The sequence below is a fragment of the Leptopilina heterotoma genome, unplaced genomic scaffold (genome assembly GCF_015476425.1).
Source record: "Leptopilina heterotoma isolate Lh14 unplaced genomic scaffold, ASM1547642v1 Lhet_190, whole genome shotgun sequence".
NCBI lineage: Eukaryota > Metazoa > Arthropoda > Insecta > Hymenoptera > Figitidae > Leptopilina > Leptopilina heterotoma.
This window is the reverse complement of record NW_025110909.1, coordinates 3460-75548: the sequence shown is the minus strand read 5'-3', so window position 1 is coordinate 75548 and position 72089 is coordinate 3460. Positions and strand designations below refer to the sequence as shown.

Here is a 72089-nt window from a genome sequence, read left to right as displayed (position 1 = left end):
AAAACTGAAAAATGTGAAAATTAAAAAAAAATTCAAATGTCGATAAAATTTAAATCTGAGCTAATCTAGCAAAACTGAAATAGGTTTTTGCTAGTTTTGATAAGTACTTTTAGAAACTGAAGTCAAAACTTAGTGCACAATCGATGACCTCAAAAATGTTGCACTGTGTTATCAACTTTGGATAAATAAATGAAAATAACGTTCTACAGTAAAGTTTTATTTCTTTTTAGTAAACATTTTTTTGTAGTAATTTCAAAACATTTAGTAATTTATTATTATTTAAATTAAATTATAAATTAAAATCTATAATAAATATTCTATTTATGAGTCAATCCATTACATTTCGATTAAAATGGTTGTTGACTAATTTTAAAAAATAATAATTTTTTGCAGGAATGATTTTAAAGATATTTAGATCATCGAACAAAAAGAATTTTTAAAAAAATTTTTATATTTATTGTAAAATAAGCCCAATTTTCGTAATTTTTCTTTTTCTCGGCAGAAGTTATTTACATTTTAAAATCCTGAAAATAAGCAAAGTGACAGTTTTAATTGCTTATTTTTAACATTTGTGAAGAGAAAAGGAAGAAAGTAATAAGAAAAACTAAAAGTTATTAAATTTTTCTTTATATTTCATAAGGTTTTGTTCAATTAAATGATTTCTCTTTCTCACATTTAGCGAATGAAATTTGCAAAAATAGATTAGTTGCCAGGTGAACTTTAAAATAATTGTTTATTTAATATTTCTTATTAATAATTGTTTCTATCAATTTATAATAATAAAATAATTCATTTATAATAAATTCTAATAATTTTTTACGTTTTTATAGTAAATTATGTGTTTTCCTTAATATTTCTAATAGATAAAAATGTGACAGTTTTTACTATATACTTATATACTTTAAGTGCTTATTTTACAATAAATATAAAAAATATTTAAAAAATTCTTTCTGTTCAGTGATCCTAATATCTTTAAAATCATTCCTGCAAAATTTGAGGCACTCGTCTTCATTGGATTAAATAACGTAAGTATAGAATATTTACAAATATTTTCTAATTAAAAAAGTTATTTAATACAATAATCTTTTAACAAAAAATGAAATATTGAAAACGTTTTAAATAACAAATTTTTTATGTTATGGAATAATAACTTTATAATATTTTTTCTTAAACTATCATCAGGGTTGCCACAAATATATAATTTTATTTTCCCCTGATTTCCAGAAAACATTCTCACTTTTTCCCTGACCCTAAAAAATATTCTGATTTACTCTAAAAATTATTAGAAACTCAAAAAAATATTCTATTATAAATATTTATTTACAAATTTTATTAATTGTAAAATTATTCAAAAACATTAATAATTTCTTTTTTAAATAAATATTTAATCATTATTTTTCCGTAGGAATTAAAATTCTTCAATAAATTCAAATTCAAACCTTTTTGAAATTCAACAATTTATAAGAATATTATTACAAAACATAAAGAAGACGATCACACCGAGTCTTCGACTCGGAGTGATCGCCTTCTTCATGTTTTATTATAACTTAAATTACCATTGAATTTTTCAAAAAAAATTTTTTATTTACAAAAATCCAAATTTTCAAGAATTTAATTATTTTTAAAAAGTAGCAAATTTTCTCAAAAAATTCAATTATTTGAAAAAATTGTAATAAAATTCGTTGCAATAATTTAATTATTTTCATAAATAATAAATCAATTATTCGATAATTCATTTTTTAATCAATTTTTATTAGAAAATTCTAGAAGAATTCAATTATTTAAATTAAAAAATGAATAATTTATTGAATAATTGAATGTTTGTTAAAATTGAATTCTCATAAAGAATTTTATCAACAAATGTTCAAATAATTCAATTATTTTGACAAATTTTAATGAAACTTTTAAGAATAACTACATTTATCGAGGAATTTGATTAAAATATTGTATCAAAAATTAATTAAAATCCTGCGTTGAGTTTTATTATTTATGAAAATAATTAAAAATTTTCCAAAAAGTGTTATTGAAATTTTTCCAAAAAACTTTGAATTTCGGTGAAGAATTTTATTATTTATAAAAATAATTGAAATTTTGACGAAAATTAAAAAAAAAATTTTTATTGAAAAATAATCCTGACCTTTTTTTCACTAATTCTGATAAAGGCAACGTTTCAGTGTGCATTAAAAAATCCGATTATATATGTAAAGCTAACGCTTTACTTTCTGATCAACGCACAATTAACTGGAAAAAATATTTTGACCAAATTACAATCTAACACTTGTAAAATTCTGCAAAATCTGAATTCTAATGCTTATCTTAAATATAAGTACCACAAAAACCAATTAACCATGACAAATACGACGATGGCAAAATTTTACGGTTTACCTAAAATTCACAAGGAGAATACTCCACTTCGACCTATTGTTTCGCTTGTGAACAGTCCAACGCATTTCCTAGCAAAAACCGTATATGATGAATTAAAATCTGCAATTCCGATTCCAAAATCTCACATTAATAACAGCTTTGATTTAAAAGAAAAATTAAAAAATATCTCGTTACCTGACAATTTTGTACTAGTTTCGCTTGATGTTAGTTCAGTTTTCACTAATGTTTCATGTGATCTAGTCCTTCAAAGTTTAGATAGAAGAATCGCAACTATTGTTAGTCTTGTAAGATACCCTTTGTCGATCTCACTGAGTGTGTCAAGTTTCTTTTTGAAAATACTATATTTGCTTTTAATGAGAAAATCTACCAACAAATTAACGGTACCCCTATGGGTTCTCCGATATCGCCGTTGTTTGCAGATATTGTCATGGATGACCTTGAAAGTGATTGTATAAGAATTTTAAAAAATAAATTTAATTGTATTCCTGCTTTTTATTTGAGATATGTGGACGATATTGTAATGATCATGATTTTTAATTGCCAAAAGAATAGCTCGCCGGATGGAGTCCGGGTATTTAATTTAGTTACAATTAGTAATTTAATCTAAAACTTGGTTTGGCTTGAAATATCATTAAAAATTAGTATTTAGTTTAAGTAGGTTTGTGATCCTGGGTGTAAGGTGTAGTCATTGATAAGGCATAAATTAAACCTTCGTAAGAAAATATATTTTAAACAAATAAAATAAGAAATAATACAAAGAATAAAATATAGAAGGAAAGTAATAGAAAATAAAGAATTTAACAATAATAAAATAATAAACTCGATATAATGCAAAAAATATAAAATACCTAAACTAACTAATAACATCAAAATAATAATTCCTAAACTAGCTAAAAGAGAATTAAGAAATAAAAGAATAAAAAAACAAGAGATAAAAGGGAGTAAGAAATAAAGAATTTAAAGAAATAATAATTTAGTAAGAGAGAATAAGTTAATCAGTGAGAGTGATAGAGAAAGAGAGTGAGTGTGAGAGAGAGTTGCAGCCATGGCAGATTCACTCCTCGCTGTGTTGGTCGGCGGTCGCAAGGCTGTCAAATTAGCAACCGTTAGTTTCCGCCATTTTGTGTACTCAAAAGGTTTGACGCTCATTTTATTCACGAGGGTAGGTTCTAGAATTTACCCCTAAATTACGATTCGAACGATTACTAGGGTCGTGCACGCTAGGACGATTTCAACATCGAAAGGATCTAGATACCGAACTTACGGTATTCATGCCCGTCACGTATTTTAGTGTGAATAAAGAATAGATGTTATCAAGCGTCATCTTTCCCCAAGATGTACCTTGGGTTAAAGATTCAACCTGGTGCATCAACTCTGTGGAGGTCGAGTTGTACCTCTTCACCACAGGGTTGGTTCACAAAAGCTTAGATAGAAATTATGCACAAGGTCTTCCACGGATGTACCCCTGGCCTGACCAAGTGCAAAAGAGTGAGAAAGAACGACGGAGAAACGAAGGGTGTTACTGCTGTTCAGTTGTACCTGAATCTCGAGTACAGCTCCCTCTAGGAAGTGGTGTAAACTAGTAGCCCCAGTTGTACCTGAGTTACCACCTGTCTTCTCCAGGTAGAGAGGAATTGAGTACAAGCTAGCAGCCCCAGTTGTACCTGAGATACCGCCTGCTCGCACCAGGTAAAGAGAGAAAGGAAGTAGCACAGATGTACCTGGCCCGAGAGAGGAAGATCTCATTCCTTGGGAGAGTTGTACCTCAGCCTCGGCGTTAGATCGAAAGGAAAAGGGTGGAGAGAGGAAGGAGAGAGTTGCTGTCGAACTGCCTTGGAGCAAGCCCCGAGAGAGTTCGGCGGCGAACTGAGGAAATTGTCCGTGCAACGAAATAATATATCTCGCGGGTCTCTCGCGAGGTATAGCGCGGAGTATGAGAAACCACGTGCTTGCGCGACAATGAATGCGCCATCGGTACTCTCTACTCGTCGACCGAGCAGCGAGCACAGCAATATATATAGATATACTATTGCATGCAAAATAAATGATTTTATTTCCTTCTAGAAACTCACGAATTTATTTCGTTAATAAATTCGACTTTATCATTACAATATTTTATTAAGTTTTCATAAAGATTATGTCGATTTAGTATTAGATATTTTTAATTCTTATAATGAAAACTTAAAATTTACATATGAATTGGAGGTTGATAGACAGATTAATTTTCTCGACATAACATTAATAATAAATAATAACAATCTCATTACCAATTGGTTTCAAAAAACAATATCCTCCAATAGAGTTATTAAGTATTTTTCTGGTCATCCAATTCAACAAAAAAGAAACATCATTTATAATTTAGTAGATAGAGCGATTTTATTGTCACATGATTCTTTTCATAAATGTAATACTGAAAAAGTTGTTCAGATTCTTCTTAAAAATGATTATCCATTGGATTTTGTTAATAAGCATGTAAAAATTAGATTATTTAAACAAAAATTAAGTAGTAACCAAAAGAAAAACGAAAAATCTACAATTTATAGTCGCATTCCAAAAATTTGTATTCCTTTTAATAACAATTATGCAAAATTATCAAATATTCTAAAAGATTATAATTTATTATCAATTCCAATGGTTAATAAATCTTTAACTTCGGTTGTAAAATTAGGAAAAGACAGAACCAAAAAATGGAATCAAACTGGCATTGATTATAAATTTGATTGTAATAATTGTCCTGCGACTTACATTGGTGAATCAAAGCGAAGTTTGGAAAAGAGAATTAAAGAACATAAAAATAATAAAATCGAATCAGTTGTTAACGAACATCAATCTGTACATAATCATTCTTTCAATTTCGATCATGTTCAGATTTTAGATTTTGAGTTCAATTATAAAAAACGTTTAATTTCTGAAATGTTATATATAAAATGTAATGATTTTACGATTAATAAGAAAGAAGATATACAATTTCTAAGCAATACTTATTTTCCTTTACTAAGGAAACTGAAAGAATGATTATATTTCTATTATTTTGGTTGGAGTTCATTGACTCCACGTGTTCGGTGTGTATTGTGTACGAACTTCCTCCTTCTGATTTTAGTCTTGTTTTGTCACTCGCAAGAAATGTCAGTGTTTAATTTTTCATTTATTCAATTATTTTTTTGTACTTGCATTTTTATTTATAAAAAATTAATTTTTAATTTTTATTGTTTGAATAACGTGGCCTGATGATGGTGTCAAACTAAGACACCAAAACGTTGCACAAGTGATACAAGTGTTTCATTTACTACTCTTCCGATAATCGATTAAAAAAAACTTTAACAAATTACAACAACGGAAGAAAATAAACGATTATTAAGATAAATATTAAAGAATTTTATTATTTATAAATATAATTGAAATTTTGAAAACAATTTTTTTTAAATTTTTGAACATTATTGAATTTTTGCGAAGAATTTGATTATTTATGAAAATAGTTGAATTATTTCAAAAAAATTTATTAAAAATTTTATAAATTATTGAATTCCTGCGAAATTTTAACAAGAATTTTATTCAAGTTTTTAAAAATAATTGAATTTTGAAAAAGAATTTTATTATTTATAACAATAATTGAAACTTTGACAAAAATTAAAAAATTTTTTTTTAAATAATTGAATATTAAATAATTTTATTATTTATAAAGATAATTTGAATTTTGAAAAGAATTTTTTTTTAATTTTTGAACATAATTGAATTTTTGCAAAGAATTTTATTCCTTTTGAAAATAATTTAATTCTTTCAACGAATTTTATTCAAGTTTATAAAAATAATTGAATTCTTGAAAAGAACTTTGTTAAATTATTCTTAAATAATTTAATTCCTGCGACGAATTTTATAGAATTCTTTTTAAATAATTGATATTTTTTGAATTTTTTTGTTACGAACCAGAAAATATTTAAATAATTAATATAGTTAAATTAATTATATAGATTATTTTAGGCCTTTGAGATGGCCCTATTTTCGAGTTTGTCGGAGGAATTCAAACTGCCAGAGCGTGAGCTCTGTTTAATCTTATAGGATTCGTGTTTCCTTGTTGCTTAAGTCAGAAATAAAAAAGAGGAGAGGAGAGAACAAAATAGAATGAAGAATAATAGTTTAAAGAAGTGAATTTATTAAAATTTAATATTGTTATTTTTCATCTCTCGCACAATTAATTAAGGGAGGAAAATGGTATTTGTTACCCCAGAACGACACAGAGTACTTACCGCTCCGGGATCCTTAAAACTACCGTGAGAAGATTCTTCTTTCTGCGGGCGAAGATTTCACAATTTTTCGAAATGCGGTCACACGTACACGCACAATTATGAATTTTATTGTCCTTAATTATTAATTTCTTAAATTAATTTCTTAAACCATTAAAACAGGGCGGACGCGGCAACAACACGAAACCGGCCGGTCTTTTCGACAAGAAAGATTTTAAAAGGATTATAAAATTCTATTTCTTCACTATTTTAATTTTTAAGACGACCACGCGGATTTCGAGGTATTTTAAAATTTTATTTTACGTCCGGACAAATTGCTTGTATAAGCATACAATCAATTTGGATCCTGTATACCGGACGGGAACGTTATAGGAAATATTATTTTTACTCCGACAGAGTTCGAGTCTCTGTGCTGTGGGAAACCGTACTGAACAATTTGGATGGTCATTGATGTGTCTTTTATAGTTTGATGGATTTCTAATTAGGTGGGAAAATATTGCAATAAAAGATGGTGGGGACAGGGCGTTGGACCTGTTGCCATGCCAAAATTGCTGAACTTGCATTTTATGGAATCGGTTCATTGCACTATGTTGAAATAAATTCCTTTTTTTCTTGTATTCTTAGAAAAGAATATCTTTTAAAATTCTTTTAATTATTAAAACAATTTTTATTTTATTTATTTTTCAAATTAATCTCTTAAAATAGGATTAATGTAAGTTAGAAATAATGGACATTTCAAAAATAGAAATTCCATTCTATTTTGTAACCCATTAAAGGTTGTTACAAATCCAACATTAAATCAGTTGTCCCAATAATTATTTTAATATTGCGTAGAAACCTTCCGCAAGTATGCAGTTTATGGCAGGCAAGGTTCGTAGGCTAGGTTGGTAAAGGGAAGCAAGAAAGGATAAATTATAATTCATAAATAATTAAATAAACCTAAACGTTCCCGTTCATGTATATATTGTATGATAAATATAGTTTTCATTTAACCGGGCCAGCATCTACCCTGTATTCAATTATTCGAAAAATTAAAAGATGTATTAAAATAATAAAATTCACTATTAGTGGGAGAAAAAAAGAGCTACAGGACAGAAAGAGTACGCAATACTCTGTAAGAACAATATGTACGAGAGAGAACGCTTCAATGTTATACATAATATTCCTCCTCTCTCGCACAATGTATATATATATATATATATATATATATATATATATATATATATATATGGGACATTCCACGTCAACACGGACAGAGCTCTAAACAAAAATTGCTTTGATGGATTTAAACGTTCTAGGGCTTAAAAGATTTCTACGTTCATGTACTTTAAGATGCCGATGGGCGTTTTTTGCAAAATTCCATTTCCGATGCCAATAGAACTGTCAAAAGTCAAAAGGTCCAAAAATCTCAAAATACTTTTATGAATTAAAAGCAAAAAACGAGGTAAATTATTCTGTAACTCATTCTTTATTAGTTAAATCTAAAGTTTTTTTAAAAAATCCAAAATGGCGAAATCAATATGGCGGACAAAATTCAAATTTGATCAGATTCGATTAAAACTTGTTACTAGGGGGTTTTTAGGGTCGCTGATTACGAATATGAAGTTACTTTGTAGAAATTCAAAATGGCGGATCAAATTTTTTAATTTGATCAGATTTAATTAAAAAGTGTTACTCGGTGGTTTTTAGCGTATCTGATTATGAATTTGAAGTCTCAAACACAAAGTAACTTCATATTCATAATCTGCGACCCCAAAAGCCCCCGAGTAACACGTTTTAAGGGAATCGGATCAAATTTAAAAAAATTTTCCGCCATATTGGATCCGCCATTTTGAATTTTTAAAAAGTGACTTCAGATTCGTAATCAGCGACCCTAAAAACCCCCGAGTAACAAGTTTTAATCGAATCTGATCAAATTTGAATTTTGTCCGCCATATTGAATTCGCCATTTTGGATTTTTAAAAAAAAACTTTAGATTTATATTCGGGAACCCTAAAAACTGATAAAGAATGAGTTACAGAATAATTTACCTCGTTTTTTGCTTTTAATTCATAAAAGTATTTTGAGATTTTTGGACCTTTTGACTTTTGACAGTTCTATTGGCATCGGAAATGGAGTTTTGCAAAAAACGCCCATCGGCATCTTAAAGTACATGAACGTAGAAATCTTTTAAGCTCTAGAACGTTCAAATCCATTAAAGCAATTTTTGTTTAGAGCTCTGTCCGTGTTGACGTGGAATGTCCCATATATATATATATATATATATATATATATATACTAGGGGGGCTCTGCCCCCCTGCGCGCTTCGCGCGTCAACCCCCTATTTTTATTTTAAAATTAATTTTTAAATTAAGAATTAATTAATAATATTTATTATCAATATTGGTTTTTAGCCAAATTCAGTAAAATTAGTGTTTGTTGAAATTATTTGTATTATTCAATTTGTTTTCAAGATACACTACGGGGAAGTAACCAATTTTGTATCTCAAAATTATAGATTCAGATTGTAGTATTTGAAATCAGGTCCGAAATATAAGACATGACTAATTTCTTTTTATTTAGATTTTGAGCTAAAAAATTCGTTTCTTCCCTGTAATGTATCTTCGAAAAAAAACGTTGAAATAAATAATTTTAATAAACAATAAAGCAGGAAAATTAATTTAATTAATAACATTACAAAAATTAATATTATTTTTGTAAATTTTTGTAAATTAAAAATAAAATTTATTTGAATTTATTTTAATTTGTAATAATATGAAGTCGATTTTAAATAATATGGAAGGTACGTAGAAATGTAATTTAATTTTTGACACTGTTGACATTAATTGTGACGTATGATAACGACTCCTTAATGTCCCCCTTTAAGTTAAAAAAAAGGTTGAATTTTATCTAAATTTTGATCCCTTGGAAGGCATTAATGAGGGCTTTTTTATGTGTAAGTTAATAAATAGGTCAATTTTGATCTAAATTTTGATCTAACTCCAGAAGATATGAGGAAATTTGTCGATTTCATAGGTCCTCTATTGACCTAAGTTTAAGGTTATGTTCGCCTCTCCACGTATGTCTGTGGCCGCAATAACTTTTGACCTGATTTTGAGGTTATGTTTACCTCGTGACCTACGTCTGTGACCGCAATAACTTTTGACCTGATTTTGAGGTTATGTTCACCTCTTGACCTACGTATGTGATCTGAAATTATGTTAAATATACTATAGCTATTTGAGGCCAACTTTAGTGCGAAGTCCCTTGACCTGATTTTGAGGTTATGTTTACCTCTTGACCTACGTCTATGACCTAAAGGCAACTTCAGAGCGATGACCCTTGACCTAATTTTGAGGTTATGTTTACTCCTTGACCTACGTCTATGACCCCTATTGAAAATCCCCATATAGGAAACCACATGGGATCCTATGTCAAAAACCATGTAAAACCCTACTTCCATGAAGGAAACCACGTGGTTTACCATGTGGTTTCCCATGTCAAACCATATGGGAAATAGTAGATAAGCAGTGCCGATTCTAACTAGAGATCCCTGCACCGACATGTTACCGACACTTTTAGCCCAGACTCAAACCATTTAGTCAAGACTCAAACCATTGTGTGTGGGGCGGAAATGACGTCATTTACAGATTCCTGCACCGACGCTTTTAGCCCAGACTTAAACCATTTGGGGGAGGGTGCGATTCAGACCATGATTCTGAGGCGGATATGACATCACGGGGGAGGGTGTGATTCAGACCATGATGCTGAGATGGATATAGCGTCACACTTCCTAGAATTTTTGCTTGAGCAATTTGATATATTCTTATCTAAGGAATTTTTACCATTTACTTGTTGTTTATAATGTCTTTGATTTATCTAAGAAATTTTTCCCACATGTAATTTGATACCTATTTATTTCTTGGAATTATTGTCTTTATTTAAGCTATTGTTTTACATGTAATTTGATATCTTGTTTATTACATTCTTATCTAAGGAATTCTTCCCATGTACTTGTTGTTTATGATATCTTTGATTTATTGCTTCCGGTCAACATTTTCGGTACTTTTCATAAAAATGCTTTTGATCTTACCGCAATTCTAAGAAAACTATAATTAAATTCAAGGTTAAATAGGTCATATCTTGTGTATATAAAGAGAGCTATTTTTCTAAACGAAATCATTCCTTCAGTTTAAGTTGGCTGATGAACATATTATTAGCAAAGCATAGTGAAATTCAAGTGCGATTAAACAAATTAATACAAGAAATTGATAAAGTTAAAAGTTTAATTGAAGAAAGGTCACAGTTAAATATTTTAGTGAAAAAATTGAAGTGATAAAAATGAATTTCGATAAATTAAACAAGGCAAAGTCTTGGTCACCAAAACCATAAAGGAGTTAACCATCGATGCATTCTATAAAGTAACAGACATTCGAAAAATTGATTCGAAATTTGGTCCGAAAATTATTGCTGAAATAAATAACACAGCCACACAAAAAAAAAAAAAAGTTCTGATCTGGGGGTCTCACTATGTAGACTTTATGTTTTTTGGGTCGCTGAATCCGAATCCGAGGTCCATTTAACCCCATCAGATCAGGATTTTGACATAACCTCAAAAGACCAATATGGCGGACACATTTTTGAAAAGTTCATTGGATTCGCTTCAAATTTGTTACTCGGGAGTTTTTGGGGTCGCTGATTACGAATTTGAAGTCTGATTTCAAAAATTCAAAATGGCGGATCCAATATGGCGGACACGTTTTTGAAAAATTCATCGGATTCGCTTGAAATTCGTTACTCGGGGGTTTTTGGGGTCGCTGATTACGAATTTGAAGTCAGATTTCAAAAATTCAAAATGGCGCATCCAATATGTATGTGTCAGCCATATTGGATCCGCCATTTTGAATTTTGAAAAACCGACATCAGATTCGTAATCAGCGACCCCAAAAACCCCAGAGTAACGAATTTCAAGCGAATCCGATGAAGTTTTCAAAAACGTGTCCGCCATATTGGATCCGCTATTTTGAATTTTTGAAATCAGACTTCAAATTCGTAATCAGCGACCCCAAAAACCCCCGAGTAACGAATTTGAAGCGAATCCAATGAACTTTTCAAAAATGTGTCCGCCATATTGGTTTTTTGAGGTTATGTCAAAATCCTGATCTGATGAGGTTAAATGGACCTCGGATTCGGATTCAGCGACCCAAAAAACATAAAGTCTACATAGTGAGACCCCCAGATCAGAACTTTTTTTTTTTTTGTGTGGCTGTGTAATGAATTTAACATTAATGTAAAGTGTACAAAACATGCCACGGATTTTTTTAAAAAACATTACAGTAGAATACTTCAAAAAGTGATGGGAAGAACTAATGTTTTAAATTTAGAGACATTATTGCTGGAACTTGTCACATTTCACTGTAAACAAATATCAAATGAAGCTATTCAACAAATGTCAAATATTCAATATATCAATGGTAAATTATTGTAAAGAGAGGATAAATAAATACAAAAATGCATACAATTCAATTTATTTTTATTTTAACCTTTCTTAAATACATTATAATTCAGATTCGTTTATCCAACTGTTATGAGAATTATCAAAACCCAACCATTTTACAAATACATTAGATCCTCGCTTTTTTAATACTTTTTCAACTAAATATACATCTGGATATTTAACTTTAGAAAGTTCTTGCTCGTAAAAACATCCACTTATTACATTTTCCTGATAATCCTTCAAGATATATGTTTTTGGATTAGTATTTTTTACATCGCTTATAGTAAATATTTCCGTAGTCCAATTTGGCGTATAACCTTTTTTAAAAACATGCTTAACTTTACTTATACGTACTCTATCTCCAACTTTAAATTTCTTATTATATTTCCTGTTTACTGCAACTTTTTTAAATACATTTAACAATAAATTATTTTCATTTTGAGCATTTACATCTATTGGTTTCATTTTTATTGTTCGATGTTTACTATTATTATACGCATTTACTAAATCACTTAATAAATCTATCCATTTGTAATTACCGCGTAAACTAAATTGCATCCACATTTTATTCTTCAAAGTACGATTAAATCGTTCACAAATTGACGCTTTCAAATTACTATGAGTAGAATACAAATTAATGTTATAATTTTTAATAAGATTTTCAAAATTTGAATTATAAAATTCTTTTCCTTTATCTACTTGCAAAATTTTTCGGTATGCGTTTTTTAAATAAAATAGATTTCATTGCCGCAGTCACATCTTCACCTTTTTTGGACTTTACTGGAACAGCCCAAGCAAACTTTGAAAATGTATCAATGACGGTTAACAGGTACTTGTAACCTTTATTTTCTCTCGCATAAGGTTGCATTTCAACAAGATCAGCTTGCCAAGTCTCGTCAAAACCTCGAATGTCAACACTTCTTCGCTTATAATTTTTTCTCGCTGGTTTATGTAACTCTTTCACCAACTGTAGTTTTTGATCCTCCATTGCTAATTACCTTCAAGTGTGCGCAGTCTGCTGTCTAATTGTAAAATAATGTCTTTGTTGGTAGACATCATCTCTATATTTCTTTCAATACTGATTCTTAGATTTTCAAAATATTTTTTTATCAAATCTTCTAAATCTAAAATCTTTACTACATTGTCATTTACATCATTTCTCACGGAACCGATTACATCATAGATGGCGTTCGCTTTAGATTCAATAACTTTGTTTACAATATTCAAGTTTACTGCATCACCGTTGCTCTCGGCATCAGCTACGTTACAAAGTTTCTTATTTTCAATAGTAAAATCTCCTTCAGCAGTCAACTTAAAACCAAGTCCTGGTGGACCTCGATTTGAAGTTTCTGTGCTTTTAAACTGACGTCCGAATATGTCGATACTCATCATGCAAATGATAAAAATTTCTACAACTGTTAATTAATAAACAATTCCAGCTTCTCTCAACTCTTCAATAATTGATATAATTTCATTATTATGACTGGGATTTCCAGCTGCTTGAGATGCCAAGAGCAATCTTAAAAGGATCAACCAATTCATTAGGATCATCCCAATAAACATAATCAATTTTTGCATCTTCTTGTTGAGTCATATATTCTGGAATTAAACCTTCACCAGAATGTACTGCTATATAGTTTAGATATTTTAAACTCTTTTTATCTCTAACAGCGCCATCTGCTTTGTAATATTTTCTATGAGCATTAGTTGATATTACAATATTTTTATAATTTTCCCGATCAACTACACTTAAAACAGCTTCTTCTGGAACTTTTTTGAATAAAAGCTCAAGTAAACCTTTCGTTGCAGGATATGTTTTATTACCTACACTAATATTATTTTGTTCAAAATTTATTCCTGAATTACCAATCATTAATTGCCCTTTAGATAATTTACGAACTCCATATGAAGGATCTAAATCTTTTCCCTTTTCATCCAACATTTGAAGATATAAAATAGCACCATCTTTCTCTGATTTATCTCCATCTCCATTATCATCTCCATCATCATCATCATAATCATCACCGTTATCGTCATCATCAGCAGCTGTTGCAAATGATAAGTCATCTCTTAAAAATGAATCATTCTCTCTCTTAACTTCTTGATCTTCTTCAAACTCTAAAGGAAGGTCTCCCTCTCTTTCAATTTTTACTGGTCGAATTTGTTTGACAATTTCAATGTCGTCAACTAATTTCTGAATTGGTGTCACTATAGGTTTAAAGGTATTATTTAAAGTCTGTTCAATTTCTTCCTTGCCCAATTTCATCAGTCTATGCTTTCGTCGAATAGCATCACTGGCTTTTGCAATTTGACCAAGAATATCTTTTTGTTTTCGCAAATGTTTCAAGTGTGTAGAAGACATGTTGATTGACCAATGTCTTGAATGAAACTGTTTATAAAGAATATCATTTCTCTAATTTTATAAAACAATCAAAACACTTTCTATATCTGCCTTCATTGATATCACGATCTTTATCAATCACTATAAAATCATGCTTATTTTTCCAACAAGAGTTGCAAAGTTTTTTAAATTCCATAAATGTCATATCAGTATTTACATGATCATCATAAATATGTCTAAGATTCATTTCATCTTGTTTGAATAAAACTAGTAAATTAACATTGTCACGTATTAAATGTTTTGGAATGCGCGCATATGTTTGACATAAATAAAAGCAATCCACCGCTTTGTGTCTTCCCATAGCAAAAAAAGCTTTAATATTATCTTGTTTTTCACATGCTACGTCATCAAATATAAATATTGAGTTTGGTAACGCATTGTGTGGTTCTACAACATCCACATGTTCATTAAATGGAAAGTAGCCAACACCCTCTACTGGTTGCAAAATGTTTTCTAAAAATTTGTATTTTGGTTGATATAACGATTTTGAGTACACATAAACATTTTCAAATCGTAATCCATTGGGATGTATTAAAAGAGCAAGTAAAGCATTTGTCTTTCCACAATTTGACGGTCCACAAAATATTGCTCGCACACTATTTGGCAATAAATTTCCATGACGATTATCTGTTTTTTTATTACAATCTTGAACAAGAGTGTCAAAATTGTAAACTGGTAATTTAATCGATTGTGCTTCGAACTCCATTCTTACGATAACTGAGGTTAAAACTATAAATACAAGGTTTTTAATAGTTTTAATGTCAGTTTACTGTAGTCGCTTGTAACGTTTGCATGCAAGTCCAATAATAAGGTCCATGCTACTTTACAGCATCTGATTGCTAGGTCTAGTTTTTTAGGAGAGGTTTGCGATTTGGTGTCGATCGTCAACTCTTTCATGCTTTGGGCAAGGTCCACGTTTCCTACTGTCGGAGGCAATTGGGATAATTGACTATTACTGTGATAATTGACTATTGCTGTCATAATTTTTTTGTTAGATCATTAAAGGTCGACTGCTTGTAGTCAAATGACAAAAAACTATAAATACATTGGTTATATAGATTTGCACTTTAGTCTTGAAAAAGTTTTCCTACCGAAAAGAATATAAATATGGGTGTAAATAAAAATCAAATTAGTTTAAAGAAAACTTCGAAAAGAGTAAGACGAGGTAGAGGTGTCTTGAATAAAATTATCAATAAATTACCTTTCGAACTTCATATACCTGGCTATCAATACTGTGGTCCAGGAACAAAATTAGCAAAGAGATTAGCACGAGGTGATCCAGGAATCAACCCTCTCGACGCTGCTTGTAAACAGCACGATATTTCTTATTCAAAAAATAGGGAAAGTGTAGAAGCGAGAAACGCAGCTGATAGAGAACTTGCTGATAAAGCTTGGCATCGTGTGTTTACTCCTGACGCAAATTATAGTGAAAGAGCTGCAGCTTACGCAATAACAAATGCAATGAAGGTCAAATCAAAATTGGGTATGGGAATCAAGTCAAAAGAAAATATGAAGAAAAAGAGGGAAAATAAAAAATCAACGTTGAGGAAGATTGTAACCGCAGCTAAAAAATCTATGAAATTGGATACAAATGCCCAGTCTACTATTAAATCAGCACTTGAAGGTGCACGTTTGGCAGTTAAAATTGCTGGTGGCAGGCGAAAAATTAATAAACCTCGAGTTTTACCGATACCTTCTAAAGTGGGAGGAATTTTACCTTTTCTTATTCCTTTGTTTGCGGGTTTAAGTGCAACAGGGGCTCTAGCAGGGGGAGCAGCTGGCATAGCTAAAGCTGTAAATGATGCAAATTCTGCAAAACGTCAACTAGAGGAAAGCAAGCGACACAATCAAACAATGGAGTCTATTGCCTTAGGAAAAGGGCTCTATTTAAAACCATATAGGACAGGTCTAGGGTTACACCTTAAACCTTATAAAGCAGGACAAGGATGCAAGTCAAAAAACTTGAAGTAAAGCTACCTCACCGAGCCCTAACCGACTTAGATTTACTTAAATTTGCAAAGCTTTTAAAAATTCCATATTTTCGAGGAGTTTTTATGCGAAATGAACTACCTATGCGTGGTCCTAAAGAAACTGAATTTGCAATTATTAATCTAGATGATAAAAATGGTCCCGGTACACATTGGTGTGCATATAAAAAGAATAAAGATAAAATCGTATATTTTGATAGCTTCGGTAATCTTCGACCACCTTCGGATCTTGTTAAATATTTTGGTGTTGGTAGCATAAAATATAATCATAAACGATATCAAAACTATAATACATATGTATGCGGACATTTATGTCTTAAATTTTTATGTAAACAATTGAATATTCCTGATTTGTATACTCTGCATATAAATAAATGATATTCTTAGTTTAAACGTTAGTTATTACTTTGACCTCATCATGGACGATTCACTTATTTTAACGTTGTCTGGAAATTCTTCCATCTTAGAATCTCAATTTTTTCCACCAATAGAGTTGTCTTATTTTAAAAATTATGCTCTTGGTCTTGTTGAATTTTTAACTTTTAATTCTATTCCTAATATAGATGTTGGAAAGAATAAATTTTACGTAGGAAATGAAGAAATTATTATACCCACAGGAAGTTATGAAGTTAGTGATATTGATCAAGTTTTGCATTTAATTTTAAAAAATAAAGGAATTAATTTTAGAATCAAACCAAACAATAATACATTGAAATGTACAGTTTATTGTGATGAAGAAATTAATTTTAAACCCAATGATTCTATAGGTAGTTTGTTAGGATTTTCTCCTCGCAAATTAAAAGCTCAAGAATACCATGAGTCTGATCAACCAGTATCAATCATTAAAATAAATTCATTAAGAGTAGAATGTAATATAACAACGGGAGCATACATTAATGGTGAAAAAGTGCATACAATTCATGAATTTTTTCCTATTGTTCCACCAGGATATAAAATAGTGGAAGTACCAAATCACGTCATTTACTTGCCAGTCGCTGTCAAGACAATAGACTATATTCAATTGCAAATTGTAGACCAAGACGGAAATTTAGTTAATTTTCAAGGGGAAACTTTAACAATAAGGCTTCATATTAAATCCTTAAAATAATGGGTATTGTTTTTAATAATAGAAAAAGGATTGGTTTTGGTTATAAAATTAAGACACCATGCCAGAAGCAAATCAGTCGTCGGCGAATCTTGAAGAGATTAACACCTCAGAACCTGCAACTACTGAAAAATCTCGGTCTAAGGATTGTAAAAAAAGGAAGAGAGTAAAAAAGAGATTTAAGGTTATTTTTACTTGTATTTGTGCCTTTGTATTTCAACGTATTATTTTTTGCTATGGAAGGGGAAATTTTAAATATTGATTCACCAGTAATTTTTGATGAATCTATTGCTCATTATGAAGTTCATGCGCAACAACCATACACCTCATCAACATACAACAATAGTGACGAAATCCGCATCACGGTACAGAATCAGGATCATTGCTTATTTCCAAGCAAAAGCTCGATTCACATCACTGGAAAACTTGTGAAACCTGATGGAACAGCTCTAGAGCGTACAAATTTAATTTCTAATGGCATATGTCATTTATTTGAAGAAGCAAAGTATGAACTTAATGGTGTAGAAATTGATAAAAATAAAAATGTTGGTCTTACAAGTTTAATGAAAAATTATATTTCTCTCGATTCTAGTCAAAATAAATTTCTTGAAAATGTTGGCTGGTTAGAATTTACCAATGAACCAACCTTAAAAAATGCACAAGGTTATTTTGATGTTTGTATTCCTCTGAGTATGATTTTTGGTTTTGCTGAAGATTACCAAAAAGTTATTATTAACGCTAAACATGAGCTTATTTTAATCAGATCAAGAACTGATGCTAACGCAGTGTTGCAAGTAGCACCTTTAGAAGAGTTTAAAATTGTCATTGAAAAAATTGAATGGTTATTACCATACATAAAATTATCAGATGCTCGAAAGTTTAAATTATTAAAATATATTGAAAAAGATCCATCTATTCCAATAAGTTTTAGAACTTGGGAATTGTATGAATATCCTTTATTACCAATTACTCCTAAGCATATTTGGAGTGTAAAAACTTCAAGTCAATTAGAGAAACCTAGATTTATTGTATTAGGGTTTCAGAGAAACAGAAAAAATAATACAGTTCAAAACTCTAGTTGTTTCGATCATTGTGATTTATCTGATGTAAAATTATTTTTAAATTCACAATGTTATCCTTATGGTAACATGAATCTGAATATTGGTAGAAATCAGTACTCTACTTTATATGAAATGTTTACAAATTTTCAAGCATCTTATTATAGTAAAGAGTCTCAACCAATTTTATCAAAAAAAGAATTTTTACAATATGCTCCTTTAGTTGTAGTAGATTGTTCAAAACAAAATGAGTCTTTAAAAAGTGGACCAGTTGATATCCGCTTAGAATTTGAATCAAAAGAAAATTTTCCCGCCAATACTTCAGCTTATTGCTTAGTTTTGCATGACCGCATCGTTGAATATAAACCAATCAGTGGAATTGTCAAAAAAATTGTTTAACTTTAAGCTTATATATATTTAACTCTTTACGCGTAATGAGATTAGTTGATTTAAAAATGCAGTACTTGATAGATGTGCAAGGATTCAAATTGCCAATTAATAAATTTGTTTTAACAGAATTAGCTATAGTTTCTGTAAATAATGATTCAATACCAATAAATATGGTTTTCCAACCTCCTTGTCCATGGAATTGCGTCACAAACAAATATAAATGTATCAATCGTTGGTTAGAAAATAATTTCCATGGTATTCGTTGGAATGCTGGTGATGTACCGTACGTTTATTTAAAAGAAATTTTAGAAAATGTGTTTAAAGAAGCAAAGACAATTTATGTTAAAGGTTTAGAGAAGAAAAAATGGTTAAAAAGCTTAATCGATGAAAAATATTGTATTGAAATTATCGACATGAATGATTTAAATTGTCCTTCATTAAAAAAGTTAAACATTGAAACATGTATTGGAACTTGTTCAAAACATTTAATCAACAAGAAAACATTTAATTGTGCTCTTCAGAATGTTATAAACTTAAAAACTTGGTTCTGCAAAAACTGTAATATTTAAGTATTTTAGTTTAAAATGTGTATTCTATTTTTTTCCTCAATAAAATTACAAAATATCAATTGGACTGTAATTATTATTCCTAACCTAACCCTATTATTTTCAGGTATAAGAAACAACAACATTTATTTTGATCACATTCATTTATTATAATAAATTACAATATTTTTTAAGTATAATTTATTGTAAAAATTGTACAAAGTAAACAATAGAGAACTAATACAAACTAACATTTTATACATCTATTTCATCTATTTCCATTGGATCGTGCTGTTGGTAACCCCAAGGAAGGGTGTCAGTTTTCCCTGGTATCAAAATTCTTTTATCATCCTGCCAACTTAAAGCAATTTTATTTTGTTTTACAGTAAATACTTCATGTTTTTTGCTGTGTATAAAGTGCTGAGATCGGATCAGGTTTTCATTTTCATTGAGAGTATGCTTAAAATCATTGAATCCTATTTTTTTTAAAGTGGAATATTTTACCCCTTTTGCTTTCTTTTTAGCTTCCTCATCACCCCATAACTTGAATGCATATAGTTTTGATCTTAAACCTATAAATTCGTCTACAATTTTACCGTTATTTTCGTCTTTCATAAGACCCAGGATTTTCTTGTTTGCAAGTGGTATATTATAAATGTTGTTTTCAGGATAATCGGATGTGTCGAATTTATGTAAATCTCTTTTAATATAATCATAAAAATTTGGCACTGTAATATGATAAACAAGACTGTCAGTATCTGTGTAGAGTAATTTTGCAGAATCACTGAAAGTCTCTTTAATGTAATTGTAATGAAAGTCATATGTTATTATTTTTGATATGTCTAAAATAGTGAATCCTATGTAAATTGGTTTGTTAAAGTATACCTTTGTTTTATTCATCTCAATAATGACCATATCTTTATCGAATATGGTGCAACTATGAAAGTTTGGTTGAGCAATCAAATTTTTCGCGCAATACCTTCCCTCCCATTTTGTTATTAATCTAACATCTTTGTGTTTTCTAACATTTTCCATTGTCTTGCCAAATACGGAATTGTTCATTAGCTTGTAAAAATTCTTCTCAAATTCATTACTCGATTTTTTTCGAAGCTCGGTATTTAAATCAATGTAGGGTTTTAACCATTGCTTTTGCTTAAATTTTAAAACTCTATGTATTTTAGTTAATTTCATTCCCAAAGATAAATATAGCTTTAAATTTCTATAGTGAATTGTATAGTTCTTCTTTGGTAATAAATTTGGAATTAATTTAGGGATCGTACATTTTGGGAGAGGAGGTATGAAATGTTCAGGGCATAACGGCAAGTCTTTATGTGAATCATGAAGTTGAGTTGGATAATCTAAATCTACTTCAAGAATATATCCTTCAGGAGAATCATCTGGAATATTCAAGAAAAAGTCATTACTATAATTTTCTAACCATTCAAAATCTGTATATGGCAAACTTTCGCTCATAGAAGCACCATACTGATTATTTATATCGAAATACATGATATAAGATTCTGGTATTAAGGGATTAAAATCTTTTTCCATAAATCTATTATTAGCTTTCGCGTATCTGTTGGAGCATTGTGAAACTCCACCTCTTATTCCCTTTTCAATAAAAAGCAACATTTCCACATCTGTCAACAAATCAAGTTTTATGTCTGTGTACTTGAGCATAGCGTCAAATGCCAGTCCTGGGGCAGTGTAGTAATGTAACGCGTCCAAGTTATAAGTTGTAAAACATGTTTTTCTAAAATTTTCAAAAATGTCGGCAAGTAGTAGAACGTCAGTCTGTAAATACAAGTCAGAGTATTTTCCTATTGTTTTTAAATTAAACGTTTTCCATACATTACAAGCATGTTCATAGTCTTCGTCTGAAATATGAGCGTCATTTAATTTAGAGTAGAAAGAGTCTTTTACTGGCAATTGACCTTCTTCTAATTTTTCCCAGCTACTAACATATTCATAAGGAAATATTCCTTTTCTTGTCAATAAATTAAACTCGTCCATATTTTTACAATACTTTTTTGTAATTGTTTTCTCATCGTTTTCAAGATAGGAGGATAATTTGTCTAAACTGCTTGGCATAAACCTAAATGAATCCAGAAATCTTAATACTACTTTGGTACCCTTCACATATTTTGAAAATGAAATGTACTTTTCTTTGTCCCGTGAAATGACAATGATCGCGGTGTTTAATGTCATCTTTTTTAAAAGGTTTTTCACAAATATGACAAACTGTTGCAGTATTAAATTGAATTTGTTGTAAAATAGTTAAATTTTCCATTGGAATAATATTTGTAAAATAAGAATTTGCTTTTTCAGCTAATTGTTTTAATTCTGTCATGAACCAATCAACACAATCTGGACCCCGATATGATTTAAATTCTGAAAGAGATTCATCAAAATTGCAATGTACATAGAAAGCAAAACTTGTCGGGATATGTTTTTGGTATGTTGATGTGTTTGTGTGTGTACTTGCTATAGGTTCTAAGAGACTTTCAGTGTCAGCATACACGACAAAGGGAACACTTTCTTTATTTCTATAGTTTTTAAATTTTAAAATTTTATCCTCTTCTTTAGGCAAAATTACTCGACACTTGTTTATTTTATCACAATCCAATTTATGATTATTAAATGATTTTTCGTGTACAAAATGGCATAAACACCTATCACAAAGTAACATTCTATGACTGTTTTTTGAGATCTGCGAATTTACTAATCGAGATAAATTATTGATTAATGCAAAATGATAAACTTTGTTATTTTGAAAATTATTATCATCATCATCATCGTCTAAATCAATTTCAGTATTTTCAATCATTAACAAATGATAAGTAGGTTCATTTGAGTTGTTTTTACTTAAATAAAGTGGAACAATTTCATTCTTTTTATTACTTTTATCAATTCCATAAACATTAATACTCAGGTTGTTTAATTTTTCAAATTTTGGAATATCGCTGAGAGAAATGGGGAATTCAAAATCATCAAACTTTAAATCAGTATCTTTAAAGTGAGGGTATGAACTTGTAAGGTCATGGTTCTTTTTAGCTGGATAACGTTGGGCAATAATAGACCATAAAAAACAGTATTTATCAAAATTTTTAACATTAATCACAGCTCTTTTCTCAATTATAAACTTTGGCATTCTTATAAAAGTTGAGTACCCAGCCGCAAGAGGGACATATTTATTTATATTAACACTTAAATTTATAATTTCATTTAAAGACCAACCTGACTTTTTTTGTTGAAAATCATCAATCTTAACTAGAAGCTTTTCACAAATTTTATGATCAAACCATTCGTTAAAATTTGTTGATTCTAAAATTTTTGAATTTTTAGTATTGAAATACTTAATATCTTCAATTTCCCTACCCTCTTCTAGAGCACTAAAATTTGCCGCAAGAATAACATTAACTTTCATTTTTCCCGTCTTTTTAAACGCATTTTTTAATCGAGAAATAATCATTTTTTTTGCATCACTAAGAAAACTGTCTATATTTTTATGTTTTAAATTAATAACTACACCTGTTCTAATTCGATTCTCAAAAGCATTCTCTAATTCTTCCCACCTGATCCATCTTTTATCCTTTTTAAATAAACCAGTTCCTGTTCTTCTTAATTTCTTAAACTTTCTGCTGTTTGCTTTCAATAGTCCAATAGTTGACAAAATCTTTCTTTTCTCTCCACATGACACGGATCCATTTCTTAACAATTTATTCAGCAATCTAATGTTTTTTACACTATTATTTATCCAAAAATTTAATTCCTCCGTTGTAGTTTTTTTACGTAATGTTTTAAAAGCATCGTTCATAATTTTCACAAACTCTTTACAATAACTGGAGCTTTTATCAGTTCCCATAACTTTGCTTGCTTTGTTTAATTTATCGAAATTCATTTTTATCACTTGTATTTAAACTGTCAATTTTTCACTACAATGATTAACTCCAATCAGACTAAAATTGAACTTTTAACTATAGCGATTTTTTAAAACGAGATGTTTAAGCGCACTTGAATTTCACTATGCTTTGCTAATAATATGTTCATCAGCCAACTTAAACTGAAGGAATGATTTCGTTTAGAAAAATTGCTCTCTTTATATACACAAGATATGACCTATTTAACCTTGAATTTAATTATAGTTTTCTTAGAATTGCGGTAAGATCAAAAGCATTTTTATGAAAAGTACCGAAAATGTTGACCGGAAGCAATAAATCAAAGATCTTAAATCTTAGATAAGAATCTAATAAACAAGATATCAAATTACATGTAAAACAATAGCTTAAATAAAGACAATAATTCCAAGAAATAAATAGGTATCAAATTACATGTGGGAAAAATTCCTTAGATAAATCAAAGACATTATAAACAACAAGTAAATGGTAAAAATTCCTTAGATAAGAATATATCAAATTGCTCAAGCAAAAATTCTAGGAAGTGTGACGCCATATCCATCTCAGCATCATGGTCTGAATCACACCCTCCCCCGTGATGTCATATCCGCCTCAGAATCATAGTCTGAATCGCACCCTCCCCCGTGATGTCATATCCGCCTCAGAATCATGGTCTGAATCGCACCCTCCCCCAAATGGTTTGAGTCTGGGCTAAAAGTGTCGGTGCAGGAATCTGTGAATGACGTCATTTCCGCCCCACACACAATGGTTTGAGTCTTGACTAAATGGTTTGAGTCTGGGCTAAAAGTGTCGGTAACATGTCGGTGCAGGGATCTCTAGTTAGAACCGGCACTGCTTATCTACTGGAAATTGAGACAGGATTTTAGTTAGAAATAGACATGGGGAATTTGAACAGTTCATCTATGCATAAAACCATATCAAATCCCACATGTTTTTCCCAGTCAAATCCTAAACCAAATCCCATGTGAAAAACAGTATCATTTATTTATAATTATTTTCCCAAGTCAATCTCCAAGTGAAAAACTGTATCATTTATTTATAATGATTTTCCCATGTCAAATCCTAAACCAAATCCCATGTGAAAAACATTATCCGCCTTATTGAATATCCCTACATGGGAATCCACTTGGAATTTTACAAGGGATTTCACATAGGATTTTATATGGGAATTGACATAGGATTTCATGCAAGATTTCACCTAGGATTTAATAAGATATCACATAGTATTTTATTAAAGATGCAATGAAGAAATTTTCAAAGGATTAAAAATTATTTAATAAAAAATTAAATAATAAATAGTATTAGTGTTACAAGTCATCAAAAAAGTAAAAAAACGATCATTTGAAACACGTCCTATCTGCTACAGGTTCTCAGGTTTTATTTACTTCCAGAATCGTCTCAACAGCGAGAGAAGTCACTTTCGCCACCTAGCGGTGAAAGTAATGTAAATCCTCATGTAGGAAACCACATGGAATCCTACGTGGTATTCCACATGGTTTTCTTAGTAATGTTAAAGATTACTGTCGCTCCTATACTTTCACCGCTAGGTGGCGAAAGTGACTTCTCTCGCTGTTGAGACGATTCTGGAAGTATATAAAAGCTGAGAACCTGTAGCAGAGAGGACGTGTTTCAAATGATCGTTTTTTTACTTTTTTGATGACTTGTAACACTAATACTATTTATAATTTAATTTTTTATTAAATAATTTTTAATCCTTTGAAAATTTCTTCATTGGATTTTTAATAAAATACTATGTGATATCTCATTAAATCCTAGGTGAAATCTTGCATGAAATCCTATGTCAATTCCCATATAAAATCCTATGTGAAATCTCTTGTAAAATTCCAAGTGGATTCCCATGTAGGGATATTCAATAAGGCGGATAATGTTTTTCACATGGGATTTGGTTTAGGATTTGACATGGGAAAATCATTATAAATAAATGATACTGTTTTTCACTTGGGGATTGACTTGGGAAAATAATTATAAATAAATGATACTGTTTTTCACATGGGATTTGGTTTAGGATTTGACTGGGAAAAACATGTGGGATTTGATATGGTTTTATGCATAAATGAACTGTTCAAATTCCCCATGTCTATTCCTAACTAAAATCCTGTCTCAATTTCCCATATGGTTTGACATGGGAAACCACATGGTAAACCACGTGGTTTCCTTCATGGAAGTAGGGTTTTACATGGTTTTTGACATAGGATCCCATGTGGTTTCCCATGATGTTTCCCATATGGGGATTTTCAATAGGGACCTGAGGCTAACTTCAGAGATATGACTCTTGACTTGATTTTGAGGTTATGTTTACCCCTTGACCTACGTCTATGACCTGAGGCTAACTTCAGAGCGATGAACCTTGACCTGATTTTGAGGTTATGTTTGCCTCTTGACCTACGTCTGTGACCTGAGGCCAACTTCAGAGCGATGATCTTTGACCATTTGTGGCCAACTTCAGGGCACTGAATCCGGCGGCGAAATCTTTTTATAATATAGAGAGATATTGTATTTTATTATTTTAATTCTAATAGTTAATAATTTTTCGTTTACATTTTATTTTAAATAAAATAGGCTATATATATATATATATATATATATATATATATATATATATATATATATATAAATATATATATATACTCATTTGCTTATGTGGTTGTTGTTTCTAAAGTCATAAAAAAAAATAAAAATGATAGCCCTTCATTAATTGATTTACCTGAAAGTCATGAAAATAAAATATGTTAATTGCTGAAATAGTACTTTCAGACGGAAGAAAAAGGATTACGGTCTTTGAACCGAGTTCATTTTCTGCGCGATTGCAAAATGCTAAGCATGCATTTCATTGATTAATTTTAATTAATGATAAATAAAATATAAAATTTTTGTAAAATTTTTGTTACGATAATGGCGTAACATTTTTATATTAAATAATTGAATTCCTGTGAATATTTTATTATTTATTAAAAATCTTGTAAATTATTGAATTCTTGTGAAATTTTGCCAAGAATTTTATTAAAGTTTTTAAAAATAATTAAATTTCGAAGAAGAATTGTATTATTTATAAAGATAATTGAAATTTTGACGAGAATTTTTAAAAAAATTTTGAACATAATTGAATTTTGGAGAAGAATTTTATTATTTTTAAAGATATCATTGAAAAGACCAGAATTTTTTTAAATTTTTGAATATGATTGAATTTCTGCAAAAAATTTTATTAATTTTGAAAATAATTGAATTTCTGGAATTATTTGTAACCTTTCCAAAACTTAATTTTTTTTAGTATTTTTAACTATAATTTTTTTATTAATCTAGTATTTATGAAAATTGTAAAAATGATTCATTAACCCCTTGACTGTGGATGACGTGTACACACGTCATGAAAAAAACTGGCCCAAACTGTGGATGACGTGTATACACGTCATAGCCCAAACAATAAAAACATCTTAACGTATATTCGCAAAAATTCTTACTCGGGGGTTTCTGGGGTCGCTGATTACGATTCTAAAGTCAGATATTCAAAATACATAATTTTTAATCCAAAATGTCCGCCAAAAATTTTGAAAAATTTCAAAAGTGGATAAATTCTCTTAAAAATTCTTACTCGGGGGTTTTTGGGGTCGCTGATCACGATTCTGATGTCAGATTTTTAAAATATATGATTTTTTATCCAAAATGTCCGCCAAAAATTTTTTAGAATTTTAAAAGTGGATAAATTTTTCCGAAAATTCTTACTCGGGAGTTTTTGAGGTCGCTGATCACGATTCTGAAATCAGATTTTCAAAATACATGATTTTTTTATCCAAAATGTCCGCCAAAATTTTTTTAAAATATTCATAGTGGATAAATTTTTCTAAAAATTCTTACTCAGGGATTCTTCAGCTCTCTGATCACGATTCTGAAGTCAGATTTTCGAAGTACATCATTTTTAATAATCGTCTGCCATATTGGATCCTCTTTGTTGAATTTTGAAAACCTAACATCGGATTATAGCAATCAGCGACCCCGAAAATTCCAGATTAACAATTTTCAGACCAATCTAATGAATTTTTAAAAATTAGTTGCTATATTGGATCTGCCATTTTAAAACTTTTAAAAATTAATAACTGTTTCGTAATCAGCGACCACAGAAACCCTCGAGTAACAAATTTTAAACGAATCAAATGAATTTTTCAAAACCATGACCGACATATTGGATCCGCCATTTAAAATTTTAAAAAACTAACACCTGAATCGTAATCAGCGACCCCAAAAACCCCCGAGTAACAAATTTTAAGCGAATCCAATGAATTTTTCAAAACTATGACCGCCGTATTGGATCCGCTATTTTGAATTTTTTTAAAAACTAACACCGGCATCGTAATCAGCGACCCCAAAAAACCCCTTAGTACCTAGTGTCATGAAAATTTATTCACAAGAAGGTCTTACACATTTCGGGACCATTTTGTTATATTTTAGCTACACACTGAAGGGGTTAAATAATTTATACGTCATAATTTTATGATAGTTCTTGTAAAATTAAGTTATTTAAAAAGAAATTATTGTCTGAAATAGAAAAAATTCAAGATTTTGTATTAAAATTCGTGGTAATTTCATAGTTTACGAGGTAAACAAAAAAACATCAAAATTCAGAGTTTATTCGTGAATTTTTAAAATTCAATTTTTTCCAGTACTTTTACTAAAAATCCCTGACTTTTCCCTGACTTCCCTAAACAATTTTACTTTCCCTGACTTTTCCCTAAATTCCCTGACCTGTGGCAACCCTGTTATCATGCAATAGAAATTTTAAAATACCAAACTTTTACTTCACCAACATTCCAAATATCTAAAAAAATTTCTCCCCAAATTTTTATTCTAAAATAAAACAATTGTAATTGTAATTTTCTCATATGAAAATTATAAAGATACTTGAAAAATCAGTAGAATTTAAATTCCAAATAATTAAAATTCCTAAAATACAATTGAATATAATAAAATTTTTAACTCCAGAAATTGCGTCTTATAATTTATATTTATTACTACGATAAAATATAATAAACAGTATTATATGCACTTATTTATTACTACGATAAAATATAATAAACAGTATAAATAATTGCATTTACTTTAAAATTATTGTGTAATTTCATATTTTAAAATAAAAAAAGAAACTTTTTTCAAAAATTTTTATAACCTTGCATAAACCTTACGGTAACCTTACCGTGTAACGTTACAGAGTAATATTATATAGGGTTACCTTGCAACCTTACAGTGATATTATCGTACAATCTTACATTAACATTGCGGTAACCTTACCGTGTAACATTACAAAAGGTGGGACATTTTGACCTTACGGTAACATTACACTGTACTGTTTGTAACCTTACACGGTAATCTTACCATAAGGTTACTGTAAGAAAACGTGCTATCTGGGATGTAATATAAGATTATTTGAGGGACTGATAGTAAAAGTGGTTTAAAAAAACATTAGGAGAAAAAGTGGGATAAGTGACTTGGCAGCAAAAGTGGTTTAAAACAATTAAAATATATATCAATAAATAAGTGACTTGGTAGCAAAAATGTTTTAAAACAATTAAAATATTTATCAATAAGTTTATTATACGAATGACTTGCAAAATATTAAAGTTTCTCTTTACTATTTTAAATATTTTTTGATCATTAATTATAATTAATTTATCTATAAATTACAACATCATTTTAGCCCGTATTTGCTCCCAAGTCACTTATCCCACTTTTGCTCTCAATTATCACTTTTACTATCAACCCCTCATTTCAAAGAATTACGTTTATGTCCTCACGTGTTGCTTAAAATTAGCACGAGCGACAGCAAAATGTGTCTCATTGAGCAAGCACGGTGTGACTCGCACGTCATGTGCCTAAAGTGCAACAAAATCAGAACGAGTAAATGCGTCTCATTATGCACGCACCGCGTGACTCGCATGTCCTGTGCCCGAAGTGCGACTAAGTGCGACGCATAAACAATTATGCGTCGCACTTAGTCGCGATTATCTGGGTACTGCGATTCTATAAACAACATTAAATAAATTAATATAAGTAATTTTTAGGCTAATTTTTTTTAACGTTTCGGTAGTAGCCACTACCCTTATCAAGTTTACATTAGAAGCACTGAAAATTTTTTGTTGTTGTTATAGGTAATATTTAATTTTATAATTTTTATTTTTAAATAATTACATAAAATCCAGAAAAAGTTTATACTTACATAAAAAATTGTCAGGAGAATTAAGTCATTGTAAAATAAAATAATTGTTATATCATTGTGGTTCAATTAATAAATTTTTTTAAAATTTAAAATTGAAAAGGATGATTTTTTTATCCTTATGTTGTAGATAGTGATAAATACAGAAAATTCAGATATTAATTGTATAGAGATTTAGAGATTTTAATACTACAGAGATTGTATAGATGTTGTTAATGTAGGGTACTGGGTTATCATATTATGATACATTATTTAAAAAAAACCCTGGTAGATGTTATCTAACTTTTCAATATCTGTTTTAAAATTTATTGAATGTTTTTCTTTTACTATATATATATAATTTGTGACGCGACCCCAAGAAAGGTACCTAAGAAGCAAACGAATTATAGGTTGGGTTCGAGTTAGATTTATCTTGATTAAAAGTTCATTTTTAATTATTTGAATTTGAAACCAATATTCATTAAATATTTTGAATAAAATAAAGACTTGAAGACCAACAATTTGTAATTATTAATTGATTCTCTTTCTGTATTTTTACTCAAAAAATTTAAAACATAACCTCAAATTTTTTGCTTCTTAGGTACCTTTCTTAGGAACGCGTCACATTTCTAGAAATTTTCTTTTATGATAGTTTGATTCTGTATTCAAAATTATTACTTTATTGAAATCGAAATTATGTTTGTTTTTAGAAGCATGCGTAGCTAAGGCTGTATTTGTTTTTTTATTTTTCACATCTCTAAAATTTTCTGTCATTCTAGTTTGCAGAAATCTTAATGATTCCCCAATGTACACACTATCACAATTAAAACATGGTTTTTTTATATATGGTATTAATTTGTTGTTTTTTTCAACTTTATCTTTGGTTGAAAATAGAATACTTTTTTGAATTGTTTTTTCGATTGATTGAACTATTCTATTGGAAAAAATAAAAATTTCATACTTTTGATCTAAGGAAAGCTTAACTTTGGGCTTAGATAACTTTTGTTGTAGTAGCTGAAATTCCATGTTTCTTGTACTCACGATTTCGGTATATCTTCAACTAAGTGTTCTGATTGGTATTATGGAATAACAGAGTTCGTAGGTGAAGTTACGAACAAATTACAAAATAGTGGCATTTGGGGCAAGATGATCCCTCAATGGGTGTACAAGATGATCCCCCCTGATTCTTATGTATTTTGTCTCACCTCAAAGTGAATTTTCTACACGGAGAAAAATGGTTGGATAATGTATACAATTTTTATTGGATAAAATAAAATTAGTTGCATTATCTATCAAAAATGTTTGATCAGCTAACTGGGATGGTCACTACAACATTTAAAAATTTTAATCTGTAGTTGGATATTCCATCATTATAACTGGTTATTTTATCCAACTAAACGTGTTGGATAAAGTATCCAATTCGCAAGTATACCGGGTCAGTCACGTGACGCGCAAGCGCTGTGTGCAGAAAACTAATGGATGTCACATGGTTCTTGTCGTGAAGGCGTCTTTCACATTGCGTTTTCGTGAATTGTTTTCGCTTTATATAAATGGACGAAAACACTGAAAGTTTTATTCGACTAGCTGTTCCAGTCAATGCCGAAGTTTTGATTGTTTCATTTAAAGGGTAGTTTACATATATATACATTTAATACAGTGAAAATTCCACAAAAGTTTTATCCTAACCCTACTTTATTTATCTTTTATGTATGTGATTTTGAAACTAATTTGCAGTTTATTAGTTGAAACTTTTAGAAGGAGACTCATTATTTTTTAAATTTTATTTACAAATAAGTTATGTTTGAAAAGAAGAATGTAAGTTTTTTGCCTACTTGAAATTAACGTAGTAGTTATGAAAGGGTTTTTCATATTTATACTTCCCTGGCGGAACGGGTAGATGCTTTGTTGACGCGAAAACGTAAAGAATCCGTCAAAAGTTGAGGTTAACAAAAAAAGTGTTTTAAATACAAAAATATTATAAAGTAAGTATTGGGTTTTGTAGAAAAAGTGTTTATAAATCGTTTATGACCTTATTTGTTACAAATTAATGTAAAATAAGTGAAATAAAAGATAAAATATGTGAAAATGTCAAGTGAATGTGTATTGATAAATTGGTGTGTGTTTTAGGGGAAAGTGTTGTTGACATGACTTTTTAATGTAAGATAAATAGTGAAAAATTGTAATTTTGTTGTTATAAAATAATTAATGAAAGTTGATGTTTAAATAGTAGGAATAATGTATACTAGAGCCCTATGGGCGCGCTACGCGCGCCTCTCGACAAGCTTTATATGTTTATTCCCAAAAAAGATAATTAAAATAATTATGTATGTAATTTATATTTTAAACTTATTTTTTGACAAATGCAATAAATTAGTCGATTTTGAACAGTTTTTGTCTATAAATGCTCGGACATTTATAATGATATCTCGAGAACCGATTAAGATCTTTTAACACTTTTGGTTTTAAATTAAAGATGAAACTTGTATGATCACACTTATATACGTATCAAACTTTTTTTGCAAATTTGTCAATTGCTGCAACCTTTATATAAATTAATAAAATTTTCAGTTACATATCATTAATCGTAGAATTCAATAACGTTTGTAACAGTATATTTTTACTTTTCTGACATTTGTATTTACAAAAAAATTGTGATTTAAGGATTGGTATGTTTTTGAGTCGTGCGCGTGCGGCCGTACCGATACTTCCCTACAGTAGTGTATTTTTTGTTAAATATTTCAAATATGTGATAGAAAATAACGTAAATAAAGCAAAATCATAAAATTAAATTAAATTTCGTCTAAAAACGTGATTTTTCTCAAACCGGAAGTAATCGATTTACGATTTTCTTCTTTCATTACAATCACTGACAAATAAAGAAATTTTTGCCACTTATGCCAAAGTTGTGTTCTTTAGGGTTAAATTGTTATTTAAAATTATTTTAGTCGTTGCACTGTTTTATTCTACTTTCACACTTTTAAAAATATTAACCATCAATAAAAAAACGAAACAAATGCCTTACTAATGGAAATTAAGTTTTGAAGTGGTTTAATTTCTCAATTTTCTTCTCTCAACACTGAGAAACGACTGACATAATTTCTAATATCATTTTAACCATAATAAAGATCACCACTTTGGTATAAATGGGAAAAATTTCTTTATTTATCAGTGATTATAATGAAAAAAAATAGAAAATCGATTACTTCGGTTTGTGAAAAGTCACTTTTTAGACGAAATTTAAAATTATTTAATGTTTTTACTGTATTTTATTTTTTAATTATTATTATTTAATAATATTTAATATTACATTTAATTATAACAATAACAGTAAATATAAAACTTAAAATTTTTTTATGTAAAATTGTAGTTTATGTCTTTTTAATTATATTATCCGTCTGCCTATACAAGTGACCGTTATCGACAGAAAACAACAATTCGGTCGCCTGGTGGGGACTATAAGAATCATATTTAAAAGCTGTAGAATGGAAATAAAAAGTCAACGCAGACAGAGGGTTATAGAAGTAATGAAAAATTTTATAAGAAGGATTTATTATATAAATAAAAAATATGTATTTAAATAATTACAAAAACATGTATACAATTATACAGATCAATCATACAAATTTGTTACTTATGGACAAATTAATCGCAAATACATTTATGCGGAAACGAAAAAATTTATTTATAAAATACTATAATTTATAAATTAACCAAGAATATTATCGTGCGATTATTAACTCTTAATAAGAAACAACCAAAAAAAATTTCTTTTTATAGAAAAATTGAACAGTATGTATTTATCCATAATCATGTTTATACTAAAGAAAGCGATTCTTTATTTCAACAATAAATAAAAAGAGATAAGCATTTAAGAAGAAGAAAATTATAAAAAAGGATAACTAAACGAGAAATTTTTTGTTTAATATTAAAAAAATGAAAGATTATTTCATAAATTGCAAATACATTTATGCGAATAAGAAAAAAAATTTTTTTGAAGAATGAAACGTTAACATTGCTCCCTTTTTACACAACAATATCCTCTTAAACCAATGGTAAAGCATAATCTCTAATAATAGAGAACTATAGTTCTCTATTACTAATCAGTCTTGGAAAAATAGAAAGAGTGTAAAAAAATGTACCTCTTTCCATACAACGATGAAGACGCGGAAAGCATTCTAGAAAAAGAAGCAATGTTAATAAATAAATATAACAAGAATAGTATCGTGAGACTAATAGCTCTCAGTGAGAAAAAAGCAAAAAAATGTCATTTCATAGAAAAATTGAAAAAAGTATGTAGTTAACCAGAATCATGTTTATACTAAACGAAACGATTTTGTTCTAAAAATAAATTGCGAAATAAATGTCAACGTTTCTTTTTCTAGAATATTTTGCAATTGTAATCTTTGTCTTAGGGGAATGTTAATGGTGTGTATTTTTTATGTTAAAAATAAAGAAAAAGGGAGAAGCAATCACGAAAAAGAAAATTATAAGAAAGGATAACTAAACAAGAAATTTATTGTCCAACATTGAAAAATTGGAAGAATAAATATTCTTTATGAATCGCAATTATGTTTACGCGGAATAGAAAAAAAATTTGTTTACATTTTTGTAAAGTACTTCTCCTTTTTTACACTTCCATATCCCTTTAAACAGTAGTAAAATATATTATCTATTAATAGAGAATTGTAACTAATCAGTCTTAAATAATTAGAATTAACACTCTTTCTATATAACGATGAAGTAGATGCGAAAAGCATTCTAGAAAAAGAGACTACGATAATTTTTAAATTAACCAAGAATATTATCGTGAGCTTATTGTCCCTTAATGTATGCGTGTAGTAATTATAATCATGTTTCTACTAAATAAAAAGATTTTGTTTCTACTAACAAAAATGTGTAATAAAAATCATGGTCTCTTTTTCTAGAATGCTTTTTACTCCTTTGTCTTAAGAAGAAACTATGATCTTCATCTTGAAGTGGAAGGCTGTTCAAAATCTGCACGGAAAAAAATTAATCTCTAAACTTGAAATAATATAAATTTGAAGTCCAATGAACTATAAGTGTATCTAAATTAAACATTATAGTCACAATTACTGTGATAAGTTGTGTTTGATTCTGTCAAACTTTATACCAGAAAACGCCATAAATTCATATCTCTGATTTAGAGATTTGTTAATTTCACAACTTTTTTTATATGAATTCGGTACATTGTGTTTTAAGTTAATCAGTGACAAAAAAGATTTAAACCATTTTAATTAATTAAGTATTAATTTTATTTTCAAATATCCAAATAAAAGCGAAGGTCTGTGAAGGAAGGTCTGTGAAATTTTAAGGTTACAATTGTCGCCCGACAAAATACGGCACTGACTGATTTAAATGACGTGAAATAGGTAAATAAACATTTTTCAACCACTTTTTCTCTAAACACAGACACTTTTTACAAAATAGGCCAACATACAATGGGTAAGAATCTTCTTAATAACCTAAATTCAAAAGATTGTTTAAATTCATGCAGAAACGCGGTTGTGAAGCGGTTGTAAAATGTAAAATTGGAAATGATTGGAAAGTAATGTAATGACAGACAACAAGAAGCGGATTACTGCCAGTCGCCAGAAGAGGGCAAAAGCATGCAGAGAGCACAATGGTCCAGCTGTTATATTCTTAGCATTACATCACTTTCCAATTTTACATTTTACAACCGCGTTTCTGCATGAATTTAAACCATCTTTTGAATTTAGGTAATTAAGAAGATTCCTACTCGTTGTATATTGGCCTATTTTGTAAAAAGTGTCTGTGTTTAGAGAAAAAGTGGTTGAAAAATGTTTATTTACCTATTTCACGTCATTTAAATCAGTCAGTGTCGTATTTTGTCGGGCGATAATTGTAACCTACAAATTTTACAGACCTTCCAACGCCGTTAAAACAAAAAAATGAAATAAAAATATAAAATTCGTATTGTGTTTTAAAAATATTCAACTACTTTTTTATACTTGTCAATGTATAGTTCATACAGGGAAAACAATATAAATAGTTTGTGAATAATTCTCACTCTAAATTGTGATAAATTATAAATTCTTATTACATCGAGTTATTACAAAAATAAGAATTATATAAATATACGACTAAAATTTTTAATATTGTTTATTCAAATAATATATTAGATTTGAATTTATTTAAGTAAGTTGATAGTTTAGAACATATGTTCCACATGTTATAAAATTTGAGATTCCTAATATCATTTTTAGGCATAAGAAATACGTGTTCTTCACAATACTAATATTCGGATTAGATATAATACCAAATTTAACTTTTAGTGATCTGCTTACATCTTACGTCCGATTCCAGTGATAGGTTATGCCTAAATCTCAGATTTAATCTCTAATTTAGAGATTAATTTTTTTCCGTGTGTCAGTGGTCGTTTATAATCTTTATAACCAGCCAGTAGTTGTCCCAAAGGCATAATTTTGTCCTCTATGACTTTAATGTCGTTGAAGTTGTTGATTTGCAAATAGAATCGCAATCCTGTTAAATAATTAATAAATCATTTTAAAATTAAATTTTAGGAATTTTTTTCAAATTCCAGGTTATTTGCAAGAATTACAAGAAGAGTAAAATCCCTGCATATGATTATAATTAAGGGGACAGTTCGGTTCTTATGCACGTACCTACCTATTTTGAAGAATTTATTTTAGTGAAATTCATTTTAATATTTTTAATTTTTTACATATATTATACATATATATTATATATATTATATATATTTACATATATATTTACATATATATATATCAAAATGTTAAACTAAATCAGGGTGTCTATTATTTTTATTCAACAAAAGTCTCGGTTATTTCCCGACTTTGTCCTAACTTTTTTTGTTTTTTCTTATCAAATTTAAAAATATTTGATTTCAAACATAAATAAATCTACGAAAGGGTTCCAAAATTTTTATTAGAGTTTTTATGAATAATTAAATAATGGTTTTTAATAATTTTAGTTAAAAATTTGGAAAATAATTGAATTAAACAAAAAATGTTTCCAATTTTTAAAAATAATCTTTTCTGTTTATAATAAAAATTGAAAATTCGATTAACGGTGTTCGAGGGTCTCTTAAATTTCTCGATAATGTGCGACTAACAGTTATCACCCAACAAATACGGCACTGACCGGTTTAAATGACGTGAAATTGGTAAACATTTATTTTCTAACAAATTTTTCTCTGTTTACAAGCAGTTTTTACTAAATGTGACAACGTACATTTGTCAAAAATGTTTTTAATTGTCTGAATTCAAAAGATTTTGTCAATCCATATAGAAACGCGGTTGCAGCATTGGAATTACCATAGCAATGTATTGCGAATTATTTTGACAGCTGAGTCTTTACGCTCCCTAAATGCAACCGCGTTTTTGAATAGATTAACAAAATCTTTTGAATTCAGAATATTCAAAACATTTCTGCAAAGAATTTTAATACTTTTGAAACTAAATGAATTGCTTTTTTAGACTTTTATGGAAATATATTACAATAGTAGAAAATTCCTAGCCTATTCCCGGTCACATTTAGTTTTCTGATCATTCCCGGCTATTTCTTTCTATATTTCTTATTGTTAATGGCGAAAAACTGAACTGAACTTCTTTGTTATTAACAATAAAAAATATAGAAAGAAATTTTTTTATTTAGTTTAATATATGTGTAATAATATGTAAAAATTTCAAAGTATATAAATTAATTACACTATAAAAAAAAATTCTTCAATACACTTGCAAAAGACCCAGACTGCCCCCTTAATAAAAAAAAATTACCTTGATGTTCCACGGTTCCAGTTATTTCAACCTTTTGCCCTTTCTGGTAATTGGGAAGTTCAAGAATGCTGGCTACTATTATATATATATATATATATTATATACTATTATAAATTTCTTTAATATTATTTATTATTATTAATTTCTTTTTCTTTCTCACCGACCCAATGGGACATTTACAACTGGCGGAGTACTGCGCCAGCACTGGCATAACTCTGGGATGATGACGCTGTCTAACGCTGGCGAAGTACTGCCTGCCAGTGCTGCCAGACAGCGCTGGCGCAGCACTGGACCAGTGCTGGCTAAGAATATTGCCGCAATAAATGCCGTATTATTATTAATTAGTCGTAAATTAATAATTAAAAATAATTTAACAACAAAATGGTAAATAATATTAATAAATAGTTACTATTCATAAAATGTTTCTCTTCTTAAAGAAATTGTATTAAAGATGGAGACTAACAATGGATATAGTAAATGAAGTAGAAAAAAATTGTTTATAACATTTAAAAATTAAATAATAAACAATTACAGTAAGTGTGCATTAGATTTTCATATTTTAGTACCTTACGATTGGAATCTAGAAATATCGCAAACCTATGAAAATAAACAGTAAAGTACAGTAAAGTATTAATATCTCAGTATCATTCAGACATACAATTATTGAGTCAAAGATGAGAAAAAAATAGGGATACGTTAGAAATAATAAATTGAAATAAAATAAATTAAACTAAATTTTTAATAATTAAATTAAATTACTTTACTTATTGCATTTAACATTTTACGTAATTCTTAAATTACGTGGTAATTTTTTAATAATTTTTTATTCATAGTTAGAAGTATAATAGTATTTTAATAGGAACCAAATTATTATTGAGATTAAAGTTTAAATTTTGTTTATAATTTTAATTTATTTAAATAATTTATTATTTACAAAATTAGACAATTATGTTAAATTATTATTAAATTTAATAAAAATAAAAAATGAACAACTGAATTAATTAGTATAAAATATTAATTTTTTCAATAAATTTATATTTATAAACATTCATAAACTTTTTTATAAGTTTTTTCAAGTTTATGTCAAAAACGCAATGTTGGCAAAGAGCGTCGTGAACAATTTTTCTATACTCAGCCAGCACTTGCCGCCGTGGCTTGTCCAAGCTTTGGCGAAACAAAAATTCTGTACTGCGCCAGCACTAAATGTCGAGGCTCGGCTAGACTACGCCGAACAATCGTTTGAGTACTAAGCCAGTAGTGAACATCTGCACTACACTGGCATTTCCCATTGGGGAAACATATTTTACTAAACTGACAATTATGTTCCATACTTTACCGTCAGTCGTTTAAAAAAAAGTTTACTTTCGGTCATATAAAACGATTTCCCTGACTTTATGTAAAATTCCCTTTTATTCCCTGATCACAGCACTCGATGTATTAAAAAAATTTAATTTATATATCTGAAGAACACCATTAAAATTATTACAATTAATTGTAATTAAGCAACAAGTTTCAAATAAGACATTTTTGAAAATAATTATATATATATTTAAAGATTTTTAATAAAACATTTTGTAAATCTAATTAACAAAACTAAAATGAATTGGAATACAAAATTCAAAAAAGAAAAATTGTGATTTATTTTATTATATAGTATCTATAAATTTAAAAAATTATACTAAAAAAATTATTTTTATAAAAAAGATAATTTTATGAATTTAGAAAATTCGCGTCATATTAAAATATAATCGGAAGAAACATTCAATAACAAGTTGAAATTTTCTGAGTCTGAGAATTATTTGTATATTCCCAGATTTGCTTAGAAGTTTTTTTTATTTATATTAATTGTATAAAATTTGTTTAAACATCATCTTTTGTTGGTTGTTAAATTTTTTGTATTTTATTGAGTCAAAGAGCGACGTTTCAATGACAATTTTCTGAAATTTTTAATAGTTTCTTTAATTTAACAATTTTAATGGCAACAATTTTCACTAACATTCTCTTGACATCTGAATAACCTGAATTATATTTCGAACACGATACTTTCAAAAAATTTTATTAAAAGCTTTATAAGGAAATCTGTCACAAACTTAAATGAGCTGTATTTAATGGAAAATTTGTATAATAAATTATATTTCAACTTACATAGTCCTGTCCCCAAATTATTATTATAAATACTATTTTATATAATTTTTCATTTTACATCACAAAAAGTATATTATTATTATTGAATTTAAGACGTTAAATGATTAAGAATGCATTTAAAATACTAATTGTAATAAATACTTACACAAGTTCTGAAGTTTACAAGTACAATAATAATTTATATAATAATTTACAAGAAACTATTCTTGTATCTTGAGACTTTTGACTCTCAGTGAGAAAGAAAGCAAAAAAATGCCGTTCTATAGAAAAATTGCAAAAAGTATGTAGTTAACCATAATCATGTTTATACTAAACAAAACGATTTTGTTCTAAAAATAAATTGCAAAATGAAAGCAAACGTTTCTTTTCTCTAGAATAGTTTGAAAATGTATTCATTGTCTTAGGAATGACATTTTTTTCCTTTTTTTCATTGAGAGACAATAGCCTCACGATATTATTCTTATTATATATATGTATTAATATACAGAAAATGATTCTATAAATTGACTGCTCAGATTTATAATCAAATACACTGTTTTGAAAATATACTTATTTGTTTACAACAAGTGATTTAATTAAAAAAAATTTTTAAACAAATAAGTATATTTTCAAAACAGTGTATTTGATTATAAATCTGAGCAGTCAATTTATAGAGAATCATTTTCTGAAATCAAATCAATTTTAAGAAAGTTTAACCTTTTAATATGAAGAAAACTTTGATCATATACAAAATGACTTAATAAACAATTTTTGTTACTTTCAATTTTTTTTTTAAAATTGATATTTGTTCTTCCAGAAGATACGAATAAAAATAATATTAAAAAATTCTTTAATGCCAATTCAATATTTTTTCTAAAGGTCTGCATACCTATAAATAACCTCCTTAACTCTTCAATATCCCCTTAAACAATAGTAAAATGTATTATCCATGAATAGAGAATTATAACTAATCAGCCTTGAATAATTATAACTAGCTAAAACAAACGCGCGTAAACGCGCGTGAATACTTGCTGGGCGCAACTGCCATAACATAAGAACCCTGATTATCTTAAAAATAATGTAAGAAAATAAATAAATTTTGCAATAATTTTAATTAATAGTACCCAATGCATTCAATATCATTTAAAAAAAAATTAACAAATTATGCATAATTTTTACATAGTCTTATATAGTAATTACTTAACAATTATTGAAAAATTTTCTGTCTACTTCATAAAATAAACAAATCATAATATTGAATACTATTTCTCATAAACCGTTTTTTTAAAAAGGTTTGTATCATATTTCTAAATAGTAACAGTTATCGTCAAACAGAAACAATAATACTTCAATTAAGTATTTTTCACACTAATTTCATTCTTTTTTTTAATAATATTTAGAAAATTAAATCTGATAGCGTTCCACAAATGTAAGAATGGATGTCGAAATTTTAACAATTCTAAGAAATATGTTAAACGTTGAAACATTCATGATATTTTCGTGTCTTAACACTAAGGGGCCATTCATAAACCATGTAACCTCTTGAAGGGGAGGGGAGTCAAGCAATTGACTACGACAAAGGGAAAAAATGGCGCTAATAGGGGAGAGTGGGGCAAGACGGGGTAGCGGGTAAGACGGGGTACCGGCCCTATTTAACAAACGTTTTTTTAACCAATCGCGATTATGTTTTACACAATACTGCACCGAGACGATAGTTTCTTGTTTATAAAACCTAAAAGCCATGAGAACAAATCTTTTATCTGTTTTACTAAAAAAACTGTTTTCGACGATTTTTTTGTCATTTTTTCACTTTTTTAGGAGACGTTTATTATTTAATAATAACAGTTAATGAACTGTATAAATTTTTTTCTAACTGTCAAGGGTTACAGAAGAAGAGAAGCATATGTTTTTTTTTCTTTGTTGAATCGTAAATTGCAGTAATTAATCGTTTTATTAAATTTCGTAGGTGCGGGCAAGATGGGGTAGGGGAGAGTGGGGCAAGACGGGGTTCACAAATTAAGCAAAAAAAAAAATAAGAGAAGTTAAGAAAACTACTAAAATCAAGACTGAATAAAATAAGAGTGACCAAAAAGAAAAAAGCTTGTCAGGTTAAATCATCAATTAGCGATGGTAAAGTAGAAAATACACCTTGTCTCTATTGTAATGGTTATTATTTAGACTCAAATGAAGGCTGGCCTGCTTTTTTTGTCTGCGGCCAATGGGCTCACTGCAGTTATGCATGAAGATGAAGATGCAACTTTTATTTGTAAAATTTGTCGACAGAAATAGGTTGTTTTTTGTTAGTACCCCATCTTACCCGCCGGTGGGGCAAGATGGGGAGATTTGCAATTTTTTCAATATTATTAATTATAAGCTTTTTTAAGAAACAGATAGCCTTTGTACGCCTTTTTTACGAAAGACTGATTTCCAAAAATGATAATTAAAAATAATAATAAAGTATATATTCGATAATTTTCGTTTTTTTGCGCTTTAAACCTTAAGTATCCCGTCTTGCCCCACTCTCCCCTACATGTAATAGCGTACTACGGGGGGAGGGTCATCATTCCCAAAAAATGGGGCTACGTGGCTTATGGACGACCCCCAACAGATGATAGTAAAAATTAGAAGTCAATCTGCCACCATTTGCGAAGTTAGGAGTTTATTTTTATAAAACACCTATTTTTCTAAAATGTCAACGTAATCTTAATCACGCTTTAATATATTCTTGCTGAACACGAATATCGTATTTATTTTCAATTAAATTCACGTTGTTTCACAAAATTTAAGAAAAATTGAAATATGGGTTCCGTACTCCCCCATGGGTCAAGAATAGTTAGAGCTAGTTTGGCACGGAAAAATCCTGCTAATGCGACTGGAAATTATAAAAAAATGTTTAATTGTTCTTTTTAGGTTGATATACACAATGGTGCGTAATTATATGTGACCTGGACAGTGAAAAGGGACCTTACGTGCGAAAACAAGTTTTCGAGAAAACAGCAGTTAAAGTTTAACTTAGAAAAACCCTTGTAACTTTTTTAAATATTAATATTTTTTAATCAATTTAGGCTTATTTTCTTCACAGTGAATCACAGTATCTAAATAAATAACATACAAGTAATGAAATTTTTTTTTACTAATTGTTTATATAAATTAATAACAAACTCCCTAAACATAGAAAAAATAATCTAAGTTTTCTAACTTGCAACAATAAGTATAAATAAGTGACACATGTTTGTAAGGGTTTTTTTCGCTGATTACAAATATGATAACAAATTTGAATTTTAACTGTTGACAGTTGTCAAAGAAATTGTCAACTTTTCTAAATAATAAAAAGATTATCGTCTTCGTTATTTTAATTTGTATAATAAAAAAAATCAGTTTTTTCGTATTTTTACTCTTGTTTTTTTTAACTTTAAAATTTTTTTAAAAACTTCTAATCAACTTATGATTTTTTGGTTTTCACCATCTTAAAGAGCATTTCAAACCCTATCCGAATCAACAAAAAAGTAAAAAATGATTTTTTGACACGTAAGGTCCCTTTTCATAGACCAGGTCACATATACGGAAAAATGAAGCTTATTGACCAATAAATTGGTGGTCGTCTGAAGAAAATTGGTTAACTTTCAGGTTCTAGTTCAGACGAATTTTTATTCAATATTAAAATTTAGAAAATGTTCAGAACATATTGTTATTACTTTCAGATATCAATATTAAATAGTCTAAATCCAATAAAATAGAGAAAACGAAAATTTACTGATTTTTTATAACATGATCCGAAAAGGTCTTACCTAACTATTCTTGCCCCATCCACCCCTACTTTTATTCAACATACAATTCAAAAAATATTTTATACAGTTCAAATTGTAGAAAATTAAATTAAAACCCTGACCATCGTGGGGTTTATACACCCGTCTTAAGCCTACAATCTTGGCTATACAAGTGTTTTTACAACCGTAGAACATTTGTTACAAACATTTCTTAAATTTTACTTAATACTAAATTTTTGCGCCTACAGAGCGACTTAAAAATTAGGAGTACTCGCATTTGCCTGGATGGTATAGGGACAAAAGATCCAAAACAAAAGGTCCAAACCGAAAAGTCCAAGACTTTGAAGATCCAAAACACAAAAAGTCCAAGGAATTAAATATCCAAAAATAAAAATTTAAATTTAAATACTAAAGGAAACAATTTTTCAATTCAGACCTTCATTTTTTTTATTTACACTTGAAGTTGTTAAGTTGTTCGAATAACCGTCTTTTCATAACAGTTTCCGTCAGTTTAGGTTTGTCAACGTAGTTCAAAATTTGTTGTGTTTCAAAATTATTGAGTAATTATATTTAAAATGGAAATTGAAATTTTAACAAAAGGCAAAACGAGATATTTACATGTAAGTGGATATTTATACACAAAGCACAGTTCTGGAGTTGGGACAAAAATATATTGGAGATGCAAAGAAAAAAAGCAATGCGGCGCTAGGGCAACTACAATTAGTATAGGAGATAATGTTGAAATTCTTTCTGGAGGAGATGCCGACTCTCACGGTCATGCACCAGATCCTGAAGAAGTAGAAGCTCTCAAAGAGAAAATTGATCTAAAAAGACTTGCCGTCGAACATCCAGAATGTCCACCCTCGAGAATTGCCAGAAAACTGCAGAACATACCTGATGCTGTATTACACTGAAAAACTGTTGGTAGAGCAGTTCCACTATTGACTGTTGTGCAGCGCTACTTAACTTTAAACTCACAGCTCTATCAAAATTAGGCGAGTTGCTCTCCTAAACTTGACTACCAATGGCGTTGGCGAGCGGCTGCTTGACAAAAAGGTCAGCAGCTCTATCAAAAAGGAGAGTTGCTCGCCCAAAAAGGAGAGTAACTCGCCCAAATATAAAGTGAGCTGTGCGTTTCTTTTTAACGCAGCAGTTCACCGCATTGGGCGAACAGCTCTCCTAACAGTTTTTCAGTGTAGCAAAACTTCCTGAACAATGTGCGCTCTTGCGTTTGTACCTGCCACGGATGTGCCTAAGGTTTTTGATATATTTTTCGACCAAGTACCAGAGGAATTTGTCCCTGTTGCAGAATACTTCGAGGTTACAATTTCAATAATTATTTTAATATATTACAATGTATTTAATCATGTATTATAATTATAAATTGTTTCTTCTTAGGTTACTTATATTCGTGGCAAGACTGCTAGAGGTAGAAGAAAAGCTGTGCCTGTAAGATACGAGCCAAAACTGTGGAACCAATATGATGCCGTTCTTCAAGGAATCGCGAGAACAAATAACGCGTCTGAGGGATGGCATAATAGATTCCAAGTTCTTCTTGGACGATATCATCCGAGCCTATACGCTTTTTTAAACGAATTGCAACAGGAACAAGGCGAAACAGAATGCATGCAAAGGCAACTTCAGTTGGGTCAAAAAATAAGGGCTTTGCCGACAAATTATTTTTCAACAATAGAAAACTGGATTTTTAATATCGTATCACAGTACGATCAATACGTGCAACAAAATGAAGAAATTAAATATTTAAATACATTGGGTTACCACTTACATTTTTAGGTTATACATTTACATTTTTATATATTTAACAATTCAATAAATTTATCCTTCTTTTGAATTTATTTTTTTTGGATCTTTTGTACGTTTGGAACTTTTAGTAACTTGGACCTTCTGTCTATTGGATTTTCTGTCTATTGGATCTTACAAATATTGGATCTTTCAGTTTGGACCTTTTGTCTTGGATCTTTTGGTTTGGATCTTTTGTACCCAAATCGCCTGGATCACCCGTCTAATGGGTTTTCTCGCCAATGGAGAGGGAAACTGTAGAAAACCTCTCCTGAGTACAACCGGTTTATCGACAGTCGAGTTCTAATGGTGTGTACCGGACAATAATCGACGGTGCACATCATTATACCTCGACGTCAAACCTCCCGCTCAGATTGTCTCACGTGCCGGAAAAATACTAAGCCAAAAGGGCGCGAACCAAGGGTACTTACCCTTGGTCCTTAAAACGACCGCCAAGCGAGGCATCTATCCGACTGAGCTAATCTGTCGGTATATTAAACTATTATTATCAATATTAATAATAAAAATGGAAAACATTGTTTGATTCAATTAAATATTTTATTTGTCTATTATCTATTACTTAGATATTTTTACCAAATTTGCATTACTTAGGTCAAATAAATGGAATAATTCAAATTAATAAATATTGCTTCAAATCAATTATTATGAAAATTGCTTGATTCAGTAATTCATGTTCTTTTAATTCAAATATTTATTTGAATCAAAAAAATAATTTTTCCAAAGAACTACAGATTTGTTTGTATCAAATATTCATAATAAATCATTATTTTATTTGAGACTAATATACCATTAATTGGGTAAAATAATTAATTATTATTTATCCCAAATGCTTCTAAAGACTCACATGCTTGGAAATATTAACATTAACCCTTAAACCGCACCCTGGGTGTGCGACACCCATATTCTAGCTTTTTACTCTAATATCTCATTTAAATTCGTAAAAATTGAACATGTGTTGATATTGGACAGTACATTTTGTACTTAACTTCATGTATCATGATTGATATTAGTCTGTCAAGTGTTTTTGTGTATTTGATAACTTTATGAAGTTGACGGCGAAAAATTTCTGCTTGTCTGACACCCAGTTTTTGGTTTAAGGTGATTTCAGTAATTTAAAAAAACCCTTTTTTAATTATTAATATTAAATAAATCATTATGAAACCTATTTTCCTTCAAAATAGATGTACTGAGCAATATAAGATAATTTTTCAAAAAGATAATATCCTATTCCAGCTTAAAGAACACACTTAAAAGTCCCCGGGTGTCGCACACCCAGTGTGCGATTTAAGGATTTTTTCGTAAGTGCACTGAGAAAAAAGAGGGCGCGTTGCAGCACATTTTCGATTCATGTTGCGCGACTCAACCTGATTTCAGATTCGTAATCAGCGACCCTGAAAATCCTCAAGTATTCAGTTTCGAGCCAATCTGATCAATTTTTCATTTCGTTGTCCGCCATATTGGATCCGCTATTTTGAATTTTGGAAAACTAATGTTAGATTCGTAATCAGCGACCCTTAAAACCCCTGAGTAACAAGTTTCAAGCAAATTCAACGAATTTTGAAAAAATTAACGCCATCTTGGATCCGCCATTTTGAATTTCGAAAAACTGATGTCAGATTAGTAATTAGTGATCCCAGAAACCTTAGGGTACCAAGTTTCATAAAAATGCATTAAAATTATTTTCAAGGTGTTAAATAGTCAAATTCCAATTTCATCCAATATATCTCCTTAATCCATTTTAAATACTTCAAATTCCATCCAACATCCAATCAATCGAAATTTCAATTCTATCCAATATTTCTTTTCTTATCTTTTAAATAAAAAAATCAAATGTTATTCAAAACAGGAAAAAAGTAAATGTCAATTTCTCTATCCTTTAAATTCAAAATGAATAAAACTATATCAAATGGTAATATAATATTTAGAAAAATATAACTATACCACTCAAGAAACACTTTGATTAACTCTCTACAAATTGTAGAGAAATTATATAAAAAACAGAAAATATCTAATGTTATCCAAAATAAAAAAAACTATATCAAATAGTAATGTGATATATTCAAAAAATAAATATATCACTCACGAAGCACTATCGTTATCTTTCTACACTACACTGAAAGAATTTTTGGGAGGCTGCAGGCTTTTTGTGCCGCTAGAGCTCGCTGCCTTAAGCTCGCAGTTAACCTCAAAAAGGCGAGAATCTACTCCCGAAAGGTAAGCAGTAACTCCTCAGGGGCAGCAGCTCACCTTTCGGGAGTAGATGCTCGCTTTTTTGAGGTGAGCTGCGAGCCCTGAGCAAAGGGGAACTAATTTCGGACATTAAAAGTCAGCAGCCTCCCCAAAAATTCTTTCAGTGTACATACAAGGAGAGATGTCCCAGTTAGTCCCGTGAGGGGAAGTAGCCTTCCCCCACCATACGGCACACCAAGTTGAAACTGAGTTCCGAGCAACCCTCACAGCGGAGATCGCTCGGACCCTTAAACCCTCATTAAGTAAAACTGTTAATGACTTTTTCTATAAAATATAATTTTAACATTTTTTTGGTAAACAACATATGTATAAAATCGTGAAAAATTAAGGAATTTAAATATGTTAATTTAAAAGTTAAAAATGTTACTATTTAAAAATTTTTTATTTTTAATTATTAATAGAAAAGTCATTAGCAGTTTTCCTTAATGAGGGTTTAAGGGTCCGAGCGACCCCCGCTATGAAGGTTGCTCGGGACTCAATTCCAAGTAGCCCTCGCAGCGGGGGGCTCTATGTCCCTTCTAACGGCGAACAGACAAACTAAATGCGAACAGACAAAATATATATATATATGTACAACGCATAGTTTGGGACACCCATTTTTTTCTGCGTCTATAGGTTTGTCAGGTGTTCAACAATGCTCCCTTAAAATAGTTTCAATAAATATTCATAAATAAACAATAGATAACCAAAAAACCGAAAAATGCATACTTTGAGGACCTGAGTTTTAAGGCATAATTTGGGAACTGACCCCAAAATAAGCGTTGGACATAGTAAAAAAGTTACGACTTTCAAGACCTCAAAGTATGCGTTGGACAAGTATGTTCTTCTTATGTACAAAGCATAGTTAGAGAACCAATATTTCCATATACAGCGCATATTTTGGGGACCAAAAAATACATTATTTTTTCGTTGCCTGACTAGAAATGTTAAGTTCTTAAAGTATGCATTGAACATAGTTCTAATGCTATAATTATATACAGTGCATAATTTGAAGACAAAATAACTTTTTCTCTACAACATTACAAAATGGAATTCCTCAAAATATGCGCATAGTTTGGGATAAAAAAAATGTATACCAAAGTAGGGGAGATATACGCACGTTGAGAAGGTCCGCATGTTGGACAAGTATGTTCTTCTTCTGTACAAAGCATAGTTAGAGAACCAATATTTCCATATACAGCGCATATTTTGGGGACCAAAAAATACATTATTTTTTCGTTGCCTGACTAGAAATGTTAAGTACTTAAAGTATGCATTGAACATAGTTCTAATGCTATAATTATATACACAGAGCATAATTTGAAGACAAAATAACTTTTTCTCTACAACATTACAAAATGGAATTCCTCAAAATATGCGCATGGTTTGGGGATAAAATAAACTGTATACCTAAGTTGGCGAGAAGTACGCATGTTGAGACACTCTTAGATATTATATCCTAAGTATCTGATAATATCATACAATTTATTGACATTTTGTCGAATCATTAATATTAAACTTTTTATTCAATAGAAGCGCGATAACTGCTTTTTTCGTAGAGCTAGAGCGAACCAATTTTTTAGTTAGAAAAAGTGTTTTTCATGATTTCTGTCTAGTGTAGGGTAAGTGTACCAATTGCCGAGGGTGTTCCATTTGTCAATGTTACCATGGTAATAACCAAAAAATATTGTCTAAAATGTCTCATTTGTTTGTGTATATAATATTAATATATTTTTTTCACATTTATAACGCATAAAAAAATTAATATTTATTACTTTTTTTCATTTACAATGTTCTACACTGTTTAAATAAAATTCAAAGTTTGTTTACTCGACAACAGGAACCATCCTCGACAATTGGTACGTTTACCCTATTTAGTGCATTTTTTATTGTCAGAAAAAACTGCAGATAACATTTACATAACAGATTTAGTTTAGGTTTTAGTTTAGGTTGAGACACTCTGTGGTTCGCTAGTTGAGACGCGCACGGTGTGAAAATATTATTATCATTAAGCTTCACTTTCAATCCTCAATTTTTAAGTGTTCTACATTTGCTTTACCTGTGAAAGTTGCGACGATAATGATTCCAATTAATTCTCTGTGGAGAATAAAATAAATTTTATCTTTTTCTTCTCTTTTTTAAGATAATAATTTTTAATACGTTTTTTTCCTTAAGCTAAGATCATCAGAATGAATAAATAAACAATAAGCAATTAGAATCTGACGTCATAATTCATTTTGTCTCAATTTAAAATAAATTACTCTGGGTGTCTCACCGTACGGACCACTTTCTTTTTTTGTAAAAAATAATATGTTTACAAAATCAGCTATACATTTTTATTTTTGCCCAAAAATATTACTTTCTTTGACAATGTTGTAGTCCTGGACAATACTTTTTGGAATGCATATAGTATTCGCTAAATTTTGTTTGTGAAAAATTATTGATGAAAAACAAAACCCGTCTTAACGTGCATACCTCTCCCCTACAAAGTTCAAGTCCTTGAAGTATGCATTGGACATAAAACATCTTTTTATGAAAAATCCATATTTTTAATTAACAGTTGTGCGCAATAGTGTCCAGTAGTGTCTTGTCACTTTAAAAAATGGGGTACCTTTTTGTAATTGACTGTTTACAGAAAACCAAACGAATAAATCGATTCCACTAACCATCAGAATTCTTCTGTGTACTCGTAAATTTAAGAAAATTATGATAATAGCAGAACATTTTTTTTTAAATCTTGAATTATGTTTTGTAATAATATTATAAATTACCTCACAATTTTTATAAATGACCACATAAATTACCATAAATTTCCTGAATTAGATTTCTAAATCCTGAATTAAACAAAAAACATTTCTATAACTTGAACTATCAATTTTGTAAGTATAACAAAATTATGGCAACTAATTATGGTACATGGATGCGTGAACAGATATAATGGTTATAATGGTTACTTTATTGACTGCTGGGTTATAAGGGGGAACTTAGCACGCGCCTGTACAGGTAGATAAAGTGACCATAATACGCCTGAGTTGTATAATAGTTATTTTCGTATCAAGAGCGCAAAATAGGTGATTGCGACGATGGCGAAATGAAGGGACCGAGGGGACACAATTTCGCGCCCGAGGCGAAGCCGAGGGAGCGAAAATCATCGTAAACAAATTGGCTGCCTTTATTCCCGTGTTACTTACGATATTTTTTATTCCTAATGCACAAAAGTGGCGATTTCAAATAGCAGACGACAGGGAGTAAAAGTCATTCACTTGTTCGACTTATATGAAAATGGCGGCCGCTTTCTCCCAAGGGCAAAAATAACGCATGGGATCAGCTGTTATGTTTGCCTCTTGGGAGAAAATGGACGACATTTTCATATGGTCGAACAAATGAGTGACTTTACTCCCTGTCGTCAACTATCTAAAAGCGCCATTTTTGTGCATGTGGGATAAAAAATATTTTGCGCCCGCTTCCCCTACCCCTGGGTGGTAATGAGTTACACTACCGGTCAAAATTGAGAGACCACCCATTTTCAGGCGAATAAAAAACGTTTTAAAACATAAAAATTATTAAAACTAAAATTTTTTTCTGTTCATTTTTTGAAAGATGATAAAATTTTGAAAAGAAGAAGATATTTCAGAAGTCGTTTGGCCAGTAATTTATTTAGATATTTTTAAAAAATCGTCATTTTCAATGTTTTACAAAAATTTACATAACTTCTAAAATAATGAACGCTTTTTAATAATCTTAGGCTTATTTTAAAGGTCATTAGCTACACTATAAGAATTATTTATAGGCCTTAACGTGTAATTTTTTTTTCTTAGAAAATGCAGGCCGTCAAACTTGGACCAAACAAAATCAAAAAATTTGGAACAATTTTTCTATACTGAAAACTATATTAGAAAATATATAAAACATCATATGGTGTAGATTTTTCAAGAAAATTTAATAAAAAAAATAAGTTTGAATTTTAAAAATTATTTTTCTATCAATAAGATTGTTTCAAATTTTTTGAATTTGTTTGGTCCAAGTTTGACGGCCTGCATTTTCTAAGAAAAAAATTACACGTTAATGCCTATAAGTAATTCTTATAGTGTAGCTGATGACCTTTAAAATAAGCCTAAGATCATTAAAAAGCGTTTATTATTTTAGAAGTTATTTAAATTTTTGTAAAACATTGAAAATGACGATTTTTTAAAAATATCTAAATAAATTATTGGCCAAACGACTTCTGAAATATCTTCTTCTTTTCAAAATTTTATCATCTTTCAAAAAATGAACAGAAAAAAATTTTAGTTTCAATAATTTTTATGTTTTAAAACGTTTTTTATTCGCCTGAAAATGGGTGGTCTCTCAATTTTGACCGGTAGTGTACTTTGCGCCCGCTCTAAGTGCCCGAAATTACATACTTTCCGTGCTGGTAGGACAAAATAGTTATTTTCGTATCAAGGGCGCAAAATAGGTGATTGCGACGATGGCGAAATGAAGGAACGGAGGGGACACAATTTCGCGCCCCAGTCGAAGCCGAGGGAGCGAAAGTTTCCCTGAGGTCCCGAAATTTCGCCAGAGTCGTAATCACCTTTGCGCCCATGATGCTAACATAATTTTTTGTCCTAACTGCATGGAAAGTATGTTATTGAGGGCACGAACGATTAAACGGTCATAGTTTAAAATTAAACTCTATATAAATGTTAACTCTTTGAAGTCTATAATGATACAAGTTTTAATATAGAAATAAGACAACAATGTATTCTGGAAATATAGTAATTGCCAATTTTTATAACCGAAATGTGAACAAAACCAAATGTGTACCTCCGCTCGGAGGTAGAGGAAGCGGGCGCAAACTATTTTGCGCCCGCTTCTTCTACCCCTGGGTGGTAATGAGTTACTTTGCGCCTGCTCTAAGTGCCCGAAATGACATACTTTCTGTGCAAGTAGGACAAAAAAGATATTTCATTCTTGACTATCATACTTAAAATTTACATTGGCTGTTTTCGGCACTCGCCCCGGGTTAACTCAGAGTTAACGACTATTCAATTATCATTGACATTCTTTTGGATCTAATCAATCACCGTTAACTCGGAGTTAACTCGAGCGAGTGCCGAAAACAGCCATTATGATTTTTATTGAAAATAAAATTCTAAAATAACAATAACTAAATGTGGACGTCCACATGAAAAGGGCCCATTTTGGCACTATTGGAGTTATCTATATGGGCGTATTCCTGGCAAAATTTGGAAAATTTTGAGTGGTCTTAGAACTTTTTTGGTTAAAAATTCGCTGAGTTAAGGAATTTCAAAGTTTAGAACGCCAAAAACGTCATTTCGAGAAAAACGAAATTTAAGATTGCGATACCAACTAATTGTTGTATCTCTGGTTCTTCTTGGAAGTTATTCAGATAAGAATTGTTTCCAGTGCAGGGCACCTTGAAGATAAAAAACCAACAGGTTTTAAATTTTTAAAACCATCCCCCCTCTTCATTTTCAAAAATTTCGTACTTAAGTACTAAAAATCGACAATATGGGCCCTTTTCTAAAAAGGAGAATTTTTCTATTAAAAAACCATTTTTACAAGATTATTGATTAGGTACAATTTTATTGTGTAATTTGAAGAAAAAGAATATATATATTAAACTTATTAAAAATTTTTTTAACAGTCTCTATTATGAAAAAAATGACGCAATATCCAAATTTTCATTTCGACAATTACGAAAAAAAGACATTAACATCAATATCTCTGGTTCTTTTGGGAAGTTATTCAGATAAGAATTTTTTACAGTCCAGGGTACCTAAAAGATACTAAACCAATAGGTTTAAAATTTTTAAAACCATCCCCCCCCTCTTAATTTTGAAAATACGAAAAACCGACAATATGGGCCCTTTTCTAAAAAGGAGAATTTTTCTATTAAAAAACCATTTTTTTACAAGATTAATGATTAGGTACAATTTTATTGTGTCATTTGAAAAAAAAGAATATATATTAAACTAATTAAAAATTTTTTTAACAGTCTCTATTATGAAAAAATTTACGCAATATCCAAATTTTCATTTCGAAAATTACAAAAAAAAAGATTCTAACATCAATATCTCTGGTTTTTCTGAGAAGTTATTCAGATAAGAATTATTGTTTACAGTCCAGGACACCTTAAAGATGGAAAATCAAGAAGTTTTAAATTTTTCCACACCTCTATTTTTAAAATTCGGATTACTTTTGCAAATGACCGACAAAATGGACCCTTTTCATTTTTCTAAAGAACCAATGAAATCAAACAGTTAAATTATCGATAAATTAATGAAAACCGCATGATTCGACTTGTCAAAACATGTGGATTGATATTAAAAAATAAAAAAAAAATTAAGATTTTGCTCCAAAATTACTAAATTGCGATTATCTCGAAAACTGGAACCGACAATATGGGCCCTTTTCATGTGGACGTCCACAAATTGTCGGTTTTGTAAAGAATTACTTAAATGCAAACAAGAAGTAGGATTCTTTATTATTATGAAAAAACAAGTAGTATTTATTAGAATTTAACAAAAAACATCAATAATGAAAAATGTCGATATATCAATAGTGAAACATCGATAGTATGAATGCCTCGAAATAAAAATAATGTTTTTAAGTAATTAAATAAAACAGAGTAGCACCCGATATGGCCCCACACTGGCTGTTTTCGACGTTCAACCGGTTCACTGGCTGCCATTTTCATACAAGTCGAACAAGTGACTCCCTGTCGTCTGCTGTCTGAAATCGCCTCTTTTGTGCATTAGGAATAAAAAACATCGTAAGTAACACGAGAATAAAGGCAGCCAATTTCTTTACGGTAATTTTTGTGACACGAGTGGAGACTATAGTACTCCATTCTGCCCACACTGCATATTACAACAAAATGTAATGTTTCCCAGTTAATTGAAAACAATTTAACTATCTATCCTATTAAAAATTACTCCATGATAAGAGCTGAAAATGACCCCATACTCGCCAAATTAAATAGATTATCCCAAAAAGTTTTGTAAGCGGTGTATTCCACGTCAGTTCAACACAAAAAATTTTATTAGGTTTTGGGATTCGGTTGAAATTGGGTAGATTATATCCTCTGGTGGTAATAAATAAAATCCCCAAGCGATTTTAAAAAATTTCAAAAATTGGCGGACATATTGGATTTTTAATTTTTTTGCACTTTTTTTTGAAAAATATATATCTCTGCTTGTTCTTAACGGATTTTAGTTTAGGACCTCTTAAATTGTTCGTATTGAAATATAAATTTATTTAAAAAATTAAAATTAAAAAAATTATTTAATTTTTTTGTTTAAAAAATTAATTTAATTTTTTGAAATCCATAGAAAAAATATGCTACCTTCAATTTTGATCATTTTTTTACCATTTGTAGCCATAAATGTGTTGAACTTGTCCTAAAATTTTTATCGTGGGACCGCCAGTAGTTTTTGAGAAAAAAAATAAAACGTAAATCCTCGCATAGCGCTGTAGCGCTCAGTTTTAATGCCGCACGATTGTAAATGGAATTTTAATGAAAGTACGAGTTTTTATTAACCCTAGAACTAAAATATGATTTTTTTATAGACTAACGAAAAACTGGGGTGGTTTGGTACCCCAGATTTGAAACAATTGTAAAAGGTTACCTTTTTTGTAATTTTTTTAATTTGTCAACAATGTGGCTAATTTGAAAAAATTAAACGGATTTTAAAAGGTAAATAAAGAAAAACTGTAAGACCTCGGAAACTCCCCCGTAAAAAATAGAAACCTCCTTTGTAATAAATGATTTTTATTCTATTTTAAAATCATTTAACATTTGTATATATTGTAAATAATATTTAAATTTTCAAGTTGCCTTAATCAAAATAAAATTGTCTCTATTTACCTTTGAAAATCCGTTTAATTTTTTCAAATTAACCACATTGATGACAAATTAAAAAAATTACAAAAAAGGTAACCTTTTACAATTGTTTCAAATCTGGGGTACCAAACCACCCCAGTTTTTCGTTAGTCTATAAAAAAATCATATTTTAGTTCTAGGGTTAATCAAAACTCGTACTTTCATTAAAATTCCATTTACAATCGTGCGGCATTAAAACTGAGCGCTACAGCGCTATGCAAGGATTTACGTTTTATTTTTTTTCTCAAAAACTACTGGCTGTCCCACGATGAAAATTTCAGGACAAGTTCAACACATTTATGTCTACAAATGGTAAAAAAATGTTCAAAATTGAAGGTAGCATATTTTTTCTATGGCTTTTCAAAAAATTAAATTAATTTTTTAAACAAAAAATTTAAATAATTTTTTTAATTTTAATTTTTTAAATAAAAGTATATTTCAATACGAACAATTTAAGAGGTCATAAACTAAAATCCGTTAAGAACAAGCACAGATATATATTTTTCAAAAAAAAAGTACAAAAAAATTAAAAATCCAATATGTCCGCCAATTTTTGAAATTTTTTAAAATCGCTTGGGAATTTTATTTATTACCACCAGAGGATATAATCTACCCAATTTCAACCGAATCCCAAAACCTAATAAAATTTTTTGTGTTGAACTGACGTGGAATACACCAAGCCCTTTAATTTCGAAAAACATTCATATTTTTTTGCTTAAAACTTTAAAATTGTATAACATTTAGAAAAAAAAATTTTCGTAGTGTCTTCATAATTAATACCATTTTCTTATCGATATGAATGATATATATCGAGGATAAAAAAATTAAAAGTGCCTATCATGGAAAAACAGGGGTACCCCATTTGATCCGTCTACCCCATTTTGTCCCAGTCTCCCCTACACATCCTCAGTAGTGTTTTGCTACTTTTGTGCATGCGCAGAATTTTGTCACAGCAATATTGAACAACAGTGTGAATATTCTTTGTATATTGACGGTATTGGCCAAGAATATTCTTGAACAACTAATACTAAAATCTCTGGAACTTCTTGAAGCGTATATGTTGCTATCGGGGCATTTTATTGAAGTATAATTTAATATTTTCAACACATTTTCTTCTTTACATTGTTTTCAAATTTTACCTGTAGTAAAACAATAACTGTAGGGGAGACTGGGGTAAACCCGCTCACTAAGTATGTGGCGGGAAACTGTTACACCGACTATGTGGTGGGCATGACATGCCCAAAATGTAAAGTTGCTTATAAATGTTACATATAGCTATATTAAGTTAATTTCTGGTATTATATTATAAAAAGGCATGTAATAAAATATATTTCCTTAATTATTTATTTATTTATAAAGATAAAATCAACTCTTTGTCATAAGATTTATCATATGATTAAATAAAACAATGAAAACTTAAAACTTTTATAAAATCAAATTTGCACTTTTATAAAGGCAGGACTTTAAATATTAGTGAATCAGGAGCATAATACTGCTTTTTAGAATATATCTCAATTCAGTTGTCATTAATTTAGTAGAAATTAGGAAAAAAAAATTCGCCAAAAATATGCAAAATTGACGTTTACGTCCAAGTAATTTAAAATATAATTTACATAACACTATCACCATACCATCATCTTCTCTTATGAACCCATAACTTCAGCTACTCGAAGTTTCAAAACGTTACAGTGGAAATTTTAGGATTTAAAAGGATTTAAGTAAATGTGGGGCATGACATGCCCAACCACATACTCGCCGGGTTAAGATGGAGATATTCGTATTGTGAGTAGTACTTGACATTCAACTTATATTAACGAACTTTCGTTCAGTTTCATGAATTCAACATAGAATCAGAGGCAATCAAATGTTTTTAGAGGTTTCAGAAAAAAAACATTTTTTGGATTTTTAAGTTTTTCGATAATTATTTTTAAGTCTTAATTTATTTGACAAATTTTTTTGTTGCTATTGGATGTCCTTCTTCGAAGTACATATATAGTTTTGTCTGATTTCAAAAAGATTTAATTAAATTTATTCTGAAATGTGAGGAATACACTCGGGGTAAAGTCGCTCACGTGAAGTCAGGGTAAATAAGCCACTCACTTAGTTTTAAATTAAAAATTTAGAATAAGATAATTTTACGTATTATATTTTAACCATAACAAAATGTATGACTTGTTAAAACCAAAATTGTAACTACATTTAATTTTCTCTTAATAAAATATAACATTATTTAAATCCATAGTTGTAATTCATGAAACCTATATTCATTACACAGGTCAACAAAAACAGACTTACTTTTTCTATGAGATAACGGAATGGTTTCCGATGTATTTTTGGACGCTGAAGACGATCTTTACTTACAAAATTGTCCATCATGTCAGGATTTTAAAAAAAGTGGGGGTAAAGACCCCAAAAGAGCTTTTTTGAGAATTTTCAACAATTTTTTTCTCTTTAACCTGACGTGTTAGAGACTTCTACAAGGTCTTAAAAATAAAAGCGCATAGTTAAGGGATAAAGAAAATTTTCTGATAGAAAATTGCAAAAATCAACTTTTTAATGCTTGTGTTTATACCCGCATATCTGCACTCCGAGTGCCTGAGACAAATTATTTTTAAATTTACTAGATTCATTTGAAATTTGTTACTCGGGAGTTTTTAAGGTCGCTGATTACGAATATGATGTCAGATTTTAAAATATCGGTACTTGTAATTTTTGCCCGGCACAAAAATGTATTCAGACGTTCAAATTTCCAAAAATGATTATAACTTCGTTAATTTTTGACCGATTTTAATTTTTTCCTAATCTGGTGTAGAGGAAAACGGGACGAGGCAGCCAATACGGCATATTTTGGTTTGCGAGGCAGTTATTTAACCCATTAAGTCCCATGAAGAAACCAGCCATTGTATTAAAAAACTAACAGTTGGATTCATAGGAAAATGGAAAAACAAGATATACCTGTTTTTTTGTTTTTAATTTTCAATTGTTTATTGTTTGTTTTTTTGTTTGTTGTATTTACTTGCATAGTTTAGTGAAAACGTAATTTAAATGTTTAAAAGTAAGACATTTAAATCGTTACACAGTTTTCACTAAACTTTGAAAGTAAATTCTTCAAAGGACTAATTTAGAAACCTTTTTTAATGTGAAGTTAGTAAATAGCGATTATTATTTATTTAAACAGTTCCTGATTTGCTAAATATCTTAATGTTATATTGCTTAGCTTAGTTATTCGCATAATTAGCAAAATGCAAGTTTCTAAATAATAAAACATCCCAGATAACAAAATGCTTGCAGTACACTGAAAGAATTTTAGGTAGGCTGATGGCTTTTCATGTCCGAAATTAGTGCCCTTGCTCAGGGCTCACAGCTCACCTCAAAAAAGCGAGCATCTGCTCCCGAAAGGTGAGCAGCTGCCGCTGAGTAGTTGCTGCTTACCTTTCGGGAGTAGATTCTTGCCTTTTTGAGGTAAACTGCGAGCTTGAGGCAGCGAGCTCTAGCGGCACTCATGTAAAGCCTGCAGCCTGCCCAACATTCGTTCATTGTACTGCACGATTTTTGCACTCATATATGTGAGTGAATTTAACAATATTGTTAAATTCACAATTTTATGTTCCATGCTACATTGGGCTAATGCGCCTGTTAATTTCTGCTGCTTCTCTTAAATGTTATTAAAGATGTAATTGATGTATATTTTGTTCAAAAAGCTGAAATGTGGGTAAGACTCCGTCAGAAAAAAAGCGATTTGCAAGTGGTCTTCCGATTTCTTCGAAACCTTGGGAAATAGAAGTCTTATATGAATTAAATTTAACCCTAAAAGGATTTTGAAAAATTTTCAAAATGGCGGCCGCTACGCCATATTGAAAATGAGTGTTGCGTTTTTTTCAAAAATTAATAACTCTGAAACTTTTTGATCGATTTTAATAAAATTTACAGGCGATATAGTTAAAAATACGTAGTTTAATTTGATTTTATGAACAAAAAAAAATTTCCAAAATTTGTCAAAAAAAAATCAAAAAAATTTTTTGAATTAATTTTTAGTTCAGTTGGCCTAATTTTTGAATTTTCTAATAAGTAAATATCGATTCCTTGTAATTTCACCTTTCATTTCATAAAAAAAAATTTATGGAGACTCTAATAGTTCTCGAGATATTGCGACTTTAGTTGGAGCGCGTACCGCGGAATTAAACTCCGTAGCGAGGCGGAATATGAAGCGAGCGTACAAACGTGCACAATAGGGTGTCCGTAACAATTAATTTTCAAAATTTTGGATCCAATATGGCAGGTTCAAAATTTTAATTTTTTACATTTTCGAAGTAAATATTTTAAAACAACGTCAAGGGCGATATTTGGAAGCGCTATTTACGAATCTAATGTTAAAAATTTATTTTTTAAATTACCGAATCTAATATGGCATGGCGGATTCAAATTTTTTTTTTAAATATTCCTTTAATAATCGATTTTTAAGAGCAGAGGTATAAAAAGTTAAATTTCTATAAAAGAGTTTCTAAAACATCCCAATAATTATTTTTTGTAAATATTAATCTATAAATTAATATTTAGACTATTTATTTAAAAATGTAGAAAATCATAATTTTGAATCCGTCATAGTGGATCGAATAATTTGAAAAATAAAATTTTAACATTAGATTCGTACACTCAGAAAAAAATTTGTTCGAATCAACCAAATTTTGGTTGAATAAATGCATAAATGCATAAATGCATTGCTATACAGTCAACCAAACGTTTGTTTGATTCAACCAAAAAATTTCTTCCAATACGTTTATTTGTATTAACCAAATGCTTATTACACTTAACCATAAAATTTTATTTAATATAATTAAAAAATTTGTTTATTTCAAGAGAAAAGATTTGTTTGATTCAAATAAATAGTTTTAGTAAACGCATTTGGTTCATTTAAATAAATATTTTTGTTTACTTAATTTTGTTATTTATTTTCCTCTAATAATATTTGAATTTCCTAATTTAATATTTTCTAGTACGTATTATTGGTTAATTTATAATTTATTATATAATTATTGATATTTTAAAATTATACATATAATAAATTATAATTTAACCAATAATATGTATACTAGAAAATAATAAATTAGGAAACTCAAACATTATTAGAGGAAAATAAATAACAATTAAGTAAAATATTATATATGTATTTCTTCATATAAACAAAATTACTTAATTATAAAAAAACATTTGAAATATTACATTAAACATATTATAATTATGATTTTTATACGTGCATTCAGAAAAAAGTTTATTCGAAACAACAAACTGAAAACTTCACAAAACCTTTTTGTAAATATTCTTCTCACTGGTACAAATTAAATATGCAGTAAGTCAATGAACACAATGTATTTAATATTTATTTAACCGACACTTATAATTTTTTTTCTTTGATTTACCGATTTAACAAATAAATTTGACGCGAACGCGGACTGTAGACAAGTGAGATCGCCATTTTTAAATTCACACATGTACTTTTTGAGACAAGCAAATATGTTTGTTTGACTCAAATAAAATGATTTGGTTGAATCAAACAAATTTGTGTGTTGTGTCGAACAAACTGTATTTAACTAAACAATATTCTCTATTCAAAACACAAATTTGGTTAAATGAAACAAACAACTTCAAATAAAAAATTTCTTTCCAATAACCAAACAAATTTTACGTATTTATTAAAATAAACCAAATTTTTATTTAAATTCAACAAAATTGTTTTATCGTGACAAATAAAATAGGTTAATTAAACAGTTGGGTTAAGTGAAATAAACTTTTTCTCTGAGTGTAAATAGCGCTTCCAAAAATCGCCCTTGACGTTGTTTTAGAATTTTTACTTTAAAAATGTAGAAAATCAAAATTTTGAACCCGCCATATTGGATCGAAAATTTGGAAAAATTAATTTCTGATATCAGATTCATGATGAACGATCGAAAATAGCCCCGAGTAAGTAATTTTTTTGAATTTTTGACAACACTTATGTGTTAAAACCTTGGATATATTGTGGTGCATTTTTATGACCCACTTTAATCATCCGCCATTTTAAAAATTTTTCAAAATTAAATTTTTGGCAAAGTGCTATCTTATAGTGCAGCTAAAAATGAAGGCAAATGTGACCTGGAGAATTTTCTGCATGAAAATTAAAAAAGTTATAAATTTTTTTTAAAAAGTGCATTTTTCCTATGTATTTTTAATGGGAAGTTTCGATGGATCTCTGGCACGTGTTAATATTAATCAATCGGCTTCAAATTTTGGGAATTTTTTTTTTATTTTATTGGAACTAAACTGGGGGGTGGCGTAAACAAAATTCGAAAGTCGCATTGTTACGGACACCCTATTGTGCACGTTTGTACGCTCGCTTCATATTCCGCCTCGCTACGGAGTTTAATTCCGCGGTACGCGCTCCAACTAAAGTCGCAATATTTCGAGAACTATTAGAGTCTCCATAAATTTTTTTTATGAAATGAAAGGTGAAATTACAAGGAATCGATATTTACTTATTAGAAAATTCAAAAATTAGGCCAACTGAACTAAAAATTAATTCAAAAAATTTTTTTGATTTTTTTTTGACAAATTTTGGAAATTTTTTTTTGTTCATAATATCAAATTAAACTACGTATTTTTAACTATATCGCCTGTAAATTTTATTAAAATCGATCAAAAAGTTTCAGAGTTATTAATTTTTGAAAAAAACGCAACACTCATTTTCAATATGGCGTAGCGGCCGCCATTTTGAAAATTTTTCAAAATCCTTTTAGGGTTAAATTTAATTCATATAAGACTTCTATTTCCCAAGGTTTCGAAGAAATCGGAAGACCACTTGCAAATCGCTTTTTTTCTGACGGAGTCTTACCCATGTCTAAAATCTACTCTGTGGGCACTGGGACATTGGGATGTCTTTAGATCATCCCAGCTTTAAATCCCCGTCCAGGATCCTCAAAGGAACCCTAACGGATCCTGCACTTGTCCTGTACGGGATCCCGATCGGATCCCGTTCGGGATATTGGGACACGGTTCCTACGTAGGAACCTGCATAAGAACCCGTGTAGCAACCTTGATTTTGGGGTCCCTCGTTGGTTCCTATGTGGGGAAATTTTTCAAAAACATTTTCCCTCGTAGGACCATGCATGGGATCCTACACAGGTAAGCTTTTATTACCATCCTTGAAGGAACATATGAGCCTCCGGAAAGTAAAACCACACATAAAATTCTGACGCCCATTGAATTAGCATGACGGTCAGAATTTTATGTGTGGTTATACTTTCCGGAGGCTCATATGTAGGATCCTATGTAGAGGAACTTTTGTATTTTGCTTATTATAATAATTTTTTCTTATCCTCCTTTGGAACCTACATGGTTCCTTTGGTTCCTTCACAAAATGGCAATAAAAATAAGATCACATGCAGTTCCATATAAGGGAAGATTTTTGTGAAAAAACTGATGTTAAGGTTTCTACACAGGAATCGGCGAGGGACTCCAACAATTAAGGTTCCTACACGGGTTCTTATGCAGGTTCCTACACAGGAACCTTGTATTAAGTATTAAGTGTAAGTATTAAGTATATATATATATATTAAGTATTGAGTCTTAAGTGTTAAGTCTTAAGTATGAAATTTTAAGTCTTAAGTATCAAGAACGCATTTTTTACCAAGAACGCATGAGGAACGTCTGTTGCGTATACACCACAAACATTGCTTTGCTTTATTTTATTGAAATCTATACTAATTTCGCAGGGAATATTACAACGAATGCACAAACTTGACAGAAACCAGATTTTAGTATACATCCTTTGCGACATAAAAGTATAATAAAAGATAGATAGAAAAAGATACATATATTTCTATCCTTTTCTAAGTCATGTATTGCATTAGCAAATCTATGATGCGTCAGCTATAAAATTTTAAATCTGACATAAAATTCAGGATTTGTGAGTCTCAAAAACTATTAGGTGAAATTTGTGTGCATAGGGTAAGTGTGGGTATTTCTGCGAATTTTTAGTGTAGGTTAACTTTGCGAAGCTCGTCTAAGTTTACGAAAAAATAAAATGCAGTTTTTTCAATTACAAATTAAAGTTCAATTATTATATTTTCCAAATCATTAAACTCAATCAAATTTCGTTACTTATTTGTATTTAAAAAAGTAAATTAAAAACTAATTGTCAACACATGTATTATTGTTGACTCGCGATTAATATTGTGTGACATTTATCAAGGAAACACCAATTATTGTGCGAGCATTATTGCAGAAAATCAGGTGTCGCATAGCGCGCTGGTTGTCAAAAAAGAGGTTATGTTTAGTATGCGTTGCGCAGTAAACGTATTTAAAAATCGCAATAATACTAACATGCAGTAAAAATTCTGCTACTAATATAGTTTTAAGTATTATTAATTGAAAATCAATAATATATGGGTAAATTAATATATTTTTCAAATAATAACGTGTACTTCTTTGATTAGTAACACTGAAACGTGTATACTATAGTGAATATTGGAAATATCAATGGTTTTTAATATGTATTCATGACTGCCATATTTGATAATTTCACAGAATTCTGTCATAATATATTTCAAATTTAAATAAATAAATAAATAATTGTCGGAATGTACATTTTTATGAGCTATTCTATCAAGTAAGATTCAAAATAATTTTTGTAATTATTTTGAAAAAATTAGGCGTGTATTTCAAAATGAAAATAATAACTTTTTAAAAATCGCAATAATTGTGTCACTCGCAGGAATACCCACACTTACCCTATTTTCTCATTTTTTGTGAAATACAATTATTTTTACAGCGGTTAACATCGAAATTACATCTCTTGTCTATAGTCTTCTCAATGTGTATTAGAAATGCTTACAGTTTAAGAAGAACAAGAAGATTCTAAGGAAGTAAAATGTAAGTAATCCAGTTCAGGTAAGTTGACATTGATAAATTAGTATTGTGAACGGTTTTGAATAATTACAATTCTCTTGAAGGATATGTTTGTATTACTTTTACTTAAAAACTATAAGTATATCTGTTTAATTGTTTAAAACTAAACTCAGCTTTTAATAATTAGTTTAAATGTAATGAGGAGTTAAATATTAGTAATTTACATTAAGATTGCATCCTTTTAGTTATATTAATACCAAATATTAAACATAACTTATATTTTTCTGCTTCTTAGGTCATAACAACTGACATCAAGTCTACAGTATACAAAAAAAATTTGTATCAATATTTTTTGGTAAAATCATATATTAACACATCAACATAAAATAAATTATCTCACAGATTTTTCTTCTCTCAGAAAAATTAAAAGAAATCAATTTATAGTACTGTCTTCAAGTATATATAGTTATACATACAATTTCTATAATGAACAAACAATGATATGAACATTTTATAAAGTACGTAATATAGTATAACTTTACAATCCTAAACATTGTACTCATATATTTAACCCTCTAGTGCCGGGAGTGTTTTAATGTTAGGAAATATCTTTCAAAAATATTTATTTCGACTATATTTTGATTCGGATTTGGAAAACAGTTGTTAGAATTAAATAAACTAGAACAAATTCTGCGCACTACGCGCGCCCATTCAATTTATTTTTTTATCTACAAAATTCTATGATACAAATAAAATTCATTTATTTGATTTTGTTGAACATTTGCCCTTGAAATTTCTCAAGGGTCATTGCAAAAGCCAATTTTTTAGGAAATTGTCTTCTTTTAAAAATAAATGAATATACCTAAATTTTCACAATATAAAGTTACTAGATGTAGAAAAACAATATTTTGGCTTTTATCACTCATTAATATTTGACATTTAATTACATTATGTGATCAATTTAAAATAATTAACTTTGCCAAAATGCAGGTGAGAATCGACTCTTGATCTTGAAAATTTGCTTGGGAGCATGAAGTTTCTAACAAAATTTATTAGTTTGCAATTTTATCTTTTTCCAGAAACACGAGCCGATTTTTGCCTGCAGTTTGGCGGAGAAATTTACATAATTTCTATAATATTGAAGGTTACTGACTTTTTTAAAATTAACCCTTGGAGTTTTGTGCATCAATAAATGGTAATTTAGTCTTTCAAAAAAATCATTCAGAACATAATTTAATTTGAAATTGTTTAAAAGAATTGTTAATAACAATTATAAATTTTTATTTTTTAGCAATCGCTTTATTTCTTCTTTAAAATGATATAGACTTTAGGCTTTAATTTTAAAAAAAGTTCCCTTAATTATTTTTATTCGTTTTAGAGTAATAAGAAAACAAAAATAAAATGACCCAAAACTTCAATACCTGATAAGTTCAAAAATAAAAAAATTGTTTGAAAAATATTCCATAGGCAAAAATTGTACTTTTATATTTACCAAAAATCATCGATAACTTGAAAATTGGAGACAAAAGTTTTTCAATTGTCTAGTTTTACTTATTTTGGCTGTTCACCATTACCAACCTTAAGTAGGAAATGTACCATTTCTGTTTCCTCTGATAAAGGTCTCATAGTTTCTGTTAATGTGAATTTCCTAAAATGTTTCCAAAATTTACCATTTTTAAATGATAGATTTATTTTTTCTTATATAGTATTTCCTCCTAGGATTACAACTTTAAACCAAAAACTTCATTCGATTTCATTGTATATCTTGATAACTTATCTCTTAACTTCTAAGGCATATTTTGAAGCCATTGGTGCATTAATATATAAGCATTTACAACTATTAAAAGAAGAATCTTTAATGGCCAAGTATATAATCAACTACAATTTTTTTGTTTAACATTTAATTTAGTATAATTCTGCTCTCCTATTTTGATGTGCTTCAAAATATTTATATTAATAAATTTTTCAAAAAGTATTCAATAAATATAAAGAGCTATTGACAAATTAAATAAGGCCTTAAGGGGATGGTGGGGTCCAGATATTTGTTACGACCTGTAGAAACAGTTGTATTAATGTATGCAACAGCCCAGGTGCGATTTTTTGGTCGGCCCATAGGTGGGCCAACTTTTACAAAGTCGGTCCAACTTCTCGTGCCAGAGGTTGGACCAACTATACAGATGATAACGGTTCGCCGTCTAATGGCGATGATGGTTGGCCCGACAACTCATAAGGCAGTTGGCCCAACTTAAAATGCATATGTTGTGCCAACTATACATTTCAATAGTTGGTCCAAAGACTGACGCCAAAGTTGGCACAACTTTAGATGCGTAAGTTGGGCCAACCACAATTTTCAAAGTTTGGCCAACTTCAACAGCCAAAGGTAAAAAATTATTAAAAAACTAAATTATTTAAACAATTAACACGTTATTATTAGCGGGAACATCAGATATAACCTTTACCTATTATTATTAAACACAATCTCATACATACATTTTCGAAAATATCTAACGCTCGCTGGGATCGAACCCCTAACCTAACGCACCGAAGACTTATACACTGACCACTACCCTACGCTCACATGGGAGTGCATAACGCAAAATGTATATTACAGCTGCAACAGTCGGGCCAACCGTGGCCCTGATTTTGGCCGACCAAGAAAGTTTAAGTCATTTAAACTGCATTTGACATAGTTTTGCCAACCGTGGCCCAGAGTTCGGCCAACCAAGAAAGTTTAAGTCATTTAAACTGCATTTGACAAAGTTTTGCCAACCGTTGGGCCTACCGTGGCCCAGAGTTCGGCCGACCAAAATAATGTAAGTCAATTAAACTGCGTTTCACAAAGTTTTGCCAACTGTCGGGCCAACCGTGGCCCAGAGTTTGGCCGACCAAGAAAGTTTAAGTCAATGAAACTGCGTTTTTAGAGTTTTGCCAACCGTTGGGCCAACCGTGGCCGAGAGTTCGGCCGACCAAAAAACTATAAGTCAATTATACTGCTTTTCTTGAGTTTTGCCAACCGTCGGGCCAACCGTGGCCCAGAGTTCGGCCAACCGAAACTGAAAGTCTTTTAAACTACGTTTGGATGAGTTGTGCCAACCTTTGTCGCCAAAGTTCGCCCGACGGTTGGTTAAACTCTGCATTTAATGGTTGGCTTGCAAGGACGGACCAACTGTGGGCACTAGTACTTGCCAAAGTTGGGCAAACTCTGGCAACCAAAACTTCGCTTGCCAAAGTTAGGCTAACCTTGGGCCAACCTTCAAACTCTGGCGGCCAACCTAAATTCGCACCTGGGAGTGTCCAACATGAAAAAGTAGAGGGGTTTCAATTTGCAAAAAAAATTTAAGTAATTTATGGATTGCCTCTAACGATACATATAAGGTTTAAACTAAATCATTATTACTAAATTTTTTAGTTAATCTTCTTTGAGGATGTAAACCAACTCCACTTTTTTCTTGTAAATTTTTAGCCTTTTGAGCTGTTTTATAAAAAACGTTAAAAAATTTTCTATTTTGGATGATGACCATGATCGCGGAACAAATGTTAAATAATGAATTTTTTAGTAAAAAGTTTAAACTTTTGAAATCTGCTCTTTTAACCCATTAAGGACCAGACGAGCGAAAAATTTCAATTGACTTTGAGAACCTCGTTTTTTATTAAAATAGAAAATGTTTATGTAAAATCATGACCAAGGTTCACACGATAGCCACTCATGTGTAGAATAATGCCTCCAAATTACAGACCGATCGGTTAAATAGATTTTGAGTAATCCTTGCCACCAGTTAGAAAAAAGTGGTTTTGAGGAAAACGCGTTTAAAGTTTTGGTAGCTGTAGCTCGCGCCCTTGCACTGTTTAATTCTACGCACTGTAACTTTGTTAGTTTTTCAAATATCTGTCTAAAACTTTTACACGATATTTCTAAGATATTGTACTTTCGACACATGCAAAAAAATCGATTTTTTCAAACCGTCACATAGGAAAAGTGCCTCAATGTAAAATTTACTCCTCTTTCAGATTCTGCTGTTAAAATTTGTTTATACCAAATTGTTAAAAGTTATAAACAATTATTTTTAAAAAACACGATTTTTTGAGAAAAATTTTCATTTCAGACGTATATAAAATTCGTAAAAATTGAACATGTATCGCTATTGGACGGTACATTTTGTACTTAACTCTATTTTCCGTGAGTGACATTTTTCTCCCAAGTGTCTTTGTTTATTTGATAACTTTATGAAGTTGACGGCGAATAATTTCTATGTGGCTGATGCCCAGTTATCGGTTTAAGGTAATTTCAGTAGTTTAAAATTTTTTTTTGTAGTTATTAAGATTAAATAAATTATTATGAAACCTATTTTTCTTTAAAATAGATGTAGGGGAGACTAGGTGCAGTTGTTACAATTTTGATAAAAACAGTTACTGTGATTAAAGTTTAACTCCAATTTGTTCAGTCAAACGATTAAATAAAAGGTATACTATCTAGTTTTAAAAGGCCATAATTGATTTAGCTCTATATCTATTATTTTATTAACTAGAATCATTTGAGTGACAGCGTGTAAATTGTATCAACTCCACAAAGTGAATATTGGTTGTTACAATACCAAATATCACCTAAAAAATTTCTAAATTGAAGACAAATAATTTTTTATAACCATTTTTATTAATTATTTATAATTTTTGGCTCAACGTTATAGTACTTTATTAAAAAAGTATACACTAAATGTGGACAACCAAGGCAGTTTTTTAAAGCTTAATCCTCATAGAATTAATTTTAAAAAAGTTTACTTTGTTAAGTATAAACATCTATTAATTATTTAAAAAATATCAGGCAGAGAAATATTTACTTTTGACCTCTAAAAACCAATGTGCTTATTTTTTTACTTGTAAAGCTTGCATATAATTTTTAAACACGAGACCGAACGCGCGCTCTAGCACGCGTGTTTACTTCTTTTATTTAATACTTATTTAAGTAATAAATCATATTAATCAATTAGTATTTAATTTATTAAACATACAATTCTTTATATACATAGTTTTTAACAATGTTAGATGTTCGTTGACTCCCAAGAAAAATTTTAAGAGATTTCCAAGAACGAACTCTTGAAAATGCAACATATAATTGTCCATGATTAAATACATCTTTTCGTACATCGATTCCAATCATATCAAATGATATCAATCATATCAAACCTTGACTCTTATTAATAGTCATTGCAGATGCTAATTTTATTGGAAATTGGCGTCGTTTAAATGTAAATGGATACAAATTTTCACAATATAAGTCTATTCTATGTATAAATACTATATCACCAGCTTTATCACCTGTTAAAATTTTACACCGTAAAAGATTATTCGCACTTGTAATCTTGTTCCGTTACACAGTCCTTCTTCTAACTAACATAACAATACAATTGACTCTCAATAGTAATTCGTATGGTGGAAAGTTAGGAGGATTTAATGTATTTAAGTATTCTGGCAAAAGTCCATCATTAATTTCTCCATTGTCACAATTTTTAACGCTATCGACGCTAGTATAAATTTTTTCCGTATTTTTATCGAGAAGTTCTACAACTCTGCAATTGATTTCTTCAACGTCAATGTTTCTTGCAGCTAAAATTGCAACTTTGGATAAAATTTCATATTTGCGTTCTGCAATCAATGAACCAAAAATTGTGCGAACAATATCATCAGATTTTGAGGCTACACATTTTTCTGGTAGCAATAAATTATTATCTTTATCATTTAAGATTCCATCACCAACAGATAATAAAAATTTTGCAAATTCTGTTTCTTCTGATAAAGTTCGCATATTTTTAGTCAATGTATGTAAGAGAAATTTTTCCAAAGAGAACTAAATTTAATTGACAAATTGACCATTTCACTTCAAGTAGCATGAATTTTTACAGGTAAAAGTTGCCTGAAATCTCCACCATGTACCATTACTTTTCGACCAAATGGTAAATCTACGTTCATAAAATCACGCAAAGTTCTATCAATTAATTCTAAAGCATAACGTGGTGCCATTGGTGCTTCAACCCAGATAAAAACATCAACTTGCTTCAAGTATTCAGCATCTTTAGATTGACTTTTGAAATTTGAAACAGAGTCTGAAAACAAAGGTACTGGCATTCCAAATGTTTTATGAAGTGTCTTTCCATGAGGGAGTAATATTGCTGCAATACCCGTAAATGCCGTGGTGCAAATAGTTTTTTTTCTTATTTTTTAATAAATAATATAATGTAGTACAAATAAATGTTTTACCCAATCCACCAGGACCATCTATATATAAGCATGACGATGGTTTGTTTAATAAAACAGCTTCCAAAATCATATCAACAACACTTTTTTGTTGACAATTTAATTTTAAGTATTGACTTTTACCCAGTTCTTAGTGATTTTCTAGGATAAAGTTATTGCTACTATCAATATTTACATTTGTATAATTTACGACATCAGATAAAAACGGAAATTTACTAATGTCTAAATTTTCATTAGAAAGAATATTATTAAATTCTAAAATTGTGTGTCTATAAGAAATTAATATATCATTATTTCTTTGAGAATCTACTGACATTGAACCTTTAAATTTTTCCCAGAGATCTTTTGGATTATTGGGTTAACAATATAATAATATACGAATAAATAAACATCTTAATTGTGCAGGCATCATCCAATTTTCTCCTTCTAACATTGCACGATTCCATTCAGCATCATCTTCAATATGACCCAAGCTAAACATGCATTTTGAAAACTGTCATGTCTTATTCCATTAACAGTTGAAGATCTTCAAAACTTGTAGCACTTTTAACTGATATTAACAATAATCGAAGATGAAATAATTAAACTTGAGTTGGACTGACAGAATACATGCGTCCAATTACATTAAATTGTGTTTTGCGTTTTTGCCAATTACAATTAGATGATTCATTTGTCTTTTTGTATACAAAATGAGAAGGTATTTCAGCATACGTAAATTTGCGAGCTTCTGGATCACGTTCGTTCAAACGAAAGTAATCAAGAAGCATAGTTTGTTTTTCTAATGCAGCTCTTATGGAATCATTACTTTCGCTGCCGTTAATTATAACACTCTGTTGATTTGGTAAATGGACAGGTAATCGAATAATAGAATGACTTTTTTCTTGTAAAGATCGTCCTAGAATTATATCATATGCTTCCACAGGACCAACATACCGAGTTTCTAAATAATTATTAATTTCATTATGATTTATTAATGTTTCACCCAGTAAAAAAAAGTATTCAGAATAGAGAAAAAGTATTGGTAGAGACTTTCGGTGAATGCGTTTTCGTGACAAAACCGTATTGGAGGGTTACGGTGAATACATTTTGCTTATCGTGAATACTTTTTTTTAAAACTTTCGATTTAAAGATTCCTAAGCAAAGTTGAGAATATTTATAAAGAGCGTAAGTGACCTGAAGTATAAAAATGACTATTGCGAGAAGGAAATAAGAAATTTTGAGAAAAAACGAAAAATTAAATGTGACAAACAGATTGTCAAATGTTGATCAATTACCATATGCTTTTCTGTGCCTACAACGTATGATGATTAAAAGGAACTTTGACGTTACCGGCGGAACTTACTGTTTCACATACATTTACTTGGATTTCTCAAGTTTCTGTCGGTATCGTCAATGTTCCTTTTCATCATCATATGTTGTAGGTTTGTCACATTTAATTTTTCGTTTTTTCTCAAAATTTCTTATTTCCTTCTCGCAATCGTCATTTTTATACTTCAGGTCACTTACGCTCTTTATAAATATTCTCAACTTTGCTTAGGAATCTTTAAATCGAGAGTTTAAAAAAAAAGTATTCACGGTAAGCAAAATGTATTCACCGTAACCCACCAATACGGTTTTGTCGCGA

At 29.7% G+C, this 72089-nt stretch overlaps 1 protein-coding gene across 1 annotated transcript; it reads left to right on the top strand.

Moving 5' to 3' along the window:
- The first annotated feature begins 44613 nt into the window (after positions 1-44613).
- On the top strand, positions 44614-45192 carry LOC122500730. Its single transcript, XM_043609802.1, has 2 exons — positions 44614-44655; positions 44797-45192. The coding sequence occupies exons 1-2, from the start codon at positions 44614-44616 to the stop codon at positions 45190-45192; spliced, it is 438 nt and encodes a 145-aa protein (XP_043465737.1).
- Positions 45193-72089: the final 26897 nt, after the last annotated feature.

Bases quoted from the DNA above. Each gene is read 5' to 3' on its own strand.
- LOC122500730 (XM_043609802.1), top strand. From the start codon at position 44,614: ATGTGCGCTCTTGCGTTTGTACCTGCCACGGATGTGCCTAAG. The intron at 44,656-44,796 runs GTTTTTGATATA...GTTTCTTCTTAG, and splicing joins CTGCCACGGATGTGCCTAAG to GTTACTTATATTCGTGGCAA.